Source organism: Atractosteus spatula, chromosome 4, assembly GCF_055471065.1.
Source record: "Atractosteus spatula isolate fAtrSpa1 chromosome 4, fAtrSpa1.hap1, whole genome shotgun sequence".
Lineage (NCBI taxonomy): Eukaryota > Metazoa > Chordata > Actinopteri > Semionotiformes > Lepisosteidae > Atractosteus > Atractosteus spatula.
The window spans coordinates 12764653-12835328 of record NC_142709.1 but is presented as its reverse complement, the minus strand read 5'-3'; the positions used below and the strand labels follow the sequence as shown (position 1 = coordinate 12835328).

At 45.3% G+C, this 70676-nt stretch overlaps 3 protein-coding genes across 4 annotated transcripts; 2 read left to right on the top strand and 1 right to left on the bottom strand.

Annotated features, from left to right (window-relative positions):
• The first annotated feature begins 45694 nt into the window (after nt 1–45694).
• atp6ap2 (ATPase H+ transporting accessory protein 2) lies at nt 45695–54288 on the top strand. The gene is made up of 9 exons (XM_088913246.1): nt 45695–45814; nt 47643–47773; nt 48494–48622; nt 48969–49064; nt 49798–49935; nt 50100–50153; nt 50585–50734; nt 52007–52126; nt 52844–54288. Exons 1-9 carry the CDS (start codon nt 45736–45738, stop codon nt 53036–53038), a joined length of 1092 nt encoding a protein of 363 aa, XP_088769372.1. The 5' UTR covers nt 45695–45735; the 3' UTR covers nt 53039–54288.
• Nucleotides 54289–55365: 1077 nt separating this feature from the next.
• gtpbp6 (GTP binding protein 6) lies at nt 55366–64221 on the top strand. The gene is made up of 10 exons (XM_088913531.1): nt 55366–56063; nt 57963–58100; nt 58749–58819; nt 59513–59643; nt 60343–60413; nt 60572–60730; nt 61262–61470; nt 62200–62348; nt 62924–63076; nt 63807–64221. Exons 1-10 carry the CDS (start codon nt 55571–55573, stop codon nt 63931–63933), a joined length of 1701 nt encoding a protein of 566 aa, XP_088769657.1. The 5' UTR covers nt 55366–55570; the 3' UTR covers nt 63934–64221.
• Nucleotides 62648–69612, bottom strand: LOC148835843 (PI-PLC X domain-containing protein 1-like). Of its 2 annotated transcripts, XM_088913533.1 has the most exons (7): nt 69437–69612; nt 68905–69012; nt 68417–68553; nt 67991–68119; nt 66371–66526; nt 65362–65542; nt 62648–64899 (listed from the first exon to the last, which is right to left on the bottom strand). In XM_088913533.1, the coding sequence occupies exons 2-7, from the start codon at nt 68999–69001 to the stop codon at nt 64658–64660; spliced, it is 942 nt and encodes a 313-aa protein (XP_088769659.1). In that variant the 5' UTR covers nt 69002–69012; nt 69437–69612; the 3' UTR covers nt 62648–64657. The 2 variants fall into 2 exon arrangements, with proteins under 2 accessions (XP_088769659.1, XP_088769660.1); XM_088913534.1 differs by lacking the exon at nt 68417–68553 and having other exon boundaries at nt 69437–69585.
• Between the last annotated feature and the right edge of the window lie 1064 nt (nt 69613–70676).

The following is a 70676-nucleotide window of genomic DNA, read 5'->3' as shown; positions in this document are numbered from 1 at the left end:
TTAAGAACGGACGTTCGCCCCAAAGACTCGTTTAACGATTAACAGAACAGCTTACAATTAGGAAAGCCACTCATTTAAGCACTGTGTCGTGTGTGTAACACCGCTGCATTGCACGGAAACAGCCCTTCGCCACAAGAGTGGTTATCGTTTTCTTTCAGGAGCTCCTACTTGAACACCAGTGTGAGTGTGCATGAGTAATTGTCATAACACGGGTAAAGACATGACTCACGGTCTTTCGGTGGCATTCATTATCAAAATTAAAACGCATGTGGCTGTCTGATTCCAATAAATGATTTCTCGCCCCGGATTTACGATGTAGAATATATTCCACTTCAAGAATACATTTCCAGAATCACGTGGCTCGTAAAAGCCGTGAACGGGCACAGACCTCCTGTCCTCTTGTCCTCAGCGCAGGTAACGATTCTCTCTCACCTATTAGGCTCCCGGTTGAAGAACCTGCCGCCAGTGTAGAGTCCAGCACTCTTGAGTCAGACCTGCCGAATCAGACCCTGCCCAAGTCCTTTATCTACTCCGCCACAGGGGACTTTTGTAACATTTAAACAGATCCTCGTTTTCACTCTACTTTTGTAATGTGTAATTTAGTTTTACTCTCGGTTTTACTGGATCCGCTTACAGGGCGCTTTTACCTTATTTCTGTTTACTACCGTTCTGCGTATTCCTGCCGTGTGCTCGTTGCACAGGTTGCGAGATCGTCCGAAAAGCCCTAATAAAGTTAGATGATGATGATGATGATGATGATTAGTGGTGGTATTTATATAATAGTTCAAGCAGGCAGCTGCGTCAGCATGCGTAGGCTGCAAAGGAACAAGTCAAAGGTTTATTCCACGCTGAAAAGAGAAGAGATCAGACACAACGTTTCGACTGTGGAGCCTTCTTCGGGTGTGTATTTATATAATATAATTTTAGAATGATATATATATGTAGTAGAAGGTTTGGTATACCCTAAACCCATCTCTGAACGTCAGGAGTCACAACAGCGAAGACGAGGACACGAAGAAGCAGAGGATTCGGCCTCTCAATCTAAAGTGAAACTCATATTTTGGTAACTGACACTTGGGTCTAATTAACAACGCGAGGGATGCTGTTGGCCTTCTGAGACGTATGTATACTTAGGCGGATAAAATGTCATCCTGTCGTTAATAACCTTCCTTATGAGTAATCGATTACAGTTAAATACATGATTCCACATGAGTTAAGTGTTTTTATGTTAATATTGGAATGTTTTAAGTTCCCTGTTTCTGATGAAGGATCCTAGAACGCAAACCAAGTTGTTTCATTTTGCCACATTTCCTAAACGCCGGCGTGTCTTTAAATAGCTGGACAGCCTATCGGCTGAGCGGAACAGCGTTGTCCCGGACTCTGGTGCCGCAGTTCAAGGACAGAGGAGAACAGCACGCAAGTGACTAATCAGAAGTGGAAATCTCCCTCACGCCTGTACAACTGACATACGTAAACAGAAACCTTAAGTTGGAAAGAGCTCTTGTTTGTTCGCGCACTATTTACACTGGCAGAAGAAAAAAAAACCGCAGTCAATTCTTCAGTGAAGTCGCAGCTGCCTGGTGCAGAAGCGCAAAGAGTTTATACACTGCGTGGAAAAAAAGGATTGCGCCATATTCCCAGAAAACAATCTTCCCGAAGGAGGCCTGGAAGGCATTTTACTGAGAAGCTTCGTGCTTGTCGCCGACAGCCGAGTCGCCTTCATCGTCCAACGTCCCGCCGGGCCATGACTGAGCTCTGATAAAATCTGAATCTTTCCATCTTTACTTTGCAACTGGCAGTGTAAATACGGGTGCCATGTTCCGTGTAAACATACTGTTCTCTCTGGATATACGACCGTTGTCTTAGACAGGCAGAAGTGCATCCTGTAGAATATTGATTTATCAGACAGGGGCCGTATATCTCTCTAGCACGTTACCAGATGGGGCCATCCAGTGCCTCACGTCCCATCCCACAGCACAATGAGAAGTCTATTTGTTCAAACAGAAAATCATTTTTGTGAAAAACCAAGAGGCAAGAACAATGTTTTGTTTTTGTTTTTTGCTCTGTATGAACACAGCTTTGTTAATTTTTAAGCACAGGCACTATGTTGGAACATTTCTCTTTTGCACAATGTCCTGACGGGTCAATGAGAATTCGCTCATCTGCAGTGCACCTGTACACAAGGCCGCGTCTGAGAGGCGTGAGAATGCTGAACGGCTCCTGACTGAAACAAAGACAGTGTTGGAGAATCAGGATGATTCTCCCCACTGTGGGGCAGGACTCTTGCTGTTGAAGTTACGAGCAGCGTGCCTCTCACTTAATGCCACATGTCATTTCCTCCATTCCTGCCATACTACTGTTGTTACATCCATAGATTCATTTCTGATGGTCCATGTGGAAATACAGGTCCGTTCAGTTAGCGCACTCCTCTACACCGCGTGCCTTTCAACTCCTCTCGATCTAGAGCTCGGCAAGAGACCCTCCCAGTCTGCAGCACTGCCCCTGTACTACCTCAGTTAAATCAGGTAAGAGGATTAATATAGCAGTTCAGGGCCTCATTTTGTTCTAGTATTCAGCAATAGAGTGGATTGCAAGGGGTGCTTATGCAATATATTTGTTGTGTTATCACTCTGTTAACGTTCTGCCCGCGGCCTTTGCCGATTCACCTTCCAGAGATGCGGGGTAACCCTGCAGCCTCTTAAAAGCTCAGGCCGTCCTGCGAATCCCCCGTTAGTGACAGGGTTGCCTTCTGATTGAGCCTTCCCCTGGCCTTACATAGGTCTCATTTTCATGTCGCTATTTATATCTGGGACGGTGTCTGTTTTCTTGCGTCAAGCCTGTCCCAGTCTCTTGCCAGCTGACGTGACTTTAGCTCGCTCGCTCTGTGGCCATAACTAAGGAATCGTTTGTTAGCGAATTAAAACTGGAAAGAGACGCTTGGCTGTGCAACTGCGGGGTCGCCCGTTGTTTCTGTTGAAGCCTCCTGATTCGCGGCAGGCAGCCCTGTGCTCCCCTGTCTTGTCTTGCAGCTGGAGCCCTGTGCCGGCGCACGGCGGAGAATGAGGAAGTGCAGGCAGTCTGCTTCAGGCCCGCCGCTCATCTGACACCACAGCCCCATGCTGGCGGATCAGCACGGACTGCAGGAGCGGCAGGCCAGCCCCGCGGAGCCCTCACACCCCCCCCCCCTCTTCAGGAAGCCTGGTCACAGTGAGCTGGTCTACATCATCTCGCATTTGTTTGGGCTTTTTACGGCCAATAGTAATCAATAATCATAATTCCTTACACTTATATAGCGCTTCTCTGGACGGTCCACTCAAAGTGCCATACAGCTAATGGGGACTCCCCTCCACCTCCACCAATGTGCAGCTTCACCTGGATGATGCAGCCAGTACTCTCACCACACACCAGCTATCAGTGGGATAGAGAACAGTGTGATGAAGCCAGTTCATAGATGGGGATTATTAGGAGGCCTTGATTGGTAAAGGTCAATGGGATATTTGGCCAGGACGCCGGGGTTACACCCCTACTCTTTTTGAGTAATGCCCTGGGATTTTTAATGACTAGAGAGAGTCAGGACCTTGGTCCTACGACTCATTCGAAGGATGGTGCCTTTTGGGCTGCCATCTGTGAGCTGCAGGCTGATATAGCTGCTGGCCAATCTGCTGTAAAGCACTGGGTTTTGAAAATCTGTCATTTTGAAAAATGGTCTTCCTGTGGTGTCGTGGTTAGCTGCTTCGCACCACGGGGGTGCCATCAGAATGGAGTCTGCACGTTCTCCCTGGGTTTGTATGGGATTCCCCCGGGTGTTCCAGTCTCCTCCCACAGTCCAAAGACATGCTGGTAGGTTCATTGGTTTCTGGGACAACTGGCCCTGGTTTGAGTGTGCCTCAACGTGAGTTTTTGAGGCTCGAGTGGCATGTGTTAGCGTGTGCCCTCTGCCGGACTGGTGTCCCGTTCAGGGTGTGTCCTGGCTTGTGCCCGTTGCTGACCATGATAGGGTCCAGCTCCTCGGCAACTCTGAACTGGAAAAAGAGCTTAGAAAGTGAATGGAGGATCTTCCTGTTCAAACCAAGATGGCCTCCTGATTTACTGTTACTTCTCACATGTGAAGTTGCTTGTGTAAGGTGTGCAGCAGCTCCCAAGGAGGATTCAATCCTGGGCTCACAGGAGACCCCTCCCCCACTCCTCAGACAGGAGGTGAACTCCGCTGTGCCAACAGACTGGATATCCGACGGTGGGAGAACTCAATGCTCTTTGGGTTCCTAGAGGATTAAGCCACTGTAAGAGGCTCAGCCGAGCTCCCTCTCTCTTATTTAAAAAAAAATTCTGTGCTCAACACTAAACTCGGCCGGTATCACCCTTGGAAAAACAGGATTGGGAGCTTTAAAACTGGAGCTCCTGCATGGAACAGAGTGACCATCTGACCTGCACTGCTTCTCGGATTTCACTCTGCTTCTGTGCAAAACCTGGCAGGCAACATCCGCCCTGAGTTACAAATTCAGCTTGAAGAAATTCTGTTCCTGTGGAAAGCAGGATGGCCTGTCAGTGTGTCGGTGTGATGCATTATTGCACATTGCTTTGCGACAGTGTTTAAAACACGCATTAGCCTGGAAGCCGCTGGCAGTTCGGGCTGTTATTGCCACTGTCATCATCATTATTTAAGAAGGATCTCCTTCTATACGCGCAACAGCAGCCTCATAGCCAGCAGTCTGTTCACACAAGTACGGACGTGTAGCACTGCCATCTACACAAGCAGCTGTCGAGGGCAGCAGATGTGCATCTCCGAAGAATTCAAAAAGTGAACGTGGTTGCATGTAGCCTGTTTCCTTCCAAGTGATTGGGTGTGTGTAACTCCACTGCGAATGCCTAAAATTAGACCACGGAACGGATGCAGTTGAAAGACAAGAACTAAGTTGTGGTTGTACGTGATCGAGTGTGCGAAAGGACTTTCAAGTACGCTTGGGCTTACTCGTTTTAAAACTGGTGCGTATCGACGTTTCAGTTCTCAGAAGATGGACTTTCTGCAGACGCTAATTCTTCGTATAATGAAATGGTGTTTCGGGAATAGCTCACCCTCCAAAAAGGGTTTCTCGGCAAGTTTTAAAATGATGTCCATTCATTGTTAATGATAGCCGTGGGCAAGCTCATGGGAAAGCACGTTGCAGAGGTAAAATACAGTACATCTGCAATGGTAACCATAAGCGGCGTCGGCTTTAAAATAAATGCACACGGAAATACCACACTGGACGTGGAATGAGCTCTCGTCACATTAAAAAAAAACACGTCTTCTCACACAGAATCGGACGCAGCGTTATGTCTCCGGGGAAGTCAGAACTGCGAAATGGGTGCCGGGTCTATAGTTTGAGAACTAGCCGCAGATCTGGATTCCTCACTGACACTGTCACGGTTTTTCACGCTTTCCCCCCAGTCCAAGGCAAAAACGTCGAGAAAAAAAACCCCAACTGTGGTTGTAGAACTTAAATTACAGAGCGCGAGTAAATCAAACTGGTGTTCGTGTGGTGCGGCAGGTTCCTAGCTCCCAAGCTGCCGAGGGCCCGGAGCTGGAGAACGATTGGAGATTTTATTAATCTGGCTAAGAGCTCGGGGACTGATCTTGATTTAATAGATCCGCAAAGCGCCGAGGCAGGCAGGCATGAATGAATACGAATGCTGCGTCTGTTCCAGCGAGCGGATTAGCAAAACAGCAGGCGAAAAAACACGAAACCTGCAGCAAGGCGAGGTCACGGAGCGCGGAATCTAACGTTATGAGATTTACTATAATGACTGCGCGAAGCGGAGCAGTTACAGCAAGTCAGACCGAAAGACGCGTGGGCAAGCAAATGTAGACAGAAAGTAAGTAGAAAAGATGGGGGACGATAAGTCTTCAGATCTTTGCACAACCGTTTGAGTTTACTGGAATTTATGCATGTATGCAAAAAACAGGCTGCAAACCAAGCCAGCTCTTAAAAAGTACCCCCCCCCCCCTCCCCTCCACAAAAAAAGAAGAAAGCAACCACCGAGCTACTTGAAGAATGCACGTGTTGTGTGAGTGTAAGCGCTCAAGGAGGAAATATATATTTAAACCGCATGATGTTCCAGATTTTTTATTACGTTTTTTTTCACCGAAAAAAATCACGTTAGACCTGTTTTCCCTTTTTAATTTCACTAACGGTGTGTGCGTAAAAATAAAATCAAAAACTTTAAAAACGGCTTTACAAGGATTTGCATGCGTCCCCTTTTTAGAGTTTGTCTTGGGTAAACACAGCCACCAACAAGCAGATAATCTTAAGTGTATGCAACTGTTCAAGGAAGAGAGGACAAGGCATCGACTGAAGCAGCCTCACGGTGAAACGGGAGTCCATAAATCTACGACTGTTGCTGTGCGTGGACGCGCGAGGACTGTATCTTCGGCAGACTTTTTGAAAACTGCCCGTTGGTAATCATTTTCGTATGCGCAGAAACCCCCGGCACGCAGAGCTGCGGTCACAGTCTGTTTCATAATATCCCTGTCCTCCAGCGCGCAGCCAAAGCCCTTCCAGAGAACTCTGAGAATCTGGAAATATCACAGTCTTGTACAAACTCGTCTGGAGGCGCACAACCGAGCTGCGTCCATTCCTGAGAACAGTCCCTAAAAACCACTAAGTACGGGTTGTGACAAGTCATGACCTTCAGAATGCTACTAGCGAGGCTGCTAATATCCTAGTAATACCCGAGTACGAGAAACATCATCAATGCAATAAATCCTGCAAGTTAAAGAGGCGTTTTGAATTGCACGACATTTAACCACAGCACTCTGGAGCAGAACAAAAACAGTCTTTGTCTTCCCGAGAATGGCGCGGCCGTGGTCACCTCGGTTCCTGGCCACGTGAGAGCCCCTCCCGACACGGAATCGCTACATTTTCAGCGTTGGCCGAGCGCTGGTCCCAGTTGACTGTACGGCACCTCTGTGTGGGAACGACGTTAAACCCCAGTCCCACGTGTCGGGTAACGTCGGTGACGGATCGTGAGAGTGTGCGTTCAGGTCCCGTGTCTGGGGGCGCTAAGGAAACTTTCAGGACCGCGGAGCTCTGAGACAAGCCGACTCGTTCACAGCACTTGGATTTTCTGTGAACGGTGGACCTCAACTCACTCAGTTCCCCGACCTTGACGCCAGTGCTAGAGACATTTCAAGCTGCTAAAATCAGGCCATCTAAAATCAGGCCTATTCCATATGCTACACCGTGCTACTGATCTCGCCGCTCATGAATGGGATGTTGTTTGGTTGTGTTGTTTGTTTTTTTACCGTTTTTTTGAACACACCGAAACAGTATTTCATAATTGCTGCAACAAAGAAGTTAACAGGCATCTGTTCTTGTTGGAGCTGAGGAGAGACGCGGAGATTAACATTCCGTGCGGTGCTTAACGTTAAAGGAAACGGGAAGGATTTTCCTTGGTGTTAAAAGGGAGACGGTCTATCGTGAACCGCCGTTGCAAGACACTTGCCTTTTTCCCCAACACAGAAGTTCAGAATCCAACAGGAAATCTTGCTCTGGATGCGATATCGTTTTCGCAATCTATATTTCCATATCTATCGTACCGCAGAACGAAAGCCCCGAGGCATAGCATACTGTATACGGGAAACGTTTATGTCGTAACCCGTGTGTAACTTTGATCTCGAACAGCTTCTTTGGTTTGTCAAAAGGACTGGCCCGTTTACATATTTTCCGGGTCTCAGACGCGAGTGCCCTTTGCGTTAATTTAAAGACACGTGAAAGCAGGCCAGGGTGCAGCTGGAGGTTACAGTATTTCCGCTGCGCACTACACTCAGAAACCACCGTCAGGTTTGCTCCCCGTCGTATACACATCAATGCGGGGCGAGGAAATTCTCCTTTTCGGACAGGGAGGAGGAGGGGGAGAGAGCGCGTCGGGGGCACGACTCTGTCAAAGGCGATTTATCTCGCAGCAGCCGCGCAGTCTCTGGCTCTCACTTCGCTCTGAATAACAATAGCAGAGATCAGCAGCTTTTCAGGCGCTTAGCTGGATGAAAAGGTTGCGGAAGACGCCAGCGCTCTGCTCCACCGGGCAGGTCTCGTGATGCCTTCCGCGCTCTTCACGATCCAGCCGGCTGATACTCCTCTCTCGGCTACACTGTATAATAAAGTACAAAACGCAGAAGCCTATTCGCACGCACCATCTCCATAATTACCCGTCCACTTGACCCTTTCCTGCGTAAGCAGCTCTGAACGCACACACGCAGGCGAGCGTGCGAGCGACCACACACACACACAGACTCACGCACGCACATAAATCCTTTTTTTTTTCCGTCCGCTTTGCTGACAGCCGTGTGCTTTTGCAGCACAAGTTTTTCAATCGGCCGGGCTCCCAGTGCCAGTTACTTCGGGATCGTCACACGATCCACACTAGTTCCGTAGGTTTTTTTTAAAAAAAAAAACGTTTCAACCTTTCAATTATAAAATTATCTACCATCATGCTGGATGGGTCGTTTCATATACTTAATGGAGGTTATTCATGTTAAAGGTATGTGCTTAATGATTAGGAGCCTTTGTGAGATCGAGTCCCACCTTGCTAAAGAGCACGATACGGCGCAGGCGAGCGCCCCGGGCGGGCGTGCACGGCCGGCGGCTCCAGCTCGGTCTGTGTGCTCGTCGGCGCTGCTGACCTCATTCCGCGCGCTGCTGTCTGGGGCCAGCGGCGCAGGGCACGTCGCCAGCTGCACCCGGGCGGGCGCGGCTGTCGCTGTTCCGTGACCGTGGCTTAAAAGTGAACCTAAAAATCAATTAATCTTTTGATTGAGCGGTGTTACTCGTATTCTTCACCATTTTGCCCCCTCATAATGGCCCGGATAGTTGACGTCTACAAGGCTTGCACTGCCGTACTCGCTGGGCTAGGGGGCTGGGACTGGGGAAGTTACTGATTAAACGCTTTATAAAGCGTTCGTCGAGGCAGCGTTTTTCCTTTCATCAATAACTTCTACATTCTTCTCTTTCAATGAATAAAAACCCAGCCTTTAAACGTGATCTCATCGCGCTTAGTTTAGTTTTTCTTCGAGAATCACATTGCTAACTCTGCCTTATCAATTATTTCAGCAATGTGGTCACCGAGCGGTGCGAAACACGGAGCTTAACGTTTTGCTCAGCGTCTTCTTCATTCGTCTCGTTTCTTGAGCCCGTTCCAGTTTCCGGCACGATGTGACGAGACTAGTTTCAGCGGATTTCCCCCACTCTTGCAGATAGCCCTTCTGCTGAAAACTGAAACCCAGAAATGAGAACGTCTAACAGACTTTCTCCAGACGGCTGTGTGGCTCCGACTTCTCTAGCCGCTCCTCTTCCCCGGACAATGTTTGGGTAAACCGGGGCTGTTATGAGGCGGAGTGAGAGCACAAAGATGTCCCCCCAAAATACCCTGCATAATATGAGCACTCCGCTGGGATCATTTAAAAGTCTCCTCCCACGCGGCGAAGGGCTAAGTTTGATTTAATACTCGCTTCTACGCCGGTGCACTGTCAGAACACATCGCGTTTCGGAGCAGGTGTGACTCACTCTATACAATGTGTTGCATACTCCCTACCGAAAAAAAAACAGTTGTTCCACCACTGACTGGTGCAGAATATGTGCTAATCTAGTGCTGTTAGGCATTGCTCAGGTGGCGCTTTAGCAGACGCCTATTAACACTAATCACAGATTACCTAATATCACCCCAGCGGAGAAGCCTGCTCCACTAACGGCGACCCGTGATAGCGGTGCTGTCGTGTGCCGTAAACGCAAAAACTGCAAGGTTGAACAACATCGTTTAGGAGACGTTACGGCGTAAGAGGGCTGTTTCCTTTGTTGGCAGTGTGCCGTCGTTCACGTACACAAACGAACGAAGCAAAATGTGTGTGTATATATATAATCAAATCTATTTCAATTCGCCAATCCTTTCCAAACTTAATCTCAACAGAAGCATAATCCTAGGAAATCTTCCGCACAAGGTTGTGAAATATTTAAACCGCTTCTTATGATGAAATCCACGCTCCTGTTTAAAAGTCCAGAGGGAAAGTACAATTACTGTGGCACTGAAAGAATCGGAGTCCCGTGGTAATAATTCTGTGGAAAATGTTGCTGGAGATGATTGAGAGGGTGTTGCCTGTCTCTTGAGCCTAAATGCCCGAAGGTGATTTATACATTTCTAAGCAGGCAGCGCGTCGAAGTCGTTAGCTGCGCTAAATCAAGGGAAGAAATATATGCAGCCTCCACCCGTAGCGAATACATCTCATCTCATCACGCTGCCTACATTTTTAAAAAATATATCCACGACGTGATACATATAAACAGATGTTTTTGAAAATACCCTTTTTTAAAATGACTGTAACGAGTAAGAGTGGTCCTTCTGCGAGGAGACGCAAGCCCCTCGGATCGTGACTGTCTCCCGCAACCGATCAGTTTCTGCCTTGTTCTAAGACACCCGGCGGGGTCACCGCCCAAGCATCGCCCTGTCTCATCCTCAAACTGAATGAACGAGCAGAAAACATCTACCTTTTCAACTTTTCGAGACAGTTGGGCATTTCGAGGTGTTTTTTTTTTACAAACCGCCCTGAAATAACACGCATGCATTTTAATAATCATTGTGAAGTGTTAACCCAAACGTTTCAGGGTATACCCACTGCATTAAAACATTTAAAAATGGGGGGTTTCGTTCTTCGTCTATCCCTAATTCAAGTGATATTTGCAGATCAATACTGTTTGCTGTGTCTTCACCGACAGCACGTACTGTATACAGAAACTAAGTTTGTTTTTGTGCTTTATGAGTTAAGCAAGGATTATCTCGTCTCGACTATTAAGTAACGCTTAGAGAAAACATCTTTCACTTAATGTGCATTCCTTTTAGCACTGTACCTCTGGATTTACGGGAAAAACAAGAGGAAAACATTTCTTTAACCACCTACCCCTCAAACTGAAGAGCGATTTCATCATCTGCCACTACTGTCTTGCCAGATAGGTGACGTGTCGTGAATCGAGCGTCTTCTGTCTTAAGATTTTTTTTTTCTGATAAAAAACTCTCTTCATTAATATTTGAAAAGTCTAGAATCAGGTTGATAATCCTAATCCATTTTGTGACCGTCCCTCCTATCGGGAAGTGTTAACATCAATACTCTTTCCTCTTCTCCGCTTTTGTTGTCTCCGGGTTTCTGTTACTCGCGCTTGAACCCTGGTTGGTCATGACAAAATTTCAAGCAAAATGAAAACGGACCCAAAGAGCGTCTCTCTCAGTCAGAAGAGCAGTATGCAGGAGAGTGGGTCCGGCAAACTGGTTTCGTCGACCAACCGAGAAATTCTTCTCACTCTGTTCTAACGACCGAATTGTACGCCGAGGACAGACCACCCGGCCCCATTGCGGGTAAAAACATCTAGAACTGTTCTGCCGGTTTCTGAGGTCCTAACTGTTATTATGTCTTACGGGAAATATCAGGCTTGGTGTCTGGAACATAAATTCACCGAATAACCCGAAGGGAAATCCATTTCGCAGTAGGGTCTCAATGTTTTGTTTTGTTTTTAAGACAGGAGGCGGTTTTGACAGAGCGCAACCCTACCGTTGTTGTTTAGGGGAAAACAGTTCAGCCTCCTACGTAAGCTCAAGCCCTAAAAGATAAAGTTCCTCGTTAAGGTTCCCGCATTGCCAGTATCACTTGACCAGTCCCGCTATCTCCCTGTAAACACTGCTCGCTGTGGAAACAGATGACCTGGGCGAGGAACTGCTGATTGCGACACGCTCGACCCAGCTGATCCGTAGGGACGCTCTGCACGTGTTCGTGGAAGAAAAAAAAAAACCACCCCACGATGTGTTGGGTAAGATAAAAGCTGTACACAGCACAGATGATTATACACGAGATTATTTACGATGTAAACAATACATTCAATTAATGGGAAGCTAATCATGGCTCGTCTGGCCGTATGTAACACATATCATTCAAGAAATACGGTGACCCACACGATGTGCTTTTCTCTGCGGGGTCGTTTTCCTTAAGCTGCCGCGTGTTCTTCGCAGTACTGACATGCAGAGGGTACCGGGCGCATGTTGTCGGTGCCAGACGAAGGGGTTAGAGCCCGGTGCTGCCTTCGGCTGCTCCGCGAGCCTTCTGCCAATCACGCCAATCACGCGCGAAGGAAAGTCTGACTGTTGCACGTCGCGTGGGAACAAATTGCAGCCACGGGCTCTTCGTCTGCATCTCATTTCTACAGGAACTCCCCCCCACCCCGTAGCCTCTTAACTATGCTTTACGGTCTGTTTGCCCCCCTGCGCCTTTATTTTTTTCCCCAACATTACGAACAGAAGCGGAAGCGTGGTATTTCGACGCCGGTTTTACGCCCCTTGGGTGTTCCTCGTTCGCCTCGCGCGGTGTTTCTAGCTCTTCGCGGCCACGAGACCTGAAAACACAGAACATGTTCGAGAGACGAGCCGGAGTCTGCGCCGCTGCCGAATTAGGAATTCCGCTACTCTTCATTTCCGCCACCTCTGAAAGCGACCCAGAGCAGGGAACCCCCCATGTTTTCATGTTTCTCATCCTTCTCTTTGTGCTTCGTCAATAGGCGGATTTTACTTTGAGCCTTGAACACGTATTAGGCTACGAGTCTAGAAGTCTGCAGTTTTATTACAAAACAGTCTTCGTTAGAAAATCGTTGTCACAGCAAGCGATGACGTTAAAAGTGCTTGATAAGCAGCACTTCTGTTGGGGCCGTGTTTTTAGATCAAACGACTGAAGCGTCAGCGAATTCAGAGCACGTACAGCAGATCCTCGTCAATCCCGGCTCTTTAATTAACATGAATAAACATTCAAATCAGAATTCAGCAGGTCGCATTGAGTATCCTTTGGTGGATTGGAGAATAAAATAAAACCTTCTCACAGAAACAAGTCTGGTTCTAGACGAATTTTTCGCAAAGCATCCACTTTTGCATTAATAGTGTAACGCAACGGGGGCTCAGGCGGGCGCCCTTGCCGCATCAGGTCGGCCCCACACCGTCCGGGGCTCGAACCCGGGACTTCCGCGTCTCTCTGCAGCGACCCAGCCCCGTGAGCTAAAGAGAGATCTCTTTCCAGCCCAGTAGCTGTAGTCCTGCTATCATAGGGAAGGGCGGTGACGTCACCTGCTCTGGTACGCCGGCTCTTACACAGTACCTGACGGCCGTAAGCGTTACACTCTCCCCCGCTTAAATCGCCGTCCCCGGCGAAGGGCTATCCCATCCCACTTCTGACACCAATGTAACGCAACGGGGGCTCAGGCGGGCGCCCTTGCCGCATCAGGTCGGCCCCACACCGTCCGGGGCTCGAACCCGGGACTTCCGCGTCTCTCTGCAGCGACCCAGCCCCGTGAGCTAAAGAGAGATCTCTTTCCAGCCCAGTAGCTGTAGTCCTGCTATCATAGGGAAGGGCGGTGACGTCACCTGCTCTGGTACGCCGGCTCTTACACAGTACCTGACGGCCGTAAGCGTTACAATAGCATTGAAGAATGTAATAATTCTATGTATAGAACTTACCCTGTGTATAGATGGCAGTCTTAAAGAACAGTAAACCATTCCTGAAACTTTTGATCCCAGGACTTCTATATCTCGCCCGGATGAAGAGCGACACGCGTTCGGCGGCTTCGGACTCTAAAATGGACGAACACGGACACAGAAGGTTTGGCCTGTAGCCTTCCTGAACGCCCAACTAAGAAGCCCGCTATTATTTTCGTAGTTCTTTCGTGACAATAATTGCAACGTAGTTTGTATTTACACAAAACACCGCGACAGTTTCACACTCCTATAGTTATTTTATGCTAAACGCCTTTAGATTTTTTGGCATGAAAATCGGTGTATAAACATGTGATTAAGGAACAACAATGTCGGGTTTTTTTTTTTCCAATCAACCACAGCAACCGCACTGAAAAAGTGCCCCCTGTCTCATATGTTAATTAACACCCACTCGCTTTTGTCACCTGTAGTCCTTGCTGGACCGTTGAAACCGATAGATCTACTCAAGCCGTGACCGTGTCACTGCTCCTCGGGATATTCGCAACTTGGACCGACTCCCCACAGCGAAGTCCGCTCGACGAAGAAAAGGGGGCTTCGCAGAGGAGGGTTCGATATTACCAGCGAGCACTTATTGTTATGCAAAGCATTTGCTTACAAGAGTGAAGCTGAAATAATTTATTAAGACTCCAACTATCAGAACGATCACTTCCAGGCCTGTTGCGATACCAGCTGGTGCTGAAAGCTGACGTCACCCGAGGGAGCGGTTTCCTGGAGGCTGACGGGAAGGAACCGTAACTAATGTATGCCTGTGCAGAACAGGTGACGATGCAGCACCTCCTGGATGCTATGACAAGCGATTCGTTTTGTTATGAGTTGGTACCTCTTCAGCACGCCTGCGTCTTGTTTGTTCCAGCGAGAAGCATTTTCTTCCAGACAGTCAGCTGGGGAGACTCGCGGTTAGTGCAGGGCAGTCTGAGAACCGTATCGGTCCCTCACAGGCTCCTCTCCGCTGGAATTCACACTTCTGTGGCCAATGACCAAAAGCCATTTTTAATCTCATGGCCATTTGGAACCAAAGTACACCTGGTTTCGACCAATTTCCCAGTGGACAGAGATCGATACCGGCATACCATCAACACAGTTAACATAATAAATAATCTCCGTGACCACCGTTGCACCGTGTGATGCAATGTGAGTTTGTTGAGATAAAATAACAGAAAGATCTCATTGTCGCACGTCGCCCGTCATTTGAGATTCATTCATCGGTGTCACGGAAATAAACGATCCATTTTCTTCCCCCTGCGGAAGAGACATCGACACGCGTGACTGGCATTGAAATGAATTAAACTGTTTTAAGGCTTGTTGGCAGCGTCTTGAAAACTTTGGTAACAGAGGGCAGACACTGGTCGAGGCGCAGGCGTCTATAATAGCCGAGTGGCTGGTCGTCGATTCTCTCGCCTCAGTCCGAAACGAATCGGTTTCTCTACCAAGCCCGTTCCGGAGAGCGCGTGGCGCTCTGCTGACTTCTCTACTACAGTAAGGCGTTGTGGTTCTTGAGCTGCCAGCTGCTGAAAACTCTGTAATTAAGTCTGTCTTCTGGAAACTAAGCAATCAGCATTGCGGGAGAGTTCTTCTGCCTTTTTTTTTCCCCACTTCCCCGTCTGCGCGTGTGTGGGAGCATGCTTTCAGTTCTCACAGTTGAGCCCAAGACGTCGTAAACGCTCGTCTCTTTTTCGCCTCGCCTGCCCATTCCTTTCAGTAGGTTTTGTAACTGGATAGAAAAAGATTCTACTTGCGCTGTAAGTTTGTTGCTGTTGTTGTTGTTGTTGTTTTCAGGGAAAAAATCGGCATAGCTGATCATCAGAAAGAGGAATGATCGGACCGCATTTCGTGTGGTGTGTAGTACTGGGCGCCGTGCATCGTGTGACGAGACTGCTGGCCGTATCTTTGAGTGGACGCTGTGGCCTCTCTTGAAGTCAGCCGGCGTCTGCACGCAACGGCCGCGCCTCGGAGGGCAGCTCGCTGCCTCGCCTTCCTCGCAGTTGCGAGGGGGTCATGTGCTGCTGCACTGCTGGAATACCCCTAGCAGTGTATAGAGTGTTCCCCGTGCACATACTCAGAGAAAAGAAGCTGTTTTATTTTCTCGTTACCATGGCCCAGATTAGATATCGCAGAATCAGACTCGCAGAAGTAAACTGACGCCGGAGTTTGCGGAGACGTCATGTGCGCTTCGGGACAATAGCTCTGGCATTGCAAGAACTGTCGGGAAACATTCGAGTGTCGCCCTCGCCCTTACCGTGCGTGTGGACTACACAGAAATTTAGAAAGAAAACGTTCTGGGAGGCCAGACTAAAATTATACCATGCCTTGGGGATAGAACTGTCGTGGTTTCACAACTTGTAACCAAGATCCTAGTCCTTCTCTGTGCGATTTCAACCCAACACAGGCGCAGAAACGTGTTGGGGAATCCCGACATAGTGCTTCAGCAGAGCCCTTGACGCGGATCCGTCTCCGGCACTCCACACGGGGACGGACCGGCTGGTATTCACGTGCCAGAACAGGGGCAGGATTGGGAGTTGCCGGTTTCTGAGAAATTGTGAAGTGAACCAAGAACGTGGTTGACATAAGATCTAAACAAAGAAACGGAAGAGGCCAGAGATAGCTGAGGGTGTTCGGTGTCTTCCCATTTTTAAGTCATTAGAGTGTGATCACAGCAGCGCAGCTAAGGTTTTGGAAGAGGTGTTTGCAACCCAGATCTACTGACGCTTCTCTTTTTAAAGTGACAAAACTGACTGGTGTCTCTGATCTGAGTTTTATTCATTATTCAAAGAGAAACGTTCGAAGGAAACAGTCCGTTGATCCAGCCATCCTTTATGACTTACAAAACAAACCCACTACCAACCAAGGAATTCAAGACATAGAAGGCCTGGTAAGGGGCCATTCAGAGAAATGGTCGCAGGGTTAGTATTTAATATTCTCTTGCAGAAGACTGTGCCTTAAATGACTGTACTTTCTTCGTGAGGTTTTTTTTTAAAGAGTGCAAAATCAAATTACCATATACTGTTTTTTTTTCCAATACCATACTAAGCATCTTGATGTATTGCCATTTAATAATCATTATTGACAATACACCAGAGAATCTTTACTTTTCATTCTCCTGGTTGGAGGTTGGTATTTAATTTTCTGTTAAGGGATGATAAACTGAAACATTCAGGTCTTTGTGCTGTGTTTCATTGAATATGAATGCAGTACTTCATTTAACAATGAACATTGTATGTCCGACGAGGAAATTGAGACCTATCACACTTATCTCACATATTCAATAGAATTTGGATACGTTTCATTGATAACTTGAACAGAGACAAAACTTACTGAGTCATTCGTTCTCGTCGTCTTTATACATCAGTTTATTCATGAGGTGAACACATAGAAAAACAATAAATGGAACTATTTTGCTACAGTTTACCTAACCTTACAAATAAACCACGTTAATCAAATCCTAACGAGTGTGTTTTCTACATTTTATTATAAAGAAATGACTGAGGGGTGAAAGATAAGCATCTCCTAACTGCCAAGGCTGGGTTAAGGGCCTGTGAGGCTTGACTGGAGAGCTTCAGCTGGAACTGGGAGTCCGCTATTGGAAGTGTTTGTGTGTATATATACTGTATAAGGTGAGCTGTGTGGAAGTCATGTACACAATGCAGTTGCTGTTTGTGGCCCCACAGCAAAAATAAACAACCTTCTTGTTTACACAAAAACATATCATGGTTGGTTTAAGATGGAGACTTAAAGTGTTCTATCTAGACCAACACTAATTATATTTCTATAGCACGGCAAATATTGATATAATCTTGGCTTTTCGGTAAAATAAAAATATCAATCTATGTGTTCCCTTCCTAGGGTACTATCTGTGTGGAGTTTGTATGTTATCCTTGTGTTTCCTCTCCGTGCTCTGGTTTCCTCCCACAGTCCAAAGGCATACTGACATGTTATTTGGCTCCTGGGGAAATTGGCTCCAGTGTGAGTGTGTGTATGGCTTTGTATCCGTGTGTGTCCTGTGATGGACCTGTGTCCCATCCAGGGTCTCCTGTCTTGCAAATGTTGCTTGAAGGGACAGGCTCCAGCTCCCCTGCAACTCTGAACTGGACAAAGCCTTTCAGAAATGGCTGGATGGAATTAAATGATGTGCACAACATTTAGTCTTATACACTACTTTTTCCTTGAAAGGTTTAGAAACACAAGGACCTGTCTGCTGCACAGAAATCCCCTGCATTTAATGATGTCGGTTCAAGATATCAAAATAGTAGGTTTGGTAAATCAAGGCCCTTTTCTTTCAGAACGCAGGCCTACAGTGTCCATGTCTGGATTAACCACATTTTTTAATAGCTTGTTTCTTTCCATAAGGGTTTCTTTAAACATAGCATACGATACTTTGCCAGGTGTGCCCTTTGGACAATGAGTCCCAGCTCTTTCTGCGACTGAAAAGGAAAACGGCATCAAACAGCTGTAATTAGGGTCACTTGTAGACATGATTTGCTCTTTGCAGCTGTGATATCCTTGGTCTTCACCGGGGAAGAATATAAAGAATTAAACCGCAGTTTGCAGCCCATTTGTATTTCTCAAGATCGTTGCTGTCGGTACCTCTGCAGACATCTGTCACGCTGCCTGCGCTATTGCCAGCTGAGACTTTTCACACAAGTAAGTTTTTTTTTGGTATCTGCTGTTGTTGAATAAACATTCAGTCGATGCCTTCGTGGAGAAACTGCATTTCACTTCCCGCCTTCTTCAGCTGCTCGTCATCGTACATCAAACTACACGGTAAACTCAAATCCTGCACATTGATATGGTTTCTTTTTGGTATATTCACAATTGAAATGAACATTTATTATCACTTACAGGGGATTCAGATTTAATTACTTAATATTTGCCATATTACTTAATATGTAGATCTAGTATTAGTCATATAAGAGTGTTGATATAACAGCAGCCATAGTATACTCTGTACATTAGTAGTCTTCGGAATTATCACTGTTAGGCTGCCTCATTCTGAGCACCTTTTGAAAATGTGTCATAAATAATATTACATATTGTTCTAAATCTGCTGTTTTCTGAACATAGGCGTTGAATAAAACAATAATATTGGATGTGTTCTCGGGTGAATGCAATAATATGCGTTTGTTCCTCTCAGATAAATCTACAGCTCTTTTAGCTTAACGACGTCTTAGGCGTTCAATTTTCTGTTTTGAACAATTTGAGGATATCCTTGTTTCGGTACCTTTTGTTCCCACTACATGTAGCGGTTTATCCCAAACATTTTTTGTGTTTCTAGTTAACATTTTTCTTAAAGGATTCGGTAGGAGCGTAGCAACCCTTTCTTGCCAATGCGATATTTTATGACAGATTCGTTAGACCGAGGCAACATATCAGCTGGGCAAAGGTATAGCCGAACCACTTGTTCTTTACCGTCTGTACCGTTTTCAAAATGAATAAATCCTTGTTCCTGGCGGGACTTCTTCTCTCGCCCCTCTCTGTTCAGTGTGGCTGGCTTCGGGGGCGGTGGGCGAGGATCAGGGCAGCGCTGAACCTCTGAATGAGCCATCTGGCTCGGAATTACTTTTCAATAAAGCGGCTCCGCGCCACCACCCACTTGTATCATATTCCCGGAACGATCGGGCTCCCGTTCTGCAACACACAGGCACAACATAAGCTGCATGAAAGCCAGCCCGGGCTTTAGTATTCAGGGCTTTTGTCTGCCTGCTCGACGGTTTTTAAAAGCGGTTGTTTTTTACTCGCACGTGCACCTATTCGGTTTCATTTTCGCAACGGGCTTCATAAACGGGGGGAAAACACACACACACACACACCAGAAACAACTCGGGTAGGCTAGTTATACCCTCACTTTGTATCTGCCCTACGTGTTATTTGTCACGAGAACCCCCAAATGGTACGTTTGTTCCATTATCTTAAGTGTATTAGTGATAGAAGTCCGTGCAGTACGTTTTAAGATACTCGAATAATGACGAAGAGACAACGACAAACCAAGTAGAGAAATACCCATCAGGTATAGCTGTTTCTGAAACGTTTGGCTATAGAATTATTTCTTTCAGTCGACATTCTTAATGACCCATCTGAGCCCGCACCGCGGGTAAAAGACACAACTGTACAAACACCGGCTGAACGCCGCCTCTCGCCGGCACAGCCAGCACAATCAAATGTCTGTCTCATGATTACGGAGAGCAAGGAGGTAATAACCTCGACTGCACATCGGACGCCCCCCCTCCATTTAAAAAAAAAAGGGTGGAAAGAGATTACGATAAAGCGCGCAGAGACAAGACCAGAGAGACGCCGAATTACCTCACTGATTAGATTATGGAAACTGGCAGCCCCGCAGCGTGGCAGAACGCCGCAATTAGCATAAACAGCAACGAAATCGTCGTAGCACGATAGTACACAATAACCATACTAGTTGCAGTCGGAGTAGCCTATTCACCGCAACAGCGGCTGGCGATATGCAACGCGTTTACTACGCTGCCTTCAAGGAATGTGTGATATTTGCACGCCCCTCAGTCTGCCGTCCCAGTCCGAGACGGGAAACTGGAGACAGAGGGTTCCAGAGAGCTCGGACAGCTCGCAGCGAGACGGGGCTGGGAAACAAAACGCTTAACCTCTGTCTCTCTCAGGGCCGGGCGTCGCTCGCAAGCAGCTCAGCCCGTGTTCTATTTGTGATGCAGCGGGCCAGAGAGAGCACTCTTCACATGCCGCCGAAAAAGGACGTGGTCACGTTGTGCGTGTCGGCGTCTGTGGAAATAGACACGTATGCGCGCCTCTTTGCCTATCTCCAAGACGAAAACAACCCCTGTGCAATTCCTCTCAACTCTTGCTCTTGAAATTGTACGCGATTTCAGAGACCCAGCCCGCCGGACCTATTGCAGCGAAGTGACACATGTAACTGAACAATGGTCTGGAGGCCAAGTCTGACAGCTTTTATCAGACTGGGAAAAGAGTAATGGTTGAGGGTACAGACGGGGGGGAGTCAAGCACCAGAATTAGGCCTGTAACGCGTAACGCAAGAGTCCAAGTTCCCTCTTTCAGAGCCTGCTTTTGTTCTTATGTTGAATTCGATTCGATTTTATTTAAACCTGATAAGGATGGAAGGTTATACCGAGGTGCGATTTCGCCACTCTTAATTGCGCTATTCAGAAACGAACGACACTGCTTTAAGAGTGTGTCCTACCCACTACATCGACAGGCTTGAGAAGACTGTCGGTCTCAAGTCTTCCTAGACGCAAAAGACACCATCCTTGACAAATGCAACACAAATGTACACCCAGAGACGGTCGTAAACAGGTTCCTGGTTGTGCTTGCACAAGATACGCTGCCTTTTGCTTTCAGTTGGGCATGTTTCCAGCGCAGGAGGACACGGGGCCGCAGGAGACGAGCCTGACTCGTTATCAGAGCGCTGCGTCGGGGCTCGGGAAAGCTACAGGACTCAACGATAAACAACAGAGACATCTAAAGCGGGGGGGGGGTGGGGATTAGGTCGAAAGAGTTTAAACGTTAGCCCTCGGGGGTTACCAGACGGTCATTTCACGTCGTCAAAGACCCCCACTACCCCTTCTGTCGGTAAATCTGTAGATCAATACGGTGCGCTGGCGTGCGCGCGAGGTTTATGCGAGGGTTTAATAACGCGGTAAGAGGGGCGTCGGCAGACGAATGGTTAATCTCTCTTCCGACACCACCCGGGTCCCTTTCCTCAAACCACCCCTTTTTATATCGGGTTTTTTTTTTGTGCCTGTGTGTGTAATCTAAAAAGGGAAAGAAAGAAAAAACGCAGGGTCTGCTGTAAACCGTCCATCAGCAGCAGAGTCCAACCTGCCAGTGATAATGTGCGATCAACACGAAATCACCACCGGCAGGCACGATCCATCATCCCCGCAATGCTCGCGCACAGACCGGAAGGGGGGAGCGCGTGTGTGTGTGTGTGTCTGTGTGTGTGTGCGTGCGTGCAGAGGAGGTTCACTGAAGGGGAGGAGCTTTTTTTTTTAAAGAACGTTTTGTGAGCGCTGGGAAACAGAAGGCCGTTTGCCGCCTGATAGCCTGTGCTGTGTCGCCCGCATTATTCCTAATTGGTTATCCTAATTGATGGGAGCGTACCCTCTCCCCCCCCCCCCTCTCCCCCCACCACCAATAATTTTTTTATGAGTCAGTTCGGAGAGGGGTGGGTCATAAAGCAGGATAAAACAGGAATTATGTCTTCCTCTGACTTTAATCCGTGGAAAACAAAAACGTCCTGCCTTTCCTTCCAAATTCACAGGCCGGCTTGCAGTGTCGAGTGGTCTTCAAATGCTCGTATTTAACCCCCGCGCTGTCTCTGTCTCTGCAACGGTTTTTTTTTTTACGAAAATGTCGGTTAAACAGGAAGAGGACAGATCCTCGCGCATTTTTTTTTTAAACGAAAAACTTGAACGACTGGAAGCCAGAACTGGCTGAGCGAAGATGATCTAGTGGTTATGCAAAACAGGCTTCATTCACAAGCAGGTGTTATCTTAGAGAGGAAACGCCAAGCGAAGAGGGGGACAGCGCGGTGGAAACCGCAGAGACACCTGTGGTAGGTCAGGCGCTTCTGAAAGAAACTGGCGCCCTTGCGAGGTGTTTCAGAGCCCAGAGCACGGTGACTTCACTTCCTCAAAACAGACCTACTTTGTACGCTTCAGTTTGACAGACTACGAAGCGGCGCGTCTTTGTCACGAACGAACCACTACTGCTAACGCACACAACACGACGGCCTGTACGGGAAGAGCACGCTGCAACAACAACAACAAAAAAAAAAGAGGCGACCCAGCCACCGTGGTTTCTGTGTTTATTTAGGCTGCTTCAGCACACAGGCGTGGTAAGAAAAACACTGGCGCTAACTAGTCACAACGACGCTTGATTTTCTGCCAGAACCGTGTAACGCTTTCATTTTCTGGATCACGCGACGTTTATTTAAAACAAAGACTGATACCAGTTACATTTCTGTGTGATGTAGATTGCCAAGCCCGTCAACTTGGACTGAACCGCAGCAGACTTTTCATTTTTGTTTTGTTTTTTGTGCGCGCTCAGGGAAAGGCGCATGCTACTCCATTTATATTTAAGTGTAAATCGTTTTGCAACGTGACCAAGTCTCCGACAGCATAAGAAAACAGTAATTGCACGCGCGTAAACCGACGTCAGAGGATTTATGTCGATTAAAGTTACAGCCCATGGAAAAGGCGTTTTACAATCGAGGCAGTACCGCCCATTTGTCGCTGATGGGTGTAAGGACCCGTCACAAACTGCATAAACTGCAAGAACATTTGCCTTGCTTTTCTTTTTTGTTTTGTAAGGAAGTGTAACGCAAATTATTTTGCGGTAGAATTAACGTATAGACTAAGACACAAACTATAGGAAACGAAGTAGTTAAGATACCTGAAGAAAAGCAAGCATCTACTCTGAACGCTCACCCCTCTCTTACTATATATAAGGAGTATAAAAAATTTAGCCGTTCTATACATTAGACAGCGCTATAGATGCGTGTGTATATTTTTAGCCCCTCTGCGACCGCAGTTCTAAAAGAGGCGATTACGCTTCAGCTGGCGAATGTCTTACCTAAACGCTACAGGGCCGAGAAGTGGCGCGGACAGCGAAGAAACACCTCAATTACAGACCTGCCAGCACACGTAAAAAAAGCTGGAAGAGTACGTTTATAAGCCTCCCTCGGTGCGGCTGAAGGTGGAACAGGACTGGGAGCAGACAGCAGGAGGGTTTTAATTCTGGGCATCAGAAGGAGGAGAGTGTAATAACTGGGTTCTGCCGCTATCACTAATCAGGAGATAAAACCATAACCTCCACAATACATAAGCTTCAATTAAACGATCTTATTACCATATGAAACTGTAGATCCGGTGGTTTCATTACGCACTTGGTTTATAAAACTAACCACTTCCTTCCTCCTTCGTCCGCAGCCTTGTCTGGTTAATTTCGTGTCCACTGGCCAAGCCAGAGGCTTACCAGAGCATGATTCTCGAGTTTTCTTTAACTTGGGGTCATGCTCTGTCAGCCTTCGTGACCAACCGCTGCATTTGCGCCACAGAGCTCCGCGAATACAGGAGGACACACGCATCTCTCTCCAGACCGATTGGACTAAGCACGCAGTCGCTCATTAGATACTAGACGGGTTCACGTCCAGAGACAGTCTACGGGACTGTTTTGGGCCATCTGGGGGGCAGGCCAGTGTGATTGCGGACTTTTTTATTTCTGCCCTGCATATCGTCGTTGGAAAGAAATCCGCAGCTCGGAGCTGGAGCGCTTAGGCACAGACGATAACTACGGACTCGGCTCCTTGCTGTAAGCCAGCGGTCTCTGTGTTTGATTGGAGTAATGGTAGTTAAAAGAGGGTCTGTACAGTAGCCCGTGGGCACTAACCAGCGGGCTCTGCTGTCTGACGTCGACGGGACTCGGGGCAGGTCCGCCTTTAAGAACCAGATGGTACTGGAGCGCGGGGAGAGATTCCCGCCGCGGCTGTGCTTTCAGAGTCTGCCCCGCCCAAGCAGAGCCGCGGCTGCCCCACCAGGGACACAGTAAGGACAACAGGCCTCCGGCTTCGACTTTACGGCTTAGACGACAATAAAGCCTCTCTTCCCTAACCGGGGAAAACAGTGAAACCGGGAGCTAAAATGATCTATATTGCAGTCGTCCCGAGTCCGCTGTACTCTTTAATAAGAGGTCTTTGTGAAACTTTCCTTTGAAGCTACACCAGTGCCCCCTTTTGACCACTTGCTGTATTGCTGCATAGACGACGTCGAAATGCACGAAACGCGGTACAGTTTAGCGCTGTACTCTATTCAAGTTAACGAATTTGAAAATACCACCCGTTTTCGTAGCTATGTCGTGACCAATGTATACATTTACGTCGTTTAAGTTAGGCTTACTAAACAAAACTGACCAAGTACAGTTGGTCATCTTTAAAATAAACGCCCTGCACAACGCCTCTGAATTGCCCCTCGAAACTGTCCATTACAAACGGGGAGCGAAAAGACTACAACGCCTTCTTGTTGAGTCGTTTTGAAATGCACTTTTTACCTTCGCTGAAACGACGTTTATCAACATTAGTGTGTTAAAGCAAGCACTGAAATACGAAACTACCCGGTTTTGAAACACCGAGTAGCCTGTGATCAAATGCGCAACACGTGAAGTGATCTCACCGACTGGAGGTCGTTCGACGGCGGGGAGAGATTGTTTTTCAGTCCCATTTGGCTTTAAACTCACACTCGCGCTCTTCTGTAATCTGTGCCAAACTGCGACACTGTTCCGTGAAATTTGTCTTTACGCAACAGAGAGTGTCACTTCTCCGAAGTGCACGATGTGTCCGGGTTGGGGGAAAGGAACGTCAAAGTCAAAATTTCCCATAGTTGTTCCCTAGAGAAAATACATCGAAAACCCAGCAGAAAATAGTTCAACATGAACACATCTCCTCTTATACCTACCGTTCCTTAAGAAATATTTTGATTTGCGCTGTGGTTCGTAGGGGGTTTTCTTAACCATGCTTTTATGAGAAAGCAGCCGATGGCTGGTACACTCACTGTACCCCCAGTCCTGTCCTGGAAGCACAGGGCTCAAGGTGCGTCTTACATCCACTTTCAGGACGCCGGGCACACGCCTGTACAAACAGGGACAGTGTCTGAGCAATTAGGCTAGGCAGCGGCGTGTATAAGAAGCAGGAGGGTCTTACACCGCGGAGAACCAGGGACAGAGACGAACAGGTTTTTGCAGACGTCTGTTCTTTATTGTGCAGGTCTTTAGAACTGACAGAGAATCGCAAAACCCCGCCAATGCACCTACTGTAAGTGCTGTAACGCGGTAACCCCAAAACACAAGCGCCACAGCTTCGTCAACACCAGCGGACGGTGTGTGAGACATAACAGAAGGGACCGGAGTCCCGAGAGAAAACCCACTTAGTAAGTCCACGCAGAAGGGTCCCCAAACCGAAACTGAACTCCCTTCATTCATTTTGGTGTCCCGGGTCTTTGTTTCAGTTGCGAATCCTGAATTGGTCCATTGGGCTAACCACCCTTGTGACCTTTCCCAGACTCTGAATGGTTCTTCAAGTCCCCCGATAATCGCACCTGTTCAAGGTTAAAGAGATTCAACTCCTTTAATGAGTCTGTCTGCGCAAAATCACCAACCGCCAAGTGTTCATAATTACCTGCAGTGGTGAAGTGTGGTTTTTAAAGGTGCCCGCTGTTTGTTTCCGCTACCAAATGGTGTTGGTCCCGTTAGTACGAGCGAGCTTTATTTACCGCCATTACCGGAGTGCGGGGCGAGTTAAAACAGCTATCGCAGAGCAAATGGGAAAGAAAACACGGAAGACCCCGAGGGAGCCGGAGCCTGACAGCTCCAGCACGTGGCGTGAAGACCGAAACAAGTTCGGAAAGTGGAAACGTCGGGCGAGGTTTGACTGACGCGGCGCCTCTTCAGATCTGTTGGAATCGGTTCTCCGCTCCCCCGAGGGCGTCCCCTGTTAACAGGGGGCTTTTCACGGCGTTTCCCTGCGGTCTGCTGCTGCTAATCTTCGAGATTTAAACACATGCCACTGCCAATTTCTCCCCACATCCAAAATGTTCACCAAAGAGGAAAATGCACAGGCTTTTTTTTTTTAAGTGGAAGGATTCGTTCTGTTTTCGGTTAGCTTTGGAAACGCTCCTTTAAGCGGCCCCAAGTAGGAGTTCCTCAAGCGTCCTTTCCCGTTTTTTTTTTGGTAAATCGTGATAATCGTGGGGTAAGTAGAGCAGAACGGATAGTATAATTATTTTTCTGTTTGATGTTTTCTAAACCCACAGTTTCAGCGGAAACTATCTGCTCCACCGTGCCCAAGCACATTACTCTGCTAGATTCTGAGCGTATTTTAACATTTTAAACCGGTGTCTCTTTCTGAGAAAGAATCCAAATAATCGACTCTTAGGTGTTGATTTTGTCTTGCTGAATACGATTCGCAACTGATTATTAAATGTTTGATATTGTTTGTGAAACCTTTGATAAATTAGCTGTACATGGGTTTTTTTCGGGTTATGATGTCCCGCAAAAAAAAAAGACTCCTGGATTATTCTGCAAATGATCTGCAAATAGTTTGGATGTTTTGAGAAAAAATAAACAGGAACTCATTGAGCTGTTCACCGTGTTAAAAGACCTTAAGGCTGACTTCTTTTTTTCTTCCTCTTGATGTTACGCCCACTAAACAAATTATCTCAGAAGCAGACGATTCCGGATCCTTAGCGAAACTAGATCACGAGAGTAGATGGTATCCCTGCCTGGCAGCCTGGGACGATCTCAATTTCACGTCGTGTGCGACCCCTTCATTGGCTCTCCCGGTCTGTGTGCGGCGAGAGGAAGAAAACCGCTCCCCCCGGGGCTCGAGCTGGGGGTCGACAGATCTGCTCGCGCTGGAACTGGGCTCGCGTGAGGGGAGGAAGGGAAGGAAGGGGGGGGCAGAGGTCTAAGTTTAAGAAGCCAGTAAGTGCGACGTTGCGTCCCAAGCCAATCTATTTCTCACAGCTCAGTGGGTGACAGACAGCGTGAATCGAAAGCTGTAAGACGCGGGAGGGTCCTGCCAGACAGCTTTCTAGAGAGAACCACACACACACACACCCATCGAAAGCCCTTCATTACGGTCGCATTCTGCGCAGCCACTGAAGAAGCTGACAAAAGAAATACCAGCACTCCCCGAGTCGCTGTTGGTGGTTGTAGCTTGTACTAACACTCTCGTTTTAGTATGCTCATTTATGGCGAGGCAATAACATTACCGAGGAGATATATATATATATTATAAACGGCGTTCGTAGTGAGACGACCAAGCGAGGGCCAGTCAGAGGGCACTCCCCGGAAATCCGGACTGTGTGGCGGCGGCATTCTGGATGGGCTTGGCGGCCTCCTGGGTGTTGAGCGGTTCTGCGGAGATCTTGGACAGTCCGGAAGCGAAGGCTGTGTTTCGTTCGGAGTTTGTAATGAGAAAGGCGCTGCGAATCGCCTTAGAGCGCTGCAGCTTCAGATCTTCTTCATGTTCTGTCCTCTACACGTGTGTGTGTGTGTGTCCTGTTCAAAAAGGACTCCCCAGTTTAGACATCCACACTGAGGTCTAGTCCTATTGTTAATGACTCTGTAATTAATTATTTATAGGCAGAGGTACAGATAACTCAAGCTTTAAGTGTTCCCAGAGCAGATCCACCCCTTAGCCAGCCGATGTAACGTGCCACACGTGGGGAGATCAGTTTTGATTGCATCCCTTGATTTTTCAGCGCACAAGAACCCCAGGGGTTCCAGGATCCCCGGTTGAAAATCCCTGTTCCTCGGGCACCGCACTGCCTCTAGAGGGCGCTGTACCGACAGCAGGCTAGCGTCTTGCTTTGTCATTCTGCAAGCCGTGCAGCGGGTAACCTCTCCCCCTCTGCGCCTCGCTGGCGTGCCTCAGACGCTCTGATGTGGTGTGTTGTGCAGGCTGCTGGGACCGAGGTTGTGTTTAAACAGGTGTGTGCTTCGGGCCATATTCCCACCAGGGGAACGTCTGTTACCACGCTTTCGGTTCGAGCTGTTTCTGAAGCTGAAGAACAGACCGCCTTCGTGGGTTTTATACGTCGGCGTCAGCACTTGCTGCTATGCGCGTCAACATTCTCTCTGAAATAAAAGCGACCCTCTTCATCTTTTTTTTTATTTTACATTTAATCATCACTTAAAATGGCGAAATCCCAGAGTCTGGATCTCGACCGCCTGGCGGGGAAGCCAAGTTACAGATTCCTCAAACCCGTCGTGTAAAGACGTATTTTCTCCACTGGAAATTAATTCCCTTTGGTTTCCAATTGGGACCCTGACAACTATTGAGTGTGAAACAGTACTTTTGGTTAATCTCGTCTATACTCTTTAGGATTGTATAGGCTTAGATAAAAATCCCCTTTCAATATCCCGTGTACTACACTGCAAAAAATGAATAGGAGATTGTCCATGACAACCCCCCATACCAAGGATCATTCTGCTGCTCTTCTTTGAACTCTGAAGCCACAGTTTGCTCTTTGTGGTATGTGTTGTGTACTACTGTAATAATAATAATACATTTTATTTTATATAGCACCTTTAAAGGTGGCTTCTCAAAGCGCTTTACAGGATGACAATAACAATAAATAAGAAGACTACAACAATAAATAAGAAGATTTCACAAGATAGGACACAATTATAATTACAACAATACAACAATAACAATAGAGGAGACCGTGGAAGGTGGTATTAAGAAGAGTAGAGGGGTGAAGAATGGAACCAGTTAAGTAAAGGCTTTTCTGAAGTAGAGGGTTTGGAGTCTGGATTTGAAGGAGTTTAGAGAAGGTGACTCTCTAATATCCTTGGGCAAAGAGTTCCAGAGCTTGGGGGCATAGCAGGAGAAGGCCCTGTCGTGAAAATGTGAGCATACTGTACTGAAAATGTGAGCATGAATTGCCTTCAAGTTAAACTCTACAGCTAGCATGGGGATGTAGCGATCTGTTTGCGTGTGTAGTGCTTTGCCACATTGTCTTGATGAGGATGCAGAAGAATCCACATGAACAACCCAGAGCCCTGTAATTTGAAGTAGCTTCTCGCAGCTCAGAAACACCCATGTGATACACAGTGTATGTTTCTGCCAAACTGATGATTCTGTCTGTCTTCATATACTATTTTTTATACCATCTGACTAACAAGTTTGTAAAATATCCCAGAACCAAATAACTCATATAGGTCAGTAAGAATGTCAGCAGATGGACACCTGCAGAACACCCCTGCCTAGATCTAAGATGGTAAATGATTTAGACAGGAGCTGATACAGTTCTGAGTAATACGTCAAATGTGTTAATTAGTGGTATGAATTTCCAAGCCCTTTATGCCCCACTTGGCATCCATGTGGCTCTTCTGGGCTTAAGGTGAGATCTGGAAGAGATTATATACATTTAAGTTTGGACCACATGGAAAAAATCAGATTAACAGCACTGTGTCTCTTCCTTGCCTCCACGCTTGTCTACTATTATTCTGGAATTACGTCAAAGGCTCAGAAAACGGCCTCCTCATTCTTACTTTTCATGGGAAAAAAATCGTCCTCTTTAAAATCACATCATTTGAATCCCACATAAATGAAAAGTTGGGATGCTAGGCTTTGTTCAACCTGGTAATTCTTCATTATCTCTTATTCATTTCGTATGACACTCTTCTTTATGCATATAGTGCACTTCATCAATTGTTTTTTACATCCATTACATTTAGTGAGATAATTAAAATCCATTAATTTTTGTCTGTCTCTAAAGAATCTCGAAAGGCTCTGTGTGATTCAAGTACCTTTACAAGCTGATGGTTTGGAAACCAGTGGGTTGTAAGCATAGTTTAACGAGCACCCCTGAGCTGGAAAAGTAAAATGCATGTGCTTATTTTAACCCCCAAAATGAACTAACGTACACCACTTCTTTAAATATATTGCATTTTTATGGTATTAAAAATGAATCATTCATGTTTCGCAGCTTTTCCAGGTTTATAGATGGAGTTGCGCGCTGTGGTTATGCAGTGAACTTATTTGAGGTTTAGCTGATTGGAGTCGCTGTGTTTTTGCTCTTAGCCCTGAGTGCCTTTCTTTGCAGGGCAGGCAGCCGGGGAACAGAGCCAAACAAAACCCTCATGTCCCGTGAACTGGCTGGTTCTGGTGTCGACAAGGACTTATCGCAGGTCATTGGGCAATTTATCAGCCAAGCACAGAATGGAAGCCTGAAACAACCACGTTCAGTTTAGAGCTCTTTCCACTTATCACACTTATCATCATTACGTGTTTTTTTGTTTAAGCCTTGCCCACCCTGACAAGCAGCTCAGGCTCATATACAGTACAAAGGGCAACACTTTCTCTACTGGACCACAAGACCATTTTTCAAATAACAGCTGTTTGAATTCATATGTAATCAGCACACAAGTCTATATGTGACAGCTATGAATGAAACCTAGTGGCCTTTCTACAAAGGATTAGCACTGTGCAAATAACTTTCTAAAAATAATGAATGTAGGAAGGGGAGAAACTCAGGAGGCCCAGTTTTAGTACAAAAGTACTGCCTTTGAATTTATTGCTCATTAAGAATAAAAGGCATTATGTTTGTGCCAATCCCAGTATAAAATACATCATCTTATCCTGGAATTAATGTTACTTTTCACAAACAAGCTGGAGTGTTTCAATAAATATTTAACAAGACAATACGTATGTTTAGGAGCGATCCAGATGAAAACCAGACACGTCTTTACATTGAAGTCACATGGCTGAAGGTGACTCTTTGGAGTTCATTGGGGGGGGGAAGGACAGAAATAATTCTTGGATCATCAAGTCAAACAGGCAAGAACGCCCAAATGGCTTCCTCTTTTTTGCAACTTTTTTATGCTCTCTTACATCTGACTTTCGCATAAAACACACAAAGACATCATAGTTGTTTTAGATGTATATTTGTACAGCTTGCCAAGGAAAGAGAAAAAAAGACGACTGCTCAGTTCCCATGAAGAATACAGGCCCATAATGATCTAGTGTTATATGAGCTATCACGGCACTTCACAGTTTTGCATAAAGAAAGATGAATTCTGTGGGAAGTTGTGATGTATTGGAGTACTCTGCTGCTGCACATCCTTCTTGCCATTACAGAGTCATTAGGGTACAGAAGGAATACTGTCAAATCAACCCATGTATTTCTGAAAAAGACCCACATCATTTGATTAATGGGTCTTTCCAGTTCCCTTATCTAATACCCAAGGAGACACTGTACTGGAAGGGAAAAAGAGCTAGGAAATTAAAGGAAACTAACTTTTGTGTTTTGAAGGATGAATAGAGCAAGAATAAAGAGAAGAGCCACGGTTGTTCTATAAATAAAAGGGCTGAGGACATTTTTCGTTTTTTGTTTCTTTTTGCAAACTTCATGGGTGAAATATGTTTTTTTTTCTCAACTGATCAGTTTTGATAATTTTTTCTACACTGAAAAACTAAGACAACGTTACATTTTCAGCTGAAATGTGGTAATCCTTTCTCGTCACCTCGCAGAAAGGACGTGCATGTCGTCCTGTACAAGTAAGTAAGAAAACCTGGTACATCTGCAATTGGGATGCACGCTGCTTATGCATTTAAAGTACTGAATTGAAATGCACTGGAATATTCGATAAAAATGCAGCATTTCAGTGGTGGATGTATATGTAAAGCACTTTGGAATAAGAAGTCCTACATAAGTGCAATTAATCATTAACTATTATTAGGCAAACAAATCTAGGTCACTTTGTTCCGATTGAATTTCATTAAGCATTCAGTCACCAGAGCACCCCTCTACTTCTTTCTGTTTTTGAGGAGTCTATTCAATGAGGCTGTCTGCTACCTACTCTGCAGCAGGATTACATTTCATTATTACTTAAAAAGTAAAAGGGACCCTGCCGAGTGTCATTTTTATAGTCCAATCTCTCTCCTCAACATTAACCTGAAAATTCTGCACAAGTCGCCAGCTCCACTGCAGTCATTCAGGATCAGAGCCAACTTATCCAAAGATGCTGTTCCTTCTCCCCCACTCATAGACAACATGGAATTCAGTCATCCTCAATCTCAGCTGATCCTGAGATGCTCCTTCCCTGCAAAGTCCTTCATGCATTAGAGAGGGATTATTTATACATTTATCTCTTCACATTTGGAATACCTCCCCCTAATCGTGTATTTCTACAAACTCAGCATGATCCGATTATTTTGTGCTGGCCCTGTGGCACATCTCAGGGCTCCCTGTGTCTCCACTTCAGTTCGCTTTGGTAACTGAACCCACCTGTGTTACTGTGGACTTCTTCTGGGTCTCAGGAGGAGGGATTCAGGGCAGTCAGAGCCTTCCTTACATGCAGATGGTCTGTTACTGGACAGTACATTTGGCCAGCAGCCATATCACCCTGCAACTCACAACTGGCAAACCCATGTAGCTCAGCAGGTGTGAGCTTGGCCTGTATATGGATGGGTGACCTCCTGCGAAAACCTGAGGTTGCTCCTGGAAGAGGTGTTAGTGGGACAGTAGGGGGCGCTCACCCTGTTATTAAGCATATGGACCAGTAGGTGGTCTAATCCAGCATTTCCAGACCAATGCCTCTACAAAGTAACCATGTTCACTGTAGGAACCATGCTATAGGAACTGCGGTGCTTCTGATGAGATGTTATTACAAGGTCCTGACTGCTTGGTCATGGAAGATCCCCTGGTGATGTTTGTGAAAGGAGAGGCGTTAACCCCAGCATCCTGGATAAATTCCACATTGGACTCGCTCAATCTGAATTTCCCACCTAATTCAATTGGCAGGGTAGCTTCTCACTTCTCCTCCTGATCTGCTGTGTAATGAGGTTGCTGGTGCATAAAGGGCTTCATATGTCATCCAGATGGGAGCTGCACTTTTACGGTGGATAAAATGGCTCTCCTCCTACATGTGAGGCTTTTTGGGATGAAGAGCAATATACAAATGTAAGCAATGGTAATTATTCAGTCTATTCAGTTATTAAAGTCATTAGTTCTCTCCTCTGACTTTTTTTTTAAAATATGGAACAACCAGTTAATGAAACCAAAATGAACTCGCAAAGAGGTGATCTGCTGTCCCTTTTCTAAAATGTCAGGATGCAGTACTTTAAAATGAATATTTTAAAGTTTCAAGTGTCTTTATTATAAAACACAATTTTGTTTTCTAGATTAATCATTTCTTTTGCCTGGCAGAACAAACCACCCAGTACCAAAAACCATTTATTCAAAAGAGAAAGGCAGATGGTGGTTTAGCTCTGCTGAATTTGGGGTATTGTTGTTGGGCTGGAGGCGGCACAGTGGCGCAGGGGTTAGCGTTGCTGGCGCGTAACACAGGGGGCCTGGGTTCAATTCTGGACCTGGGCAGCCATCTGTGTGTTGCTGTGCACGCAATCTGAGTTTGTAGGCTCTCTTTGTGTCCATGGGGGTTTCCTCCAGGTGCTCCAGTTTCTTCCCACTGTCCAAAGACATGCTGGTAGGTTTATGGGCTTCTGGGAAAATTGGCCCTGGTGTAAGTGTGTGTGTTTGGGTCTGTGTGTGTGCCCTGCAATGGACTGGCATCTCACCCAGGGTGTATCCTGCCTTGTGCCCAGTGCTTCTTGGAACAAACTCTGTGCTACTGTGGCCTGGAATTGGATAAGTGGCAATTGAAAGTGATGTGATTAACGATCTGCTACAGGGCAACACCGAGGCGGGGAGAGAGTAAACAGGATATTGCTCTTCCTCAATAAACAGGGAAAAAAAAGCCATTTTTGCCTCTGCATCACATTTTGCCGCTGTTAAATGCGTTCAACTGTGGAGTCAAGCGTTATACTTGGCAGGCCTGCTTCAGCTGAACCTGCACACAGACGCCACTGCGCGACGGCACTGATCTGACACGCAGTCATGGTTTAATCTGGCGTCGCTGACAGCAGCCCTGTCAGCCGCAGCCCTCAGAGGCTCTGCGCCCGCGCCGTGCTGGAGAGAGACAGATGAAAGGAGCACGGCGGCCCGTCTTCCTTTCTGTTCTTTCAGTGGGTTTTGTCTGATGCTGGCTTCCTTGCGGGAGAGAGATTGAAGATTCATGAAGGAGGGGAATTCTTCTGCTCTCTTTTCATTAATCCTATTGTTTGAAACCCCGTGTGACCCTTAAAATAAACGCGTCTGGTGGGCTCTAGCTCTGTACCCCCCGTGTGCCTCTTGCTTGTGGGCTCAGTGTTCCTCAGCGCTGTTCTTTTACATCAGGAGTCCCCAGTCCTGGTCCTGTGTGTCTGCAGGTTTTCTAGGGCTCTTGAAAGCAGCAGCACCTGAAGAGCTGGGAGAAGCTGTTAAACTCGTCCCATTAAGCCAATAATGAGCAGATTAAGGTTGTTAAGAGCCCAGCTGGTCTGAAAAACCTGTAGACTAACAGGCCCTCCAGGATTCGGAGCGAGGACCGCCATTCCACGTTATCATTATTTTCTTTGTGAATTTCTCCTGATGAAACAAGAGTGATTTTTTTTTTCCCCCCAGACAGATCTGGCTATAGGACAGCGACCTCCGAAATGCACACAAAGAGGCTTTCCCACCTTTGCAATAAAAAATAAATTCTGCATGGATGGATGGGGGGGGTGCAACCTCACCTGCCTACCCCCCCCCCCCCTTCCAAAAACAAAGTCCTGCCGGGCCTACACGCGAAGAGCAGGCACCTTTCTATGTTTTTACAGTGCGTCCTCCCTTCGTTCACCCGTCACGAAACACACCTCGCACCTCGGCATTCGGGCAGCCTTCACAACAGGGTCTCAACCCCGACACCAATGGCCACTCTTATTGGACAGGTCCCTACAGATACATGATTTCCTCCTTCAGTGTTTGGTTCCCTTTCTTCTGGCATAGATTAGGATCTAAGTACTTTAAGAAGGAGCTATGCTTTGAGTGCGTCTTTGTCAGCTTCCAGGGCCTTTCTGGTAACTTTACGTTTCAGCTACCTAAACATCCAGACTTTTATTCATACCAACATTCAGGGTTTTACTTTAGCACATTGAAGATGGCTGGATGAAGGAGATCTGGAGATCGCAGAATACTGGCAGGCAGGTCAGTGTCATGGAAAGTGCACACCTTCTCGAGCTGGACCGGGACTGATTCAGTTCAGACTTCGTCATCGTGCTTCAGTGTGAGGTCAATGCCCCAGAATACTTACAGCAATTTTTTTTTATATCGCTGCTGGGATTATCCAGAGCTGGAGAGGATTAAATTCTCCTGAGGTGCCTCTATGTTACTCTGGGCGGCAGCTTTGCAGCTTTTTTGCACATCTATTGGCAACTCCCTTTTGTCTGAGGAGCAGGCATCTGTCTCAGCAGCTCTGTGGCTCTGCTTTGCTCTTCTATAGCCCCTATCACGGTATGTCAAGCAAGCGCTGGGTCATATGCACTCACAAAATGCAGGGCCCCAATTCAAATGTAGTTCGATCTTTTACAGCCAACCTCAACTAATGCGCAGATTAGTCGGATTGATCTACCTTTATTTGTCGTCCCCCACCAAAAATAAACCTGATGAAAAATGATCAGTGGTCTGATTATTGGTTGCCCCGATTGTTATTAAAATAATTCAGTGTGCCAATCCCATGATTCAAAGCGCTGAAAAAAATGGATCATGTTGGCTGTAGCCATAACCGGTTAAGGCATGGGGCTTTTCAGAAGCTTGGTGATGATTCTCTTCCCAAAGCACCACCCCACAGTGTCTTTCAGTCCGTCACAACGTCACGCCTCTGCCACAGATGTACGTGAGAGTGATTTTTCACCATCCTGTCGAGTCGGTCTTCCCATTTCCATTCTACCTGACTTCTGAAACATCTCTTTGGTGCTAAGAATGAATGCGATCATTAGTCAGTGATCGCAGACCTCAATAGAGCTCGCGTGGCAGGGGCTCTTGAAGACCACCGGGGACAACGTCAGAGGTTCCAGCTTTCCTTCAAGAGGAGATGAGCGAACAAGGGGTCCGGGTTGAAATATTCTGGGATTGCTTTTTCCCCAGCCTGGGGCCACATTCATTTCGGAGAGCTTCAGCTGCCGTTTTATACGGAGGTTAAATGGAATAACGTATAATGGCATTTCTTCCAGAATAATATAAACCCAGAGGTGCCAGGGGTGGCAAGCATACCAGCCTCTGAGTTCAGCAGCAGGAGCCTTTGCCAGTGCATGCTCATAATTCCTCAGTGGAGGAAGGCAGCGGAATTAATTGGCACAGTAATTAGGAGCATCGTATGCTAGACAGTTCCTTTTGCCCTAGTTTTAACATTTGTCCTCTCTTTTATTAAGAGCTTTCAAACCCGCTGACGTAACAAATAGCTGTACAACACAGGTCATTCACTGCGATGGGGTAGCCAACTTCAATTACCGTAATTAACTGAGGAGCACCAGACAGCTTAGTAACAACGTGGTCAGAGCCAAATGGGGGAAGGGGGGAATTTCCTCCTACAGGTTTACTACTGTGCTACCCGGCGAGGGTCGAAATAAATTAACATTGCCACTGGTGTCTTTCTGTAAGGAGTGCGATGCTCCTGGGTGTTGGGTTGGGACAGTTCGGCTGCGCCACATCTCACGAACCCCAGGTCGTAATAAAAGACTCACACGCACCTACAAGCTTAGAAAGGTAGCCAAAGCGCACACCGACGTGTTTCGTCTTGTTCAGAAAGCAGAGCTGTGCGAAATACGGTGCTGTAGTCTTGCAAAGACTTCAAATCTAGGCGTACGAGCGGGGCCAATGGAAACCGTAAAATGACACGGAGGTTATTGTATTATAGCTCAGTGTTCTCCACGTTTGAACAGTCAATTATAATTTGAGTAGCCAAGTTACTAATCCCTTAGTAACTAAGTACTAATTTCAAGTAACCTATGCCGGACTAATTTAGAACCGAAACAGTATTCAGCGCAGTAAGTAATCTATACTGTTAACACGCTAAGTAAATGGTTATTTCGTAAATGATAAGGCGTTAACAATCTAATAGGCTATGCCTGACGTATGTTCTCTTAAGCTTTTCATTGTGTCAAGAAGCTCAGCAGTCACTGTTGTGTTACTTTTAAACCCACTCGTGCTTAACGTGAAGTACATCATGGGCCCTGAGCTGCAGCAGCCCCGTGGGCGACATCAGGACGGAAAGCTTTAAAAGAAGGCGTCAAGAACCGGCTGGCGAAACATTGCATTGTTTCCATTTCACGAACGGCCATACGAAGGCGTTGATCTTCGGAGAAATAACACTGTGTCATCTAGAAGTTAGCAAACACGTGAAAAGGCATTTGTACTAGTGCAGAGGACCCGGTATTTCTGCAAGTGGACGAGCATCTGCACTCCATCCGTGTTATCGATCAATGACGTTTGGGTGCTGTTATCCCTCATTCCGACCTTCCCCTCCGACACGGTCCTCTGACTCTGCTCTCCAGACAGACCTCACCCACAGCACCGCCCGATCGCAGTACGCGGAAATTATCACTGTGTGGCCGGGACACAGAGGCAACCGGCTCAGGCTGTCCATACATCCCGAAAATATAAAAAGAACACAAGAATGAAATGAACGAAGTTTCAATAGCTCAAAGTAAAGTTCGGCAGAAGGCTGACGAGAGGAGAACGACCGCGCTGGTCAGTAGAATTTGCAATAGGTCGATGGGCTTCACCTCTCCAGCCAGGGTTAACTCAGTCTATAATTAAGTGTTAAATGAGAACCGTGGGGCAGGCAGGCCACTTGTCTCAAGGGTATGTAAATTCCTCGCGGTCTGCTACTCGCCGTCTTAACTGCTGGAGAGGAAATGAGATTCTCTGCTAGCGCGCCAGCCTGGCCTTTATTTTTCTTCCCAGCGTGGGGAGCGAAGCTCGACACGGCGGTCCTGCCAAGCTGAACGATAAGCCCCGGTGATAACAGCCTTGCCTCCGTCCACAGACGCAGCTTATAGTATTAAAAAATATGAACAGATGAAATTCCACCCCGATTAATGCGCAGAGAAAGAAAAAAAAACGTTCGGGCTCCGAGAATGATTACTGCAGTGTATTAGACTAGAGAATAATACCTCTCTCTCTGGGACAGCGGCGTAATGCCGGCTTTTGTAAAGATGAGCGACAGCAGTCGTCGTTTCAGATTTTCCTTATCACTAGAGATATCCTGGGGTTTTACCGACAAAATCCCGGATATCCATTCTTTTACCAAAATCCTGGTGTGAGCAAGGAGAAAATCCAGCGGTAGCCCAAGTGCTTCGACCCCGTTAAAGCGTCTCTTATTAAGTCTTGATGACTTGAAGCTCGCAGTTTCAGTGGCAGCAGATAAGATCAGAGCTGGGCTTAATGACTTGACAGAAGCGAAACCAGCTGCTTTTAAAACGTGTATATGAGCTGTTGCAGTTCATTGTCACACACACACAACGGAAACATGATAGATTTACCTTACGTGTATCATCGGCTCTTATTTATTTTCGATGTGTAATTCACATTGCGTATGCGTGCTCCCGTTTCTCAAGTCTGCCCTAATTCTCACAGTACACAAATTGATACACGGGTGAATACATGAATAAATAATGAAATAAATCTTAGATGAGAAAATAACGTGTCTGCGCACGCCCCGTGACAAACATCGCATTGAAAGCGCTGCCTCCACCCCACGGTGCGTACAAATGGATCTTGACTCGCACTCCTTCCAATAAAGAGAGGCGCTGCGGGGGGAAGCCGAGAGAATCGAATCACTCGTGATAGGGAGCGGGGAGGCCGCACAACTACACAGCAAGCTGAACTATAATCAACAACTGCTCAGCGACCCACCGCCCCCCTCCTCTCTCTCTCTCCGCCGCTCGTTAATTTTCATTTGTCAACTTGCGGCAATCGCTCCATATATCAACAAGGTGCAGGCTGTAGCCTACCAGCTTGGTCTGCCAGAGCTGTGCTTCGCGCAGAACAGCACTGAATCGGAGAAAATTACAGGAAATGGCCTTCTGCAAAAGCACTTTTTTTTTTTTTACCCCGTGCTGTAGTTTTGCATTTGTTCGGCTCGTTTCTGTCTGCTAAATTGCCGCTAGGAGAGCACTCCAAAATATCGAGGGTTAAAAATGTAGACAGATTGCCCCCCGTGCAAGATCCAGGGCATTTCTCGCAGGTCTTTGGATTTTCATAATGAAATGGCTGCGTAGGTCACGAGCGACAGACCGCGGGCTATATTTTATTTCTGAAGCATGACGTGTAGGTTCCTGATCCTGGATGTGTGAGTTGTGTCAGCCTCGGCGGAGATTCAGGCGCGCTTGGTAGACTTGAAAATGTGCCCTACGGATGCAATCAGCGCGCGAATTTTCAGGCACATAAAACAAACTATCGTGCTATACTAATGTCTTTAAACATAGTCTGTATGTTTGTTTCATCTTTGAGTAATTACATTTCTTTTCTAACGTTTCGTTGTTGTTTTTTAAAGTCGATGGTTTTTCAATGCTCTTTCAGGACTAGACTTTTCAGTGATGAGCGCATATCTCCATCTAGTGGACATAACCCGACCTGCAGCTGGAAATCCGGCTTCACAACGCGATGTTTTGTGTTTTGAATTGTCACTTCAATCGAACAGCAGTGTGCCTGAACGTTCGGGTTTGTTCGCGCGTCACTCACACTTCTGGAACACCAATCAATCAGCTGGTCTCCACAGAGTTCTGAAGTGGAATATATTGGCACAATAGGCACAATAACCGTCTAGGCGATGCACCAGACAAAGCAACTGGCCAAGTTCATTTTAAATGTGCACAGCCTAAAATATCGAGAGTCTCGAAATATTGTTGAATTGGACATATAATTAAACAAAAAAAATACAGTTGTGTTGATGGAATTAAGTGCAAAGCCTTTGGTTCAGTACTAGTACGTCAAAGAGGAAAGTTAGTGACTTCCCCGGTGTAGACCCTTTTACGTTTAAGTGAGAGGAAGAACTTCAACTATATATGTACCATAACACACTTGATCAAAACACAATATATTGTGTCTTAAATTTAGTTTAAATATTCTGACAAAGTGCTGATAGGTTCCCTTGATGTATCTCCACATTGTCTTTGTAAAATAACTATCAGTGACTAATGCTTTGAATTTTAACTAATTGGTGAGAAAAATTGTTATATTTTAATAGGGTCATGTTACAGTAGTTATACAACTGCTACAGGAATGCCAAGAACGTAGTGCTTATTCTGAAAAACAGCATCTACTGCAGACAGAGACGCATCATTCTAACAGAACCATTTTTGTTGCTTTTAGTTTTTGTAAGCTAAAAAAAAGGTGGAAGAAAAAAGCTAAATATTGTATGCATACTTTACAAGTAAACGATTCTTCAATAAAAAAAAGTTTTCAGAAATGGTACTGGCCTCTAAATAAAAAATAATCACATTTTACATTCCCTTTCACCCACAGGACTATGTATTGATTATCGTCAAGCCTGGCTTTGTCCTGCTGTCACGGGGTACATTTCCACTGCTCAATGACACAAAGATCTATATGCCTTTGAAAGAACAAACCCGGTCAATGTGGGCAATTCCAGTCACATACTTAGACAAAGCAATAGTTGTTTTAAAATGTCCCAGGAACCAAACAACATACACAAATATTGACAGTTTTGGTCTGCAAAAATAAATGTAAGAGGGTGCCACAGTGGTTAGCACTGATGTCGTGCAGTGCTGGGGCCCTGGGTTCAGTTCCAGACCTGGGGTTGCTGTCTGCGGGGAGTCTGCATGTTCTCCCCAGTTTCATGTTAGTTTCCACTGGGAGCTCCAGTTGCCTCCTACAGTCCAAAGACATGCTGGTAGATAAATTGGCTCCAGGGAAAATCAGTGTGAGTGTGTTTGTGTCTGTGGGTGCTCTGTGAGGGCCTGGCATGCTGTCCAAGGTCGGTCTTGCCTTGTGCCCATTGCTTGCTGGGATAGGCTCTGGCACCACTATGAGCCTGCACTGGATAACATGGTTAGAAAATGGATGGAAGGGTGATAAATACATGGTTTTACCAGTCTGCTGAGGCTGGAAGTCTATTTTAATTGTAATGCTTTTTTTATGGTGTCCTTGCACAGACCAAGATGACTTCCTGACCGCTATTTCTTCAGGGGGAAAAAAAACCAAACTGCCTCCGTTTAGAAGTGGCTTAAGTAGTCAACACCATTTTTTTCAGGGTATATCTTTGGAACAATATGATTTCTAATTTTTGCAACAACTGTTGATCTACATAAACAAATAACAGCATCAAAGCTGAATCACTGCAGTGTAAACAAACTAATACTGTATGCCACAGGGTTCTGGACATTCAAATTGCATGTACCATGTAATTTATCTACTTTATAAAATGGACAGGCATCGTCCGGGGCATTTGCCAATTGATATTCCAAAAGCAGCTGAGACAGAGCTGTTCTACCCTTAAGCAAAGTACTTCAACCCAATCGCGGCAGGAAAATGCCCAGATGTGTAAATGGGTGTACATGTCAGTCGCCTGGGATAAAAGCACCAGCTAAGATGGCAGACAGACCTGAATCTTCAAAAAAAAACAAGCTTTCAAACTCTTTTTCAGAGCCAACACATGAAGTGAAACCTGGCTAACATCATCGACGCTTTTCCTTTTCCCAGAAAACACACCGCAGACACAAGCCGGGAGGTGAACTGCTCTCTTTATTTAGTCTTGTGCGGGCAGTGCTTCCAGCTTCAGAGAAAGTACACTAACACACCTAGACCTTTTCTGGGCTGCGGGCTATCACGTCTTCACGGTTGCTGTAATAGTAATTACCCGGGCACTGAGCTGCGGACCGGCATCCACACAAAGCAGGTTGTGTTTTGAAGCGCCGGCGGAGCTTCCTCCGCACTCCGACTCGCAGCCCGGGGCGCACAGCCCTCTCGCCCCCGGCGGAGCCCTGCTCCCCACGGGCTCCTCTTTAGCACAGCAGCTGTCGGTCTCGTCGCCTTCTTGTGCGTCCGATCCGTCTTTCTCTCACGGCTTTCACTTTATTTTGATTTTTTTTTAAATACCGTGCACACACTTCCGCAACAGACATCTCACAACGAGTACGCACTCTCACAAAACCACACAATCTCCACTACATTACAAAAAGTTCTTAAAAAGCGCTAATTGCGCCTTCTCAGTCTCCGCAGGTGGATGCTGGGGCTGGATTTGCACATCAGAAGAGTCCCTCCAAGCCCTGCACTTGCTGTTGTCCACTGGCTCTGAAACCGCCGGCAGGTCCTCCGCAGGAGCTCAGAGGAACAGGTTTTTCATCCTTAGTCTCTGGACACGGCCCACAGTCACTTAGTTCACAGGCACCGCTTTCACCCCCGGCGTGCCTTTCAACTCACGGCTAACCCTTCAGCCTTAGGTGCTGTACACTCAACCCGCCCTCTTGTTTACCCTGGCCCGGGACCCGTCTCTCTCTCAGTCATCTCTCCCGGGCTTATATCTATTATTGAAGACACACCTGCGGCTCGCTTCATCTTCAGCTGCAGTTACTGCTCGAGAGAACGCCTATCAGCCTTCCAAATAAGGGAATGGGCGTGTCAAAGGTGCAGCACTGCAGGGGAAGGCTCCGCCCTCCAGGGCCCCGCCCACTGCGGAGACTCGGTTTCCAAAACCTGTTTAGTCAATACATGCCAAACGTCGTATTTTTCATTCTAGTGTAAACACAAAATGTTGCGAGACTGTATTTTTGTATAAATCGAGATAGTCGTCCGAACACCACCTTATTCTCAACTTTAAACATGCCTTTATTGAAAAATGGTCTAAGTGGTAAACACTCAAGCTTTATCCATGCATAGCTGGATCTAAAATGTCAAAGCTTGTGTCCCTACCTAAGAAATGGCTGCATCGAACTTACTCGCAACATTTCTTAAGCTTCTAATCGCCATTGATTTAACTACTTAAGTCCAGATTTGGGAGTCCATGGGGACAGTGAATTATAATACATCAAAGGTTTCATCTACACTAACTGGAAAACTTATACTCAAAACTTGATTGTGATATTGATTGCTATAAACAATTATTTCTATTAGTTTTATTACCCTCTGGTGGTTATTATTAAAATTAAAGCATGTTAGTTTCAAACACAGAGTTAGACATTTATTCCCTAGTCAACATTTTTGATACAGACATCAACTTCCTCACACACTAATAGCAAAACCATAGCAACCTTTTGACTCGTTCTTTTGTGCATCGGAGTAATGTCAGTTCAGTCAAGATAGTACTATTGCAGGTTATATACCAGTACAATACAGCAATTCATTTTTGTAAGGCCTCACTTAGTGTAATTTGTATTAAAGCACATGTTTCTCACTAAACCAATCTGATTATTAGTAGGAATGAATCAAAAGTCAGTGATTATTTTACTGAAGACACAGTATACATTCTTCACAACTAACATCATTCTAGCATCCGTCTGTGGTGTAGTTCACGGGAGACAAATAATTCTTAGTCATGCTATTTGCTACCAACATACTCTTCAAAACAGCCTTACTAATCAGTCTGCTTTACTGTTTTTTATGTTTTAGCAGAACTTTCTTAGAGGCCATCAGAAATCTAGAACTTCAAGCAATCACTTTGTTTTTAATTGGGCTTGAGTGTTATTGACACAATGTCTACGGTAAGGAAAATCAAGACCTTGGTAATAATACATATTTATCATTTCCTTTATAACCTTTGCTGCAATCTTTCATCTCACTTGAATCACTCACTTTTAGTGTGTTATAATGGAGGCATTCATTATGTGAAGTAAGCTCTCTGGAATGAATCACAGAAAAAGTGCCACTTAATTTTTAAAAATGTCTGTGCTTAATCAAATGTTGGAGATATTGTATACTAATATCTTCCAGCATTCTAATGTAGAAGAAAAATGTACAAAGGCCAGCCCTAAAGAAAGTTTCAGGGCTAGCATCATATCATACAAATTCTGTACAATCACCAGTGCTAGTTCTTGCAGATGTAATCCTGAGTTATCACTGAATGTCCATCAGCTGAGATGTAAGGTGAGTGTGCACGCTTGTGTGTAGCATATACACAAACACAGGGGAAAAAAAGAGCAAGAGGACTGCTGATTGAAGGTGGTTTGGTGTTAGCAAATAATGTCCATATTATGAAGTTACACACACTGTTCAAATGCACAGTCTGGCTTAGAAAGATGACAGCTATCTCAACAGGGCCATTATAAAGATCTCATGTTAACACTGGTGTCCTGGCTATTTTCTCACTCTGCTTGTACAATCTAGCCTCTCTGAATGTCACCCTTAGTCAATTGAAGAAGTCCAACCTTTTCTACTGTGGAGTGAGGTTACTGATACATAATGGCTACCATGCATCACCCAGGTGCAGGTGGGAGCTGCACTTCAAAACAGTACGAAATGAAAGCAATTACATATACTGTATCAGTTAAATTTCAAGCTTTATTATTCTCTTCTGGGGGAAATTTGTTTTAATGGCACAGTCCAATGCAACAAGAAGGACAAACATTACCAACAGAGAAGACTGTACATTAGTGTTACTGCAGATAAGTGAGACGATCTGGGTCTATTACTTTTATAGAGATGTCTCTTATATAGGACTAGTGTAAATTCACAATGAAGGGGGTGAAACACACAATACCTAAGGCTCTTGGTGTCTTTACAACCCTGTGTTTGTAGAGTATATTTAATTTGGTCCAATTATTTTTCTACTTATTTTCACTAGTCCCCCTCCATTACAGTTAACAGTCCTGATGTTGCCAAACCAACAAGTGAGACAAGTATGTTAAGACACTTTCAATACATGACTTGTAAAAAAGAAAAGGGGAAAAATGAATACGTTTGTCTGAAGAATACCAAGGTCAAGGCTGCCTTAACATATATAAACAAGAAATCCTAAAGACTGAGAAAGATTCTGTACTCACCGTCTGACCAGCAGGCGGTATCCTGCTCGGAAGGCCACAGAGATAGGTCGGGGTTTTAGCCCGGGCAGCGAGCCCAAGATAACCTGGCTGTAATTCTTGCTTCAGCTGAGACAAGGATTGGTACATTTCCTGTTCCTTCAGTACTCTAACAAAAAAAAAACACGTAGCTGCAATAATGCCACCGCTGAACTGAAATTTGCACAAAAGGACAGACTATCTCGGGAAGAGTCATATTAACTAGTCTCCCTAGGCCTTGGCTAATTGATGTGACTGGGGCTCAACGTCTGTACATTTTCAATTTTTTACTCTGTTCTTACCTAATGGGACCACAGCATGTGTTGTCCATCCAGGTTGAAACAGTAGTTTATTATACAGAATATTATGTATTAATTTTATTTGTTTTAGTCAACAGTAAGTAAAAAAAAAGTTATTTTTTATTTAAATAATCTTCAAAAGAGAGCAATAGTTGCTTAAGGAAGTACATATACAAGTTCGTTGTCTCTCTTATTTTGTAAACTGCCCGCACCAAAATGTTTAGTGGAGTTTTGGTTAAAAAAAATATTTTACATTCAAAATACCGGAAAACCCAAGCATAGTTACGAATAGTCATATGATGATTTTTAAGGTCCGACAGGTATTGGCTGCGAACACTGTCAGTCACGCAACGGCTCTCTCATTGGTTATTTTAACGTCATGGTCGTCCACTTGCAGTTGCCGATAGGTCACTCGCAAAGCGGCCTGCAGGCTCATTCGCTGAGTCGAGCAGAGGGCGGTACTTTGTCGATCCATACCCACAACCCACCGCGGCGTTCAGCGACTGCTCCAAGAGGGGAAAGATGGTGGTTTATATGCTCGCAAGGAGGATGGCAAGATTTCTAATGGCGGTGTGCCTCGTCTTAGCTGCTTTGTCAGCTGGTAAGGATTCGAGTATTTTGCGTAGCCGGCGATTGTTCAATATCTAAGCGTAAAGTCTTAAGCAAAGCTTTATAAAAATACTGAATCGCGTTTGTTTCATTTTTCAGTGGTAGACTTGTCACACCGATGTCAGATGTTCAGCTGATCAGCTGATCCCGTGCATTTCTAGATTTTCAGTTATTTACGTGAATGACAGTAACGTATTATTAAAACTGACGAGACGTGTTTCGTATGTTACCTGCTTTGCGCTTGAAACTCGATGTTATAGAAATGTCTGCGGTCGTGGTACCAGTAATTTAAAATCTGTCTGGCTGGGTTTGATGCAACATAACTAGTGATTGCCAGTATTGATATTATTCACAAATTAAAACACCCAGTAGGTTTATCACTATAATTGCACGATAATTGCTTCTGTAATTCACATGTTTTCCTTTTTAAGAAGCAGTTTCTGTAGACGGGGGGGAAGCAGAAGTGACGAGGGGGTTCGATGAGTGTTGAGATGAGCATTCATCATCACATGACAACGCTAAGTGTTTAAGCCCCGCGAGTTTGAGCAATGGGTTCCTGGATATTATTAATTATTGTAATAAGACGGGCAAAGACTTTTCACTATTCCTCTGCAGAGTTAGAAGTGCAGAATTTGCTAAATTATGTATTTTTTGTCAGCTTATCTATTAGTATAGTTAGGTAGATAAAAACTGCACTACAACTGTGACAAATCGAAACCCCAGAACAACGTTTTTTGTTTGTCATTATGCTGAATTTAATAGAAGGACACTAGATTTAGTTTAAATAGCAGTGTAGGCAGATTACTGAAGTGCAGTATATTGTGTTTGCTGCTGCTGGTTCTCAGTGTTATTTTTATTTTTAAACCTTAGAATTACATGATTTTTGTTGACCTTAAAAAGACAAGGCAGTAGAGTCCTGGTCCGGTGCGCCTCTGTGCAGGTGTGTGTCTGTTCACTGCGGTCTAATCCAGGCTTGTTCCACCTGTCCGCTATCAGCAGAGCCACACATTGCAAGGCTACTCTTCAGCTGTCTGGTTCTATTGCAAATATCATGACTGTATAAAGCCAAAACAAAAAGATAAATGTTGGATATGACTCCTTTAAAATGCTCTGATGGAGCTCTTCAGTAACTTCAATGATCTTGGGAACTGACAAAAAAACAGCCTTTGGCATTGTAGGTCACATACTGTAGGATTGTGAGGCACGTGTGTGTGAATTCACAGGCTGATTCATCTGAGAATGATATGTCAGGGGCGCATTTGTAAACCCATGTGTTTTAAATCTGGTTTGGCAAGAGGGAAACTTAGCACAGTGTCATTAAATGAAGTGAATATAATTATTTTAATAGAATTATGTATGACAAGCAAAAACAAAATTAACAGATGGTCTTGTTAAAAAGAAAGCTTTGGTACAGTTGCAGAAATTGTGGTTCACACTTTAGAACAATATTTATACATGAGATGTGCTATTAATCATGAATTGACAATCTATATAAGGTAAAAGGCATCTAGATATTCACAGCACATGTGATCTGTAGCTCCCAATCCTGGTACTGGAGGAAATTTCTTTGTTGGCCTTCATACCAGTTTTGCTCTGAATCTCCCTTGCGAATTGCTGATTTAACTGATTTGCTTGGTTGTTTAGAATTGTAGTTAACTTATCTCTTCAGTCAGTCCTGAGTGTAAAAAATACCCAACTTAACAGGTACCCCTTCCAGCAATTTCAACAGATAAAACATTTAACAGTCCTCCACTTGCTTGCCATTTTTTAAAAATCTGTACGTAAGCAGACCTAAGTTCTTGTTGTTTTATTTTTGTCAGGCGTATTTGGGGACAGCTTCACAGTGCTGAAAGCCCCCAAGTATATCACCTTCAAGGAGGGCCAATGGCCTCTCTCTGCGGAACGGATTCCTGACCTGGCAGCTCTGACCATGGGCTTCTCTGTGGAGGAGGTACTGCCTTTCTTTTTGTTTTCCGACATTCTTGTTTTGGCTTTGTTTCTCTGAGATTTTTCCCCTTCTTTTCTGAAAAAAACGTCTGCAAGTCTTGTAGTGAATGTCTGCCACAAAGCCTTGTTACTGTATGTACTGTAGACGTCTTTGACCCACCCTACTTCAAGTCATATGCCTTTTAACGCATCACAGGCTACATTACCCCTATCAGGGGATCTGCACCAACTGCAGAAAAGGCGCATCCCTCAGTGTCACAAACTCACAAGTGCCTGATTGGCCACAGGGGGCGCTGTGCTCACCAAGAGCTGAGAGAGCCCTGCCCAGCTACGCCCACCCTGGCCTCAGCAGCATTCACCAAATTGTGCACCGCCACTTGTGAAATTCCAGTCACAGTCACGGTGCTGTGACTTGGGTTTGAACCCGTGACACCTGGACCACACAAGCTCAACCTGCACCTCCACTCAGGAGGCCCCTGGGATTTGTCCTTGTATGAAGAATAATAAGCTTTTCCATCCCTATTGGTATAATGAAGCATTTCCTTATTGTTCCCAATATTGGTTCCTTATCTGTTTGTGATGTTTTGTGGAAAGCTGAAAATGTAAGTGAGCAGCACCTATGACAACAGTTCTCTCTCTTACAGCCAGTGAATGTTCTTGCTAGATGCACAGGCCCCTTGCTGTGTGGAGCAGTGCCGTGACGCTGTGTGTGTGTTTTGTGCAGGACCTGTCCTGGCCGGGCCTCCAGACGGGCAGTCTCTTCCAGCGTCCTCGGGCCAACGCGCTCATTGTGGTCAGGGGAGTGGGCAGCCTGCCCCTGCCCCAGAGCGTTGCCTCTTACCCAGTGGAGAATGTAAGTGCCAGTGAAAGGTTATGCCATGATTTCTGCAAAGATGCTCACCAGCGCAGATCCCGGAGTGAGAGACTGGTTTCCCAATCCTCCCTTTATAGTCAACGCCTCTTGAATTCAGAAAACAATTCGGTACATATTAATGAGCGTTCACTTGATGTTCTGTGGTGTTTTTACAGTAGCACTCCAGTCAAATACAGAAAATGGCAGGTGTGTTAGCTGATAACTGAGGAAGACACACTGTTTAACTTTCGTAGAGACAGACATAAATCGATCAGGTATTACGTTTATGTTGCAGTGTTTATGTGCAGTGGAAATCTTAGGAAGTGTTTGTTTTGTGCCTCTTCAGCCTGTCCCTTTCACCTTGGACAGCGTCGCCAACACAGTCCACACCCTCTTTGCGGAAGACACTCCTGTGGTCTTACAGCTGGCGCCCAGTGAAGAGGTAGGACCTGGGGGTCCCAGCCTGTGGGACGTGTGGGGGGGGAAGAACGAGAGAAATCTTTGTGCCCTTTTCTTTGTGTACTTCACAACAACACGCTGTTGACAAAATAAAGCTGGAAGCTGCTGTTGTTTTTATGCTCTAATACACTGTTAACAAAACAAACCTGCAGCCCAAGAAAATAAACACTTGTTCCACACATGAAGTGAAAGGCATACAGTCGGCTTTTGGTTGTTAATGTGCTGTAAAATACGTCGCTGCGCTCTGCTGCGCTTGTGAAGTCTGCCACAGCTGCATGCCACTCGCGTCTCTTATCTGTGTTCTCTTACGAATCCTTTTCATGACACGCAGAGTGTGTTCTTGTAGAAATAGCAATGAGAATGCGTTAAATCACTTCTAAATAGATAAGACGTTTGTCTCGGGCCTCTGAATTTCAAGATGCCTCTCAGGTCCTTTTGGTCTGTGGATAGTGCACTTTAAACCAAGGACTGGAACATTTTCTTTCCTCGAACCCAAGGCTTTTAGGAGAATGCAGCAAGCTACCAGCCCTAATGTTGAAACTGATACCCTGGATTCTTTCAGGATATGGCTGGGTGAGACCCCGGGGGACGATGAGCTACTAACGACCAAACTACCTGGGCCGAATGGCCCCCTCTTGTTTTTAACCTTTCTTATGTCCCCATCGTGAACAGCTGCTGCTGCTCTCAGTTCTGCTTCATGTGTGGTCCCTTTGCAGAGGCTGTATATGGTGGGGAAGGCCAACGCCGTGTTTGAAGACCTCCCTGTCACTCTGCAGCAGATCCGGGGGCGACTGTCACAGGACAGTTCCATCCTCAACACCCTCCCCCCCAACTCGCTGAGCAGGAACAATGAGGTGAGAGGAATAAGGGAGGCGCTCGAAACAGGCTGTACAGGATTTCGCTTTGGCAAAGTTCATCCGGCGTTTTCCTCTCCACATTATCCTGACAGAAGCGGTTCACGTAATCGGGCTTGCCTACATTTCAGTCAAAAGTTTCAGTTCCTGTTCCTCTTCTGTAGGTGGATCTGCTTTTCCTCTCTGAGCTGCAAGTGCTGCATGACATCGCTGCCCTGGTAAGTCTTTGCAGCTGGCCCGTCCCACACAGGAATTTGCTGTACAACGGGTTTTTTTTTCAGTCCAGTGGTGTAAATTGCACATTTTCGGTCATGTGGTCAGTGTGTACAGCTGTACTACCAGGGACTTTAATATCGTTGAATATCGGTGTATTTCAAGAGCTGATTGGCATCTTTCCGATTGCCAGAGAAGAAGCTAATCAGGCGCTAGTGTTTCTCCATTCTGTGCACCAACATGAAAAGCATCCAAAGTGTGACTAAACCTTGGCAGTTTGAGTACGGACCCACCTTGTCTATGGCTGGTGACGTCTCTTGACCTGCATATTGCAGCGCAGCTTCCTGGTGCGGCTAATCTCGAGAGGGAGAGGAACTCGGAGTGCCCTGGCTGTGTTTGGCAGAATTTGCTTTATTTTATTCCCTGGCTCCTACAGCTCCTGAGACACAAGCACCTGGCGAAAGACCACTCCCCAGACCTGTATTCCCTGGAGCTGTCCGGGCTGGAGGAGATCAGCCGGCACTATGGCACAGATTCCCAGCAGCTGAAGGATGCCACGGAGATCCTGGCCACCATGCTGCAGAAGGTGAGCAGTCCCTGATATGTTTAGAAGTGAAGGGTTCTACGAATACTGTTACATTATGCAGACTTGAATGGCTGATAGCACACACCTACCTACTGTATGTTCACATCGATACATTATGGAAAAGCCTCTTAAACCTGGTAAGATGTTGCAGAAAACCAGAGTCTATCCTTGCAGCACAGGGCATAAATTGTGACCTGAACAGGAAAAACTATAAACCATCACCTGGGAATGGATCCATTGCTTGGGTGCACACACACAGGCACACACAGTTTAGAGATGCTAATTCATCTGCCAACATGTCTGTGGAAGGTGGGAGGAAACTGTAGCAACTCCATTGGCACGGAAGAGAACACGCAAACTCCACACAGAAGGCAGTGCACTCAGGGAATGAACCCGGGACCCAAGAACCTAGCAGCTTTGCCATCATGGTGCCTCAGCTTTGTCCTGTTTTTGATTGAAGCCCTTGGACCAAATGACACTAGTGAATGCATGTTGAAAATTGGCTTTTTGACTATATTCAACAGGAAATATAACTCTTTTTTCTGTATTGTGCTTCCTGGGCTAAGATGACTTATTCAAATGAATATAAAAGCACTGTAATTTGGGATTGTGTAACTTTGTATAGTTAAGTGAACATAAATGGAAACTACTTACAGCTGTAGCATTTCCTTATACTACTCTATTCCTCTAGTTTTTTTAATCCATGAATGCTTTTCATTCTGTTGCAGTATAATATTATACTACAGATATCTTCATGGGAGTTAGGTAGTGTGTGGAATAGGACAGAAACCCCCCACCGTCAAAGTATCAAATACCAAATCTGCAGATGGCTCAAGAGGAGAGAAATCTCATTTACTGAGCAGTTTCTCAAACCTCAATCTTACATCAAGTACTGACTGTGCACGTATGCTATCACAAAGGGGGGTTTGGAAAACCAGAATACATCCCATAATAGGCGTCCATCCATCCATTTTATAATAGCTTGTTGTGGGGAGCCAGAGCCTATCCCATCAACCATCTGGCACAAAGTGGGATACACCCTGGATGGGACGCTAATCCATCATAGGGCGGACACACACACACACACGAACACGCACACGAACAGGGGGAAAACACACAAACCCCCCTGAAGACAGCACCCCAGGAGCTGAACCCAGGCCCCCAGCACTGCCCGTAACAGGTGTCAATCTGTTGAAATTTAGAGGGTCAGCTTAATCCTTCGTCCTCCCTCCTTTGATCACCAAGCGCTGTCCGTCTTTGCCCCTGCTGCAGTTCGCCGACGACGTATTCAACATCTACAGCGGCAACGCGGTGGTGGAAGTGGCGACGCTGAAGAGCTTCGAGGTGCCCCTGGTGCGGAAGACCCGCTCCATCCTGGAGTCCAAGCAGATCGTGAGTGCCCACCCCCTCTCCCTTCCTGCCCTGCAGCACAGCCCGGCCAAACCACCACCACGCCCTCAGGACAGCATCTGCCCCTGTAATCTGCCCCAGCGCGTCTGTGTGTGTGTGGGGGGGGTTAATCAGATGGGTCTTTTTTAGTTGACCTTGGATGAGCTGTCCTCTTCTGAGGATGCTCATTATACAGAAGATTTTTTTTCAAAAATGTCATCATTACCAAAAAAAAACCCAGCCTCGTTCAAGGTCAGCATTTAAAAAGCAGACTCGAGAAAACAAAAAGCACAGTACTGACAGAACATTTTAGCAGAAGGCATGTGAGGGATGATCTCCAGCAGCCTCCTGTATAAGCTTACATGTCAGTGCTGTTGCAGCACATAACTTGAGTCATATTACAGCACCACTGGAATTGTGCATTTTTCAAGTTACACCTACAGATCTTTTTGAAAGAGAATCCTTCTGCAGAAAAGTTCTGAAGTTTTTATCCATTTATTTACTGTGTTATCTGTTCACGTCAGTAATCCTTAAAGTATTGCTACTTTTTTTTAATGGGAAATGCAAATGTTTTCACTACTATAGGAAGGTGGTCTTTATGATGATCCATAACAGGAATGTCACCAAATGCCTTAAACCGAAGGGGGAGGACTTCAAGTGCACAGGATGAGCTCAGTTCTCTTTTAAATTTTCTTTACTCTTTTCCTGTTCTTTTATCAGAGCAATCCAGGGAGCCCATATAATCTGGCATACAAGTACAACTTTGAGTACGCAGTCATCTTCAACATCGTCCTGTGGATGATGATCGTACTTGCGCTGGCGGTCATCAGCATCTCGTACAGCCTGTGGAACATGGATCCAGGCTACGACAGCATCATCTACCGGATGACTAACCAGAAGATACGCATGGATTGATTCCTCTTGATGTGCATTCCCCCTGAATTCATTCGATTTTTGTTTCCCTTTCCAAGCTGCCTGAACTTCTAAGGTGTGGCCTTTTTTTTTCCAGACCATCGAACTTCTCCAATAACGATTACTGAGAATTGTTTCTTAGAAATTGTTGGAGGGTATACTGTACCTGCAGCCAGTAGGTTGTGGTAGTGCTTCATTCCACTCATCAGAGATTTTCATTTGTTGTGTATCTGCAGTTAATTCATCTTTCTGCTAGTATTCCTCATTATGGAGCAAAAAGACTACTCTGAGGGCCAGCACCTTAAACACTAGGCTTGGTATAATTCCTCCGGCGGTGTTTCAAAAATGGTTTTTCTTAGAAGTAGTATCGTCCGGTGTTTAGTTTGGTTTTACTTGATCTTCTTGGCACTGAGAAAATAAGTATAGTGCAGTACAGAAGTTGCCTGCTGTTTTCTTTCTTCCCCAATGTTGTAAATGTTTGTGCTGGGACACATTGTACATGTATATTTTAATTTAACAGCGTTATGTCTGTATATATTGTGAAGAAGTGTAGACTGATAAGAATGCATAATATTGTCTTAATCTCTTTGTGCATTTCTTTGTTCTTTCCTGGTAACCCATTCCAGCATTCAGAGATTGTGATGGCGAAATGAAATTGTTAGGTTAGCAACTCTTTTCATTGTTGAGTATAAAGTGTGCTGTGAACAGGCAATGTGACTAAAGTTCAGATCTTCCCTAAGTAATGAGTTTTCTTTGTAACAAGTTTTATTCATTTTTATTTCTTGGACCATCCTAGGTGTTACCACTGCCTTCATTTAAAGAAGCCGCTTCTTTGTTTTGTACCATTAAAAGTTAAACCTGTCCAGCAGCGGTAAACTCCGTTTGGCACCCGTAAGGCATATTCCTGTTCTGATAAAATACTGGGATCAAATGATCCTAACATTGAGAATAAACAAGGATTGTTTTTGGCCCATCTAACTTGCCATACCCCAAAAATGTTCTGGAAGTCATCTGACTTCTTTGTGAATTTTGATAGTTCCTGAGGATTTTTCACACAGCTGGAGGCAAAATTAAATGTTTTTTTAATGTTATATAAAAAGATTACACTTGTGGTCCTTTGTAGACACCCATAAATGGGTGCAAACATGCAAAAAGGAAAAAAAAAGGTTATCTAGCTACAAATAACTCAACAAATTGTGTTTGCTGCCATGAAAAACATGAAACGTGTCCAATAATAAATTACTGTCCATGTAGCATTGGGGTGTGATTGTTTTTTTTGTTCATGTTGATTTCATTTTATCTTGTCATTTTAGCTGAGGAAAAAATTCCAAGGAATGTAACCTTTAGCGTATTTAGATAAAATGGAATGGCAAATACTTTCAAATAATCCTTACGTTTATGACACTTCTCTGGACTCTCCACTCAAAGCGTTTTACAGGTAATGGGGACTCCCCTCCACCACCACCAATGTGTACCCCCCAGCTGGATGATGTGATGGCAGCCCTAGTGCGCCAGTACAGTCACCACACACCAGCTATCGGGGGAGGAGAGCAGAGTGATGAAGCCATTTCATAGAAGGGGAATTTGTCATCCAGGCTGAAAGTTAAGTGGTAAGAAAATAGCTGCAGTCTCCTATGTCTGTCACAGGCCTGTACGTTTACAGATGGCTGTAAACATCCAGTATTAATAACAATGATATTCCTAAATTATGTTCTACAAGTCCAGCATTAGTTGGATTACTGGACCTGATGAAGATGGCAAAAGAGGTGCTTTAAAACAGACCTTCTAGCTGTTTAAGCAGCAGGTCTCTGCTATGCAGAACACCAGTGTTGTTGAATGTTTGTGGAGTTTTCAGCTGTAGAGAAGTGAGACCCGAAGAATTATTTAAAATGGCAATTATTGGCACAATCTGCTGAAGCGACAGCGATGATGAAAGTTTTGTTTATGCCCAAAAGCCCCCTGAAGACTTGTAAACTATAAACCTGTTTGTTCAGTCCTGCGTTGTACTATAACGTGTTGTTGCTGAATCTTTGGACTGTCAGGCAATGAACAAGCTGCTGGTGGAACTACGTGTCTTAGCTCTATCCACGAGGGGGCGCTCTTTAACGTCCCTGTGAGCTGTGCCTGTGGCAAACAGTGTAAAACAAGGAGAAACTAATTTGGCCTGTGTTATCTTGTGTGATACGTACAAAGACGTGCATTTAGTTATATTGTAATATATGTCATTATTGAATTAATTTATGTGCGTTCTAAAACACAACCGCTCCTTTCCGCCGTGGCGGAAATACCCGAAACCTTCCGGAATAGACCGAAGTATTTCGGCCATCTTTGTTTTTTCAATGTGGAGCCTGTGACCACTCCAATAATGTCAGTACTCCGGGTTTGTTGCAGCTGCGTGTAAGGAGTAAATCTGGCAGCTCTCATCATTTGATAAAAGCAATCAACTACTTTTATTTATGAAATCTCGAACTACATTCCCTTTGTAAATAATATGTCGTGTTGATTGATATACAGTGTTGAGTGTCAAGGTTAAGAATGCTTGCCAAAGACATTTTAATTAAGATCTTTTCACAGCAGAGAAAGTTGTGGGAACTTCGCGAGCAGGCGTTATGCAGTTTGAGAAACAGATATTCAGCAAGATTGACGTATTGTTCAGATGCAAGCTTCAGGAGATCTATGCAAAATGTTTGCAAACGCAAACAAATGCTTAATTACGAAAATAGCGACGGCTTGGGACGTCCGGCGTGTTTGGAGAATGCATCTCAAATCGCTCTAAGAGGGGCTGTACGTTGGACCCGGACCCTGATAAGCAGCCGCTCCTTTTCGGTGAACACGTGCAGGTCCAAAAACAGCAACAGCGATCTGGGTGGTGAAAGTCAAGATCTTGAAGACGATCTCTTAGAAGACGGGGATATTGATCAACTGATCCAGCAACAAATTACGACAGGTGTCGGCGACCAAGACCACAGGGTGTTCATCGTTCATCCCGATATCAAATGGGGGCAGAGGAAGCCGCGCCTGACTACAGGTCAGTAGTTTGCTCCGGGAGACTGCGGAGTGTTTCGGATGTTTAACCCGTTATGTTAAAAACCAAACGAGTTATGCAGCCACCCGAGGGTGCTGTGTTATTCAACACCAATCAATAAGAAACATTTCGGCGGGGCAGCAGCGTAAGTGCCTGCTCACCTGCTCTCTGGAGATGCCAGCAGCTTGGTCTGACTGGTGTAGCTCTTCTCCCTGCTGAAGAGTCTGGGACACAAGCAAGAGAGGGCCAGCTCAGAGCTGAGAAGAGAGAAAGAAGTACGAGGAAAACTAACTTAATCCTGTACGTGGACCAGTAGGTGGTGTTTTTCCCTCTAGTCCATCATTTCCCAAACCAGTGCCACAGTTTGGTGACAAGAGACCCTGGGGTGGAGGTGTTGTTTCGTCCGATGGGACATGAAACTGAAGACCTGAACGTGTGGTGTTGAATGAAGTACCTTTTAAAAGAGTAAACTTGTTCACTCTAGTTTTTTGGCTTAATTCTGCTGCGGGGCTGGACAAGCTGGCCTTTGATATCATTTTCCATCAATTCACTTGGTTGAATCCGTTTTCTTACTTCTCTACTTGCTGTGCTGAGTGGGTGGGATGGCGATACAAAATGGCTGCCAGACATTGCCCAGCTGGGCGCTGCACGTCAGTGGTGAAATAGGTCCCCTCCTGTATATAAGAGAGCTTTGAGATTCTTTAGTGTGAGAAAATTATAAAAACAATTCTTTACACTCAGGGAATTATTATTTTCTCGATCTTGGCTACAGGGCAGCACGGTTCCGCAGTGGTTAGCATTGTTGGGACCTGGGTTCATCTCCAAACCTGGGGTGCTGTCTGTGTGGAGTTTGTATGTTCTCCCCATGTTCTTATTCCTTACGGATGACACTCCAGTCGGCGCTTTCCAGGTAATGGTAAGGGGGGTTCCCCTCCACCTGGATGATGCGATGGCAGCCATAGTGCTCCAGTACGCTCACCATACACCAGCTGGGGAGGAGTGGGGAGGAGAACAGAGTGATGAAGCCAGTTCGTAGATGGGGATTATTAGGAGGCCATGATGGGTAAAGGCCTGGGGGAAATTTAGCCAGGACACAGGGGTAACACCCCTACTCTTATTGAGAAAAACCCTGGGATTATTAATGACTACAGAGAGTCAGGACCTCGGTTTTATGTCTCATTCGAAGGGCTGTTTCCTCCCACAGTCCAAAAATATACTGGTAGGTTAACTGGCTTCTGGGCCTGGTGTGAGAGTCCCATCCTGGGTGGATCCAGCCTTGTGCCTGTTGCTTGCCAGGATAGGCTCTGCCCCCCCCGACCCTGAACTGGATAAAGCAGGTTAGAAAGTGGATGGGTGGATAGATCTTGGCTAGAGACCCTCAACTCTGCTCCAGTTGATCTCAGAAGATAGGTGTTGCAGGTGATGATGGTACAGTAGATGTCGAAGGACGTCCATTAATGGGATCTTTTCATTTTGTTCTGTAATGTACTGTGGTATAACTGCATTTACGACCAGATAAAAGCATGTGAGAACACAACATTTTTGCACTGTGGATAATTGAAGATAGAGGTTTTTTTAGATAAAACTATTTCTTATGTAAATGGAAGCTGAAGCTTTCATACCCTTTGCAAAAAGAATGAATAGCTTTAAATTATAGCTGTTTTGAAGTGTCAATGAAGAGAGCACAATCACATTCTAAACGATGAATCTAAGGGTGGGGTGGGGTCTTATTTTAAAATGAAGGAGTTAGTGTTGCTGCCTTGCAGGGCTGGGGCGCTGGCTTCAGTTCTGGAACAGGGGTGCTATCTGTGTGGAGTTTGCACGTTTCCCCATGTCCGTGTGGGTTTCTTCGTCCGAGACCGGGCAGCGGACCCATTGATGTGTATGCGGTTCGATTCACAGCGGCTCTTCAGATGGAGGAGGCTGTGGGCCTCGTCTCCACGCTGCAGAACTGGACAGTGGTCGATAAGATCATCGTCTCCACGAAGACGCCTGAAAAGAGGAGGATCTTTGGCAAGGGGAACTTCCAGGCGCTCACAGGTCTCCACGCCCTCCTGTCTCTTCACGGGCTTCACGCTAGGACTGTTTACCTACATGCAGGTGGCCGTGGTTGACCTGGTAAAGACATGGTCAGAGGCTGCGTTTTTATCAGTGTAGATGATTATGGTTAAGTAGATTCCAAACCTGCTCCCATGCGTTTGTTTCGTAGAAGGAGTTGGTTAATGCCACGTGAAGTAAACACTCTGAGCATGGCTCCATTACATAGTTGATTAAACAAATGAAAGTGTAATGTGGACTAGAACTGCAACTTGACTGCAGTGGTTTCCTGGCGCATACTGACAGGCTAGATTCACTCTATTTCTCATTATTTCTAATGAGCAATATCACAGTAGGAAACATACATAATGCAGTTATACAGGTACTTAACATCACAGTCGAGCCTACACGGCTTCCTTAGTGCCATATAGTGTAGTTAAAAGAAGATCAGCTGTGGCTCATAAAAAAAAATCTGTCAGCACATTGTGCAGGATTATGTGTGGGTTAGGCAGTCAGCACTGAGTCTTCGAATGCCCTGCCTTGAAAATAGTGTTCAAAGCCAGATCAGAGTTGTCTGTGCGCAAAACCTTTAATGTTCTTAAAGGGGGTAGCAGGCCGTTTTTAATAAATCACTCGAGGGTCTCGTTTCAGAGAGGATCAGGGGATTACCACAGATCACCGCTGTGTTTGTGAATGTGGAGTGTCTGGCTCCAGTCACTGAGGTGAGTCTTAAGTCAGAGCTGGTCAGCCTTGGCACCTGTAGTCTGTGCCGTTGGCAGTGATCGGCTGCACCTCACTGAGGGTTTCTGTAACGGCACGAAATCATGACTTCCAGGTGCCAGGCTTGGCACTTTCTGCCCCCCAGGCTGAATTATTACTAAGTCACACCGCCCGCAAAATTCCCCCATCCCTCAATTTACTAAAGTAATTTGTTCCATCAGAAGCTGTTCGTAAGATGAAAATTCATTCAACGAAATTCCCGTTTCTTTATGTTAAGCCATCTGATTCGTTCCGGAGGTTTGGAAAATCGCTCGGCATCACTTGTTTTTACCCTAACCGCACTCTGAATCGGCAAAACTAGAACACTATTGCTTGTTTGTGATAATGACCCTGTCTGCCCTAGTAAAATAAGGGAAACGAACAGACAAGATCAAAGGTGTAAAACCTCTAAGAGTGCAGGCGCGCCGCGGACCTGTGTTGTGGAAGGCTACACTACGAAGATGGCGTCTGTGGTCCGGCTACGCGGGACACAGTTTCAATGTAACGAAAAAGCTCCGTGGCTTTACGAAAAACGGGTGTGAAAACGCTCTCGGTTACAGCGAGAATGAGTAAACCGGGTTGAGTTACAGCGAGATCCGAGGGGTGGGCGCGTGTGGAGTCTGCAGGCGGTTTCAGCGCGGCTTTGTGTTTGGCAGAGGGAGCTGGAGGGGGCCTGGGGAGTGAAGGTCTTCGACAGGTACACGGTGGTCCTTCACATCTTCCGCTGCAACGCTCGCACCAAGGAGGCCAAGCTGCAGATCTCTCTGGCCGAGATCCCCCTGCTCAGGTATCCCGCGCACCGAGCCGCAGTTTCCCGCCCTGCGGCCTGCTTCACAGGCTGCCCTCCAGCCGGGGCCGAGCTGTCACTGAGCAGCTGCTGCCTCCGAGAGCGGGCCCCAGGCAGGGCTGGGCTGGGCTCCTCGCAGCTTCGGCAGCCTGTCCGGGCCAGTGGAGGACCTCACCTCCAGGAGGGCCTGACACCTGTCCCAGCCTCCTCTTGGGACAGCCCCATTTCAGTTCGGTTAAAGAGCTCGGAGATGCGGAAGAGCAGTTTTGGAAATGAAAGTTAAATGCACGGGTTGTAGTGTGTAAGCTGACTTTGCAACCTCAAGGAATTTGGTTTTTAGTCAGGGGTGTCCAGTCCTGGTCCTGTAGGGCTGCTGGGTCTGCAGGTTTTCTAGGGCTCTTGAATGAAGAGCTGGGGGAAGCTGTTGTTCAGCTGGTCCTGTTAAGGTACGTTCCACCCCGTCTAGCTCGTTACAGATATGTTGGAATGAGAACTACAGACACACCAACCTTCGGGGAGCGGGTCTGGACACTCCTTTAAATGAATGCTTGTTGGGTTGTTACACGTCAGCTAGTGTTCAGTTAGCGTTACTGCAGTATTGCACTCAAAGAGGAAGGCTTTTCATTTAAACCTCCTGTTTTATGCGGTAACATGCTTTCCTCGACAGAGGAGTGATGTGCCCTATTTCTGTACTGACAGGTCACAGCTGAAGAATGATCTGGCAAACTTAGATCAGCAAGGTGGAGGTTCCAGGTATATTATGGGCTCAGGTAAGAAACTGTAGAAATGGACAAACTTCACATCTTCATGTTTCTCCACACACATTTATGACAAAGTATTTTGTGGATCGCAAAAGGGAAAACCCTGTTGCCAAATTTAGGCCTGCAGGGATTTCTCAGAGCTCCTTGACTTGAGTTTATTCACGCAGGTGAGACGTTCATGGAGGTGCAGCAGCGGCTGTTGAAGGAGAGAGAACTGAAGCTCCGAGCGACCTTGGAGAAGCTGAAGAGGAAGCGTTGCCTGCTTCGCTTCCAGCGCCAAGACAGGGACTTCCCCATCATCTCTGTTGTGGGATATACCAACTGCGGTGAGCAGGGGGGTGACTGTCACTGCCGTCATGGGGTGTACCAACTGCGGTGAGCAGGGGGGTGACTGTCACTGCCGTCATGGGGTGTACCTACTGCGGTGAGCCAGGGGGTGACTGTCACTGCCGTCATGGGGTATACCAACTGCGGTGAGCCGGGGGGTGACTGTCACTGCCGTCATGGGGTATACCAACTGCGGTGAGCAGGGGGGTGACTGTCACTGCCGTCATGGGGTATACCAACAGCGGTGAGCCGGGGGGTGACTGTCACTGCCGTCATGGGGTATACCAACTGCGGTGAGCAGGGGGTTGACTGTCACTGGTGTCATGGGGTATACCAACTGCAGTGAGCCGGGGGGTGACTGTCACTGCCATCATGGAATATACCTACTACGTTGAGCAGAGGGGTGACTAAATGTAGGCAGTCACATGGCCTGTTCCAGAATTTTTCCAAGCTTTCTTCAGCCTACACATCTCAACGACAGTACTTTATGTTCTTAGTATTACTAGCAGTACTCTATGTGTCGCCTGCAGGCAAGACGACCCTGATTAAAGCCCTGACTGGCGACGCAGGGCTCCAGCCCCGAGATCAGCTCTTCGCTACGCTTGACGTCACCGTCCACGCTGGCCAGCTGCCCAGCCACATGACTGTCCTGTTTGTCGACACCATCGGCTTCCTCTCCCAGCTGCCTCACCAGCTTATTGACTCGTTCTCTGCCACCCTGCAGGACGTGGTGCATTCTGTACGTGGCTGACTGCTAGGAGAAATTAGCAGTGCCCTTTACTTCACACGGGCACTGTGCTGTCTTTTCACATTCCTCACCTCAGGAAATCATTACAGATAATTTCCTAAGTTTCCTGGTGCTTCAATTTAATATTTGCGGTTGGTCCTGTTTTAGATCCAAAAACTAAAATTCCTGTTTAAATGGGTGGACAGCATAAGCTGTCTTTGATCCAGGTGACAGCGGCTGATTAAGACTGGGTTACATTCTGTAGAAATATGTATTTTTTTAAATTAACCATTACTGTGTTAACAGCAGCATCATTGTCTGCATGTTGTGCAGTGTAATTCTGCTTTGACCTGAACTGTGTTTTTTCTCCATCTTAACGGTCGATTCCCAGCATTACTGCATAAATAACCTGGGTGAAGCTGGAAGAAACTGCAGTTAGATCCCTTACTAATATCCGCAGGGCCCCACTCAGTTAAGGCTTCTGCTAGACCTTGCTTTTTTTTCTGTTTTAGCACAGTGAAACAGAAAGCCTACGTCAGTATCAAATACTGCAAACACTGCAAAGAATCGTGTCTTCCTGCAGGGCAGCCAGAAGAACAGCAGTATCCTCCAATTCTGTGGTTCCTAATAGGATCCTGTTTCACAGTGTCATCAGACTCTTGTGAGCACAGGGAGCTACAGTACATTAGCCAGTCTTGCTAGATGACTTTGCCTTTTCTGAATCCTTTTAACCCCGAACAGGACCTGATCATTCACGTGAGAGACATCAGCCACCCGGAGAGCCTGAACCAGAAGGTCGACGTGTTGAACGTGCTGAAGAACCTGCAGGTCCCCAGCCGTCTGATGGACAGCATCATTGAAGTTCACAACAAGATCGATCTCATTGATGGGTAAAGGACAGACCACATGAATGCCGCTGTGAAATTCTGGTACTGGATACCCCTGCAGATATCGTTCCCCTTGGTTAAAATGATGGATTACGATCAGGCATACTGATTTTCGTGTGTGAAAACCACAATGTTAATGTTAATGTGTGCCCAGTCGATACGTAACGTACAGCAAATGAATGCTTTCTTTTTGCTTCAAGATGAAAAACAAATGCCTGATCAGGACCTGAACGAAGACCATGTTGCATAAATTACTCTTTAAAATAGCTGTGCGCAATGACCTGAAATACACTGCAGACAAATAAAACATGGAAAGAGTTTTTTATTCTCAATACTGGAAAAAATATACATTTTTCTGTAACAATGCAAATTGTATGCTTCTCCTCAGAAATAAAGGATCAGGAGGTTTAGCATTATCACCAAGGATAAACTGTACTTTTGGAACATATAGCACAAGTTAGTGTTTCTTAGCAAGGACAAGACCCATGAACCACATCAGTCCTAGCAGCAATGAAATCTGCTTTAGCCCAGCACTACATTGTGTACCCTTATAATACTGGATTCTGTATTGCCTTCAGTTACCAGCCTACCGAACCAAACATCCAGCCCATATCAGCTTTGAAAGGACAAGGTTTAGAGGTCTTGAAGAAAAGAATAGAGGACGTCATTCTAAAAACAACTGGGAAGCACATTCTGACCATCAAAGTGGATCTCAGTAGTTCTCAGTTAAGGTAAGGGATATCCACACAACACTACACTAAGTTTCCAGGGTAACCTAAGGTAAGATTTCTTTAAATTGATTTGACTGCAAGGTTTTTGACTCCAAGAGTTTGTTTCTTTTTTTGCAATGCAGTGACTAGACCTAAACAATGTAGTTTACAGTAGATGGAGCTGTTTTAAATGTAATAGCACCTCCCATAGTTTCATTATAGTACATCTTTACCCTTTGCCCAAATGAAATTCACCCCTTTCCCCTCTCTTGATTTGTTTTATTTTTTTAAGATCCATCCCCTGCTTTACTGTGATCCACCAGTCTATAATCTGCATCACCAGGGAGAAACTCTCGTGATTTATTGCATAGGGAGCTGAATGTGTGTGCCCTTCCTTTTGCATGTTTTTTTTCTCTCCACACTTACAGCACAGGTGGTGCTGAACAAGGAATATATTCCTGAGAAAGATGTGAGAGGCAGAGCTGCATTGTAAGCAAACTGCCCCGCAAACTGTGCAATAGAAAGTGGAACACAGGATCAGATTAAAACACCATTTAGAGTGCTGATCAGTCTGTGAACAGTGATTCCCTATTATAAAGGAAATAAATTACATGGCAGGTTCCCTTCACCTGAAGTACTTGGCTGCCTTGGAAAGTGCAGTGTTCGGTAAACATCACTGGGTTAGCAGATGAAACTGCAGCAGGGTCCTCGTTTGTCTCTGGACACTGAAGCGCTGTTTCTCTCTTCACAGCTGGCTTTACAGGGAAGCCACAGTGCAGGAGGTTGGTGTTGTGCCAGAAGAAGGGACAGCCAATGTCAAGGTCATTATCAGCAGTGCTGCATATGGGCGTTACAGGAAGCTGTTCCAGGCTAGTTAGCCCTTCAGGTGAAAGCTCTGTGTGCTTGGCTCGTGACCTGTGAAGATGATTTGTCTGCACTCTGCTCAGTATGTGTTCTGCTGTGAAAGCCTGAGGCTCCACAGTGTGTGTGTTGACACTGATGATATGTACTGTATGGCTCCCTAAATGCAGGGACATGTCTAACGTTAAAAGTGGCTCTTACCAGAACTATCGCACAACTGAATGCATGTACAATTTAGGAGCTGTACAGTGTAATGTATAGATTCTAATGCATTTTCTGTAAATAAAATTTGGATATTTAACGTGGTATTTTTGCATAGCATTTCTGCTTTCCAACATGTATGAAATAGTCTTTCTGTGGCTGAATCATCTAGTATAGAAGGTAAATCCTGACTGTCATTTTCCAAATAGACTGTACATATCTATTTCTACATACCCTTTACACATATTATGTAGATAACATAAAATAAGCATTTTTAATATTGCTTATTTTCATATGTCCATGAAATCTAATCCAAAAACAAATTCTCCTTTGTTACTCTTCAACAATGACAGACCGGCCTTGGAAAATAGGACCATATACACTTATTTTTACCTTTCTTTTACTGAACAAAATAATCGTAACATTACTACGAACTGTAGTATGTAATGAAGCTGCTTACCTTTTGGTGTGATGGGAAAAACTCAACATAAAAGGTATTATGAAAAAGTCAACGTGAAGTTTCAGAGTCACAGCATGTGATCAAGTGAGCTGTACAAGCTTCATGTTCAGGGAGATGACGATCGAGCAGAACTGACACAGCCCGATGAAATCGCCCGCAATGATGTTCAGGCTGCCTGTGTCTCCACCAGAGGTCTGCTCCCAGAGCCACGCTTCCAGACAGCCATAGTTCTGCAACGTCAGAGTCCATATGGACTGCCTGGGGTGAAGCACGATGAACTGCGTGCTTGCTGTCAGGTTCAGCCCAGCCACAGAAAACCTCCCTGAAATCAAACAAAGAGGTGTTGAAAGAAAAAGGCCTCTTTCAGAAGAACAGAAGAAAGAAGAAATCTAGCCTGTTCCGTAGTTAGTAGTTAATTGATATAAGGGTCTCCGCCAGCTGTTTCTTAAAAGAAGCCAGCGTAAGCTTCAACAGCTTTTAAGCGCTTTAAAACAATAGTGCATTAAAGTTCTTGCTTTAAAGTGCACCTGTAATTGCACTCTTCAAGTTTTTCTCCTAGTTAAAATAATGTTTGAAATTTCGAAAAGTCAGCTAGCATACTAATAGGAAATCCAGATTGAGATAACCAAGACTTTAATTCTGGTTAATTCCTCCGCTGACACACCTTTCGTGTCTTGTGTGATGCCTAATAAATGCAAAACACAAAGTGTCTGTGATCGCCTTGCAAAGATGAATACTGCTGTAGCTGGAATCACTCTGCAGCACCGTGTGCAGAGACTCCTACCTGGGCTTCCTGTGTGTTTCCGTTTGTCCAGGTACTCAACCACACCCTCTGCGCTGGCTCGGTTGGCCCACCAGTAGGGGATTGCAGGCCACAGATCCTGATGCTTCTCAGCTGTTTGGTCTTCATATGAAACAATCACCTGGTAGCCCGACTCCCACAACCTCCTCAGTGTTGGTGTTTCCTGAGGGCAAGCAAGCTTAGCTGTGAAATTACCTCTATACAAGGCATGACTCGCTCTTTGGATGCATTTGTGTTTGTTGCAGCATTCGACTGAAGTGAGAGGACACTGCCTTGTTTGGGATATTAGTGCGTTTCACAGCAACCCAGGAGTCAGTAGTTAGTGAGGTGTCCTGTACAGGTCAACACCAACAGTCCCTTGAACTTGTGAGGTTCTGATTATGCACCCTTGCTTCTCCCAGACTGCACTGATGACTCTTTGTGAAACTCCAAATCCCTAGCCTTCAAGATTCCAGTGGTTCCGTTTAATCAGGTCAAGGTTGCAAGTCAGGACAGAATACAAAGAGGTTAGGAGGTGGTATCGCAGGTTGCTAAGATTTTTTCTGAGTGACTAAATTACCCAAGAACAAACGTGTGACAAACAAGAGGCACTTGTCCCAAACCTTTTGCTCCTTGATAATGGTTCAACACTATCAATTTGTTTAATTGACTGAAGTGGGAATGATACACCTTGTGTTCTCATATGGCTCATTTTTTAACAGGATTTGTTTTAAATTATTTTAGAAAGTGCCTTCTTTCTCCTTCTTTTTTTCTTGATTTATTGAACCATCTGAACTACTGCTTTCTAGCATTTAATTAACTTGCTCTTGGGAAACATTTGTTCTACACTCCAAGCAGAATATTAATGGTTCCCTTACATTCTCTAATGTAAAGATCATTTAATGCTTTCTTCCACCTTGTAGAATTATACTTTGAACTTACGTCAGAGACCAAAATGAAATAGAACTGCCTCATTTAACTAAAAGGTTCTGCTTGCTATTGAATGACTTACCATGAATGGACATAATTTGGAGCCAAAAATATGCCTCAAAGAAAGAACAAGTCTCTCATGACTGTCTTCATTCAGCCCTTCAAAATGGCTACATGCCAAAAAGACAATTTCCTTGGGATGAAATTTGAGCCACTGAGCAATGTCCTGTAAAGTCTCCTGCAATGGAACAGTATCTTTAAAATAGTATAAGAACATGATTTATAAAATTTTGCCAAGAAAATTTACCAAGAAAAAAACTATTAGCTGCAAAGTTAGGATAAGGAGTTACATTTTATGTATTCCATTTGCTAATTAAAATGTAGCAAGTACCCAGATTTCTTTTAAACTCTATAAACATTTATTTGCTGTCTTGATTGTCTGTACCCTAAAAATATACCTGGCTGCTTAGAAGTGCTAAATTAAGAAAAACAGGTTTATAAAAAATGTCTGAAACTGACCAAAAAAGATATTTCCAGTACTTCAGATGCTAGAAGACACAGTACAGAATTCTGGATTTCAGCTTGTGCAATTCCATTTAAAAAGCTGATATGTGATTGTTAGAGGGCAGTAGGTTCAAACATGATGGATGTCCTTGTCTGAACCACATTCCCCAGAATGCTGTGGGGAATCACCTGCTGCTATTAGTCACCTGACCAGTCCTGAGAAGATTATTGGTCAGGTGCTAGTTGATAAATCATGAAGCAAGGGCTTACAGTGTCAGTATTTTATCTGCTGTTTAGAGACAAAAGGGCAGATCCTCTGTCATGCAAACGGTACCAGAGGTAAGGAGTTAAAGGGGAACTGCAATGCTATTTTTACATTTTGGGGTAATGTTGATTTGGAAATGATGAATGCATTTCAAACCACAATGAAACTACAAAGTACATGGTAATGTGTACAACCTCAAATTTACATCGCAAAAGAGACAAAGTTTCAAGGTGCGCATAGTGCCATATTGCCGTTATTGTCTGCGATTCAGATCGACGCAACAAAACTTATGATGACATGAAAGTGGCCCTATTACGTGGTAAACATGCTTTAGATCAAGCAAATGTTGCTACTATATTAATAGTAAATATTTTCATGAAACCGACAAAGCGGTATGATTTTTAGATACTTTTAAGTATTGCAAAAAAAGAGTAACCTGACAACCAACTAAAACATACTCATAATAATTAATATTGTAAAGAGACCCTGTGCTTACAGTGACTAGTGAACAGGAAGGGCCACTTTCACGTCACAATTCACACAAACTCTCTTCCGTGGCGAGGCCAGCGGTTTCTTGTCTGCCTGCGACAACAAGGCAACCATACGCTACTTTCACAAAGCTCACGATTTTACACTAAATTCAGATATTTGTAAAATTTTGCAATACCATCAATTAAGTTTGTGACTGAGATTTAGTAACCGGTCCGAGAAATTGGGACTGCAGCTCCTCTTTAATTGACTGACCAGTGTCTTACCCCGACGTTCCTATTTACAACATTCCAGCCCAGGAGGTGTGAGTGTCACAGTAATCTACTCTAGGCACAGGCATTGTTCATGCTCCTACTTCTAGCCAAGCTACAGTTATTTTCTGCAACGCATCCCTGTTTAAAAACTGCATGAGGTTTAGATGGCACATGGCTGCCTGTTACTCACCCGCACTGTCATAGTGGTGTAAATCACATGTGTGTAATAAAGATCATCTGAAGGATCTTGAGGTTTGTGAGCAATTCTAAGATCGAAATATCGAATCCCAGCATTCAGCTGTTCCAGAATGTTTTCCTCCTGGGGAAGCACAAAGGAGCAATTGAACACACTTACTTTACATGGAGTCACTTTCACTTTAATAAAGTGGTGATGAAATTATTTGTGTTCTCTTCTGGAAACAAATGTTTCCTTGAATTTCTTGTTTCTACAGTGAAGCTACATGTTACAAAACGTTCTAAAAGTAACTCTATGTGTAGCACTTACAGTTTTGAAACTAGCATTGGAGACATTGCCATCTGAAGGATGTACTGTAGCAGTCATATCCTTTCTATGAAGGGAGCCCACCCATGTTAGTGATGTTCACACAACACAAACCTGTGTTTTTGCCCATTTATAAATAACTGGCCGTGTGACACAGGGCAAGACACGGTCCACAATCCTCAATGCATTAGACTCAGATGAGACCAAAGGTGAGTTTATGTCCAAACAGTAACTCATAGAGTCATGACTTCCTGAAACACAAAACTTTTATCATGCATTTTGCTAACATTGATAACAATATTCTGTTTACTGGTATATGCTTCAGGTTCATCCAAAAATATTTTACCTTATGTAAAATGTATACTGAAGACAGCAACTTTTCCTTAAACAGTATTCATCGCTTAAGCATTCATTTTAATATTTTCTTGTTTCATATATGAATTAATAAAGGGTATTTAGAAGCATTAACTTGTAATTACAGTATAAATAAAAAACCAATGGCGCTAATTTGAATCAGTACCTCGTCTTGTTAAACGTCTGCCAGTTATTAGATTTTAAACACAAAATGTAAAAGAGGTTGAATGAACCAGGCGAGTATTTACCTGGGATTGCGAGGCACCACAAAGGTCTGTCCCAGAGAATCTCCGGGAGCTGAGACATCCAGTCCTGATAATCATGTTCACTTGAGAGACGAGCCATTCTTCGGTGACCTGTAAGATTGAGTTCACGGACAGTTTCGATACATAAAGCTATATCGTATAAGATCTACGACATAGCAACATTATGGATCGTAAACAAATTGAAAACGTACTAGGAGGAGGTATACAGACTACACATACAAAACTGCAGTTTCTGACGTAACTTGGTGTGCAGAACGGTGTTGCTGTTAAGTGCTGGACGAAACTTCCCTTTTCTATTGTATTGTCAAGCGCTTTGGGGTGAAAGGACTATACACATACAATTAGTTATTCATTACGCTGTAGTCTTTAAACAGATAAGAACTCGGAAGGGGTGGCTGTAGCTTAACACCAAGAAAGACGCTTCGAAATACTGACAAAATCTGAAAACTGTTCAGAGAGTGGTGTATGGTAAAGAGGTCAGTAACAACCGATGAAGACTGACACTGTTTCTTACCGGACACTCTACTGAAATTTCGTGCACACTGAATGCTCGATGAATCATAAGATGGTGTAGATAACGTCACATAATGAGAAATGTTCTGTTTCAGCTACAGTATTGTTATAGTTACAAAACGCGCAGCCTTCTGCTCTATTTCCTGCTGTGATGTTTTTTCATGACGACAACTGTAAAACCAGTGTCAGAGACCGTCTACAAAGTGCACCAAAATAGCGCCACGTCAAAGTCTGTTCTCCAGCTTTTCCCCAGGTCTCAAACTCCACATGGTAATACTAGTACTGATGATTATGATGAAAAACAGATTTCTGAGATTATAAAATGCTGTTTACCGAAACGCGTCGCAGCTGTTGCTGTTACAGCTTTGGCTCTTTATACCTCAAGTGTTTTAACAGCACATGTCGAGCTATAAATTAAAACCAAGCAGTCTAAAAAACGTAGAGACAGTCCGAATACCATGACGCCAGACCAGCTGTGACAGACAGGTAATGCACCGTCCCACCACTAGGTGGCACGAAATGTCCACACGTGTTTGGGAGGGTACAAACCAAATTCCTCAAGAAGCATTTGTGATGTTGTCCTCCCTGTTTCAGTAGCCGCAGGTATTTCTGTATGTTTCAGTGACACGTAAGAAATGTAGACACTCCTACCCTTTTAATGTCTGAACCATCTCGTATCGATCACAAACCAAGAGTGTTAAGAATGACTTGATAACGTTTTGGCTGTGTTCATATCGTCAGCCAATTTATCCAAACTGAGAGGCCCGGAGGCCTGTGCTTTTTTTTCTTAGCAAGGTCTAATCAATCTCTTTAACTTCTTATCACTACCCAAAAGCAACAGCAAAAAAAAAAAGACTCCTTACGATTTCTTTGTGTAGCGTCACCTGAGGCGGGCTGAGAACAGCGCCTGGGGGCGGGACTATGGGACTGTATATAGTGGGGCGGAGGGCAGTAGACAGTCTCTTCCCTTCGTGTGTGTGCGTTAGTATAGGTCCATCGCTGTAACCCCTTTCCCCGGTCTAGTTAATACATGTCTTGTTCAACCCCATTCCCTGAGTCCTATGCCTGCGGTCGTTACATTTTTTTCCTGGCTACGTACATGTAGGTTTTACTGTACCAGATTTCGGGGATTCAGTTTTTCTGAAAGCATATGCAAGTGTGTTCACTATGTCGTACGGCTTGGGGTAAAACTTATCCGCGGTGTCACAGCGAAAAGTCTGTACAGTCAGTTTGCACACACG

What these genes read in the sequence shown, in the direction of transcription:
- atp6ap2 (XM_088913246.1), top strand. Translation starts at nt 45,736, where the DNA reads ATGGTGGTTTATATGCTCGCAAGGAGGATGGCAAGATTTCTAATGGCG. An exon ending in TGCATGACATCGCTGCCCTG is followed by an intron (nt 50,154 to 50,584) that starts GTAAGTCTTTGC and finishes TGGCTCCTACAG; the next exon opens with CTCCTGAGACACAAGCACCT. An exon ending in TGGCCACCATGCTGCAGAAG is followed by an intron (nt 50,735 to 52,006) that starts GTGAGCAGTCCC and finishes CCCCTGCTGCAG; the next exon opens with TTCGCCGACGACGTATTCAA.
- gtpbp6 (XM_088913531.1), top strand. Translation starts at nt 55,571, where the DNA reads ATGCTTGCCAAAGACATTTTAATTAAGATCTTTTCACAGCAGAGAAAG. An exon ending in GTCTGGCTCCAGTCACTGAG is followed by an intron (nt 58,820 to 59,512) that starts GTGAGTCTTAAG and finishes TGTGTTTGGCAG; the next exon opens with AGGGAGCTGGAGGGGGCCTG. An exon ending in CTCAGTAGTTCTCAGTTAAG is followed by an intron (nt 63,077 to 63,806) that starts GTAAGGGATATC and finishes CTCTCTTCACAG; the next exon opens with CTGGCTTTACAGGGAAGCCA.
- LOC148835843 (XM_088913533.1), bottom strand. Translation starts at nt 69,001, where the DNA reads ATGGCTCGTCTCTCAAGTGAACATGATTATCAGGACTGGATGTCTCAG. An exon ending in ATAAATGGGCAAAAACACAG is followed by an intron (nt 68,120 to 68,416) that starts GTTTGTGTTGTG and finishes GTGCTTCCCCAG; the next exon opens with GAGGAAAACATTCTGGAACA. An exon ending in GAAACACACAGGAAGCCCAG is followed by an intron (nt 64,900 to 65,361) that starts GTAGGAGTCTCT and finishes GTTTGATTTCAG; the next exon opens with GGAGGTTTTCTGTGGCTGGG.